Source organism: Quercus lobata, chromosome 4 (genome assembly GCF_001633185.2).
Source record: "Quercus lobata isolate SW786 chromosome 4, ValleyOak3.0 Primary Assembly, whole genome shotgun sequence".
Classification (NCBI taxonomy): Eukaryota; Viridiplantae; Streptophyta; class Magnoliopsida; order Fagales; family Fagaceae; genus Quercus; species Quercus lobata.
The window spans coordinates 83272587-83344675 of record NC_044907.1 but is presented as its reverse complement, the minus strand read 5'-3'; the positions used below and the strand labels follow the sequence as shown (position 1 = coordinate 83344675).

General features: G+C 38.3%; 3 protein-coding genes across 18 annotated transcripts; 2 read left to right on the top strand and 1 right to left on the bottom strand.

The window, feature by feature from the left end:
• Positions 1-16324: 16324 nt before the first annotated feature.
• On the top strand, positions 16325-17615 carry LOC115985960. The gene is made up of 3 exons (XM_031108843.1): positions 16325-16520; positions 16616-17004; positions 17109-17615. The coding sequence occupies exons 1-3, from the start codon at positions 16325-16327 to the stop codon at positions 17613-17615; spliced, it is 1092 nt and encodes a 363-aa protein (XP_030964703.1).
• Positions 17616-22142: 4527 nt separating this feature from the next.
• Positions 22143-23597, bottom strand: LOC115985959. Its single transcript, XM_031108842.1, has one exon. The coding sequence runs from the start codon at positions 23595-23597 to the stop codon at positions 22143-22145; it is 1455 nt and encodes a 484-aa protein (XP_030964702.1).
• A 3470-nt stretch (positions 23598-27067) lies between these two features.
• LOC115984109 (CRC domain-containing protein TSO1-like) lies at positions 27068-39311 on the top strand. 16 transcript variants are annotated; one of them, XR_004090377.1, is made up of 7 exons: positions 27068-27218; positions 28331-28468; positions 28694-28817; positions 28940-28993; positions 29102-29178; positions 30209-30584; positions 30758-30969. XR_004090377.1 is itself a non-coding variant. In XM_031107018.1 (4 exons), exons 1-3 carry the CDS (start codon positions 27171-27173, stop codon positions 28785-28787), a joined length of 441 nt encoding a protein of 146 aa, XP_030962878.1. In that variant the 5' UTR covers positions 27068-27170; the 3' UTR covers positions 28788-28817; positions 38872-39311. The 16 variants fall into 16 exon arrangements, 4 of the variants coding, with proteins under 4 accessions (XP_030962878.1, XP_030962877.1, XP_030962875.1 ...); XR_004090369.1 differs by having other exon boundaries at positions 28305-28468; XR_004090370.1 differs by having other exon boundaries at positions 28305-28468; positions 29096-29178.
• The last annotated feature ends 32778 nt before the right edge of the window (positions 39312-72089 follow it).

Here is a 72089-nt window from a genome sequence, read left to right as displayed (position 1 = left end):
TAAGAACATATGTCAATATTTTTATTTAATTGGCTAATCCTTTGATAGAACGCACTTTGCTTAATTGGGTAGATATAGGATGTGTTTAATACTTCAAGAAACAAGGTTTCAAGTTCAAGTGTTAAAGTCATGCAAGTCTGTCCAAGAATCAAGTGAGAAAGTGTTGTTCATCAAAGCTTGACAGCTAGTTTGACAGCTAGCATCTATCGAGGTTTAAAGAGAGCTGTTTTAGCTCGAGGCTCGACAATTGCTCGACAGATAGGGTATCTGTTGAGACTTATGAAGTTCAATTTTTCAAGCTGATTTTCATCCAATCCATGAATGTATGTTTGGGCTTTCTTTTCTCACAACCCTAAACATATGTAAGGATTATTTTAAGGGCAGAAAAAAGTTACACACAATTGCACAAGAGCACAATTCCATAAGTGTGAAGAAGTGTAACCGAAAACCTAGTTTTGCCCTAGTTCTTCATTCTTTTGAAGAAGCTGCTATGTTTGTATACCATAGGGTTTTGTGACAAAGCAACTTCATGATCTTCATCATGTTGAAGAACTTTGCAGCCAACATCTTTCTCAAGTTGGTGATTAAGTCGCGCACTGGAATCCGTGCAATTAGTTAGTCACGTACTAGGAGCTGTGCATTGAAAATGAGAGATTGTCACTATAGAACAGGTCCAATTGGTTATTGGGGTAAGGGTTCAACTATAGATTGGTATAAGGTATTGGGATTCCTTTACTTGTAACTGCTTGTTTTCATAATAGTAGTGAATTCTCGAGGGTGGTGACCTTAAAATCACCAGGTGAGGTTTTTGTCGTGTAGGTTTTCCCCATTCGTAAACAAATCACCGTGTCAATTTCATTTCCGCTGCATACTTAATTTAATTGGTGATTTGTTTGTACTGCCACGTATATTGCATGTTAATTTGATTAATTAATAAACTTAGCTAATTAATCAATTAATTTATCACAAGGGATCAATACGTTTTTGGCCTATCAATTTAAAATCCTACGAAAAGAGTAATAAAATGATTGAGAGTCTAAAATGATGTGAGAGAGAGAGAGAGAGAGAGAGAGAGAGAGAGAGAGAGAGAGAGAGAGAGAGATGTAGAGAACAATGAATGATATTAGTTGCAAGTGTGAGTCAAGCTACTGAGAAAAGTACAACTGAAGACCCTAACTTGAGTATTGCAAGAATTTATGTTTAAAAAAATAATACTAATGCTACATCCACAATATTTTCAGAATAGTTTCACAAGAAATCTTTTGTGGTATGCTATCACTAATTCTAATTTAGATCCAATACTTATATCATGTTTTTACTCACCAATAATAGCTTGCCTTATAAGATAATTCCAACCCCAAAAAAAATCCTTAACGACTTAACCAAAAAAGAAAAAAAAAACCCTTAAATAACAACAATAAAAATAAACACAAATAACCAAAAAAATAGCCGCAAACAAAAACAAGACTAGACCAAACAATAACAAACTAACAAATTATTAACCAAAAAGCCTATTCAAAACAAAAAATTAAAAATCCCTAATAATTCAAATTTGTAACTAGTTCAACGCATCATATAAAAATAATCTCTAATTTCATTTTTCCTTAAAAAATGATATCAAGAAAAATACTATGGCTATGCATTCTTCTTGTTAGTATGGGCAATTATATTCTTTTTGGTTTTGTAGTCAACAATTTTGCATACTCTTCTTACTAATTTGGCTCGCAGTTGTAGCATCTCTCTCTCTCTCTCTCTCTCTCTCTCTCAAATGTAAATTGCACCCTCAAAGTTTCACTGAAAATCATTTTAGTCTTTTGACTTTACTTTCGTTTAATTGAGTTCTCTAAGTTTCAAATTTATTCAATTAAGACCTTTAGTCTAATTTGAATAAAAATTTTCGTTAAGAAAACAATTAACTAATGAAAATGGATTTTTAAAAAAAATAAATCTCACATAAATGCCTAAATTTTTAATGAAATGCCTAAATTGAATAAATTTAAAATTTAAAGGACTTAATTAGAGAGTATAATTTGCATTTTAGTTAGAAAAAAAGGAAAAGAAAAAGAAGAAGTATGTCATACTACGAGAGGTTGTTGCAAAAGAGTCTTCCACATTATTTCCTATATATCAATTGCCTTGCTAGAAAGGTGTGTGGTATTGTGAATGTGGTGTACTTTCCTAAACTGTCAAATATAAGTAGAAAGAAAACAGAACCACTAGGAAGAGAAGGCACCCACACGCATGCCATAGCATTTTTGCACATGGTTGTGAGACATTCTTGTCCCAATCCACGCCATTTTCTAACCTTTAGAGCATTTGCTTAATTTTTATGAGATTGATCAATCTAGCAAAATATCAGGTAAGATTACAAAGAATAAACTGATTTATAAGGTAGTAGTAGGATCATGCACTGGGCAAATAAGGGTTACTACCATCTCCAACAAAATGATGGAAATCAAGTCAAAGGCATGCTGTAATTTTGATACATTTTTCCATTCTTTGTAAATTCTTTTTGACCATGCTAAAGATGATTCGCACGCTAGCCAGTGTGATGCAGGAGCAAAATCAAAATTATTTCAGATTTTATATTTTCAGATTTTTATATTTATCTAATAGGAAATTGAATAATTGTAGACTTTTATTCAGATAGGGATTAGATTTGAGATTAGATAGGGATTAGTATTTGAGTTCAATTAGAATTAGTTTTGGTATGTTGTTATATTTATCTCTCTATTTTCCAGTTCTAGCTCTATAAGCGGTGTTTGTTTATCTATTTATTATTCACATATTGGATTAGATTATGAAAATATTTACACAACACTGCTTATTTTTGTCAAAAAAATTTCTCTACTTTTTACTCTGTTGGAATTGTAGTCTTGGTTTATTGATTTATTTTTACATTTCTATTTTTTTTAATATTATTATCGAAAAAAATTTTAAAATCATTACATATAAAGCTACAACCAGCACTTTTGCGTAGAATCAACCACATTTCTATTGTGTAACTTTAAAACCTTATTAAATGTTTTGATTTTGATTGTGGATTTGATATTGGCTTGATTACATCACATTTGATATGTTTTACATATTGGGAAGAAGTTTGGTTACAATGTGAGTTTTATTTTTCCCTTTATTTATTTTTATTTTAAATTGTAGTTTTGTTGAGTTTTATTAATTTTTTAGATATATTTTTTGGTGTGTAGGGTAGAAGAAATTGGGTTTGATAATTTTTTTAAGAAAACCTAAAAGAATAATTACTAAATTTATATACTTTTTATTGATATACAAAATGTTATAAATAAGTTTTATAAAAAAATTGAATATTTTTGCTCACTTAACTTTTGAATTTTTAGGAAAAATTGTATTGTTTTCACTTTGATACAACAAAAATTATATATTACATTTGTGATTTTTCCTATATCAAATGAAAATATGAATATAAAATACGTTATTCTTAATTAAATTAGTCCAATTTTCAAACAAATAGACTTAATGAGACCACCCTAAATGGATTACCATGCGCAATGCACAGGGCCACGACTAGTTATAGTGATTTTCAAAATCAAAGGACAAGTTCATGAAATATCTGCCGTACGCCAAGACTTAGGAAATCTAATGAAAACTGTTTGAAGACTTGGCAACTCAAATGAAGGGAGATCAAGTACCACCAGAACTTGATGTTGACAATGAAGTGTAAGTGTCAACCACATCCTCAACCTTCAAGCATCTAGAGTCTACTATAGAGTCTAAACAGCAAGAAGCTTCTATACTTGAAGAATCCTCTACCATGAAAGAAGATCCAAAGCTTGATGAAGTCAAAATTGTTGACATGCCAATTCCTCTAATTTATATATTACTAAAAGGTGAAGCGTAGTATTTAATATTGCTACACTCATGTTGAGCCACATCAGCAGCTATGTCATTACCATTTTTTGTCTTAAATATGTCCTACTATTTAAAAATAGTTTTCCTATCTATTATTACTAAAAGCTAAATAACAGCATTTAATGTTCCTATGCTCAAGTTGAGCCATATCAACAGCCATGTCATTACCATTTTTTTTTCTTGAATTTGTCCTACAATTTAAAAATACTTTTCATAAATTTAAAAATACTAGTAAAAATTTATATATTACTAAAAGGTGAAGTATAGTATTTAATATTGCTACACTCAGAGTGAGCCACATCAGCAACTATGTCATTACTATTTTTTTTCTTGGATATGTCCTAATATTTAAAAATAGTTTTCCTATCTATTATTACTAAAAGCTAAATCATAGCATTTAATGTTCCTATGCTCAAGTTGAGCCACATCAACAGCCATGTCATTACCATTTTTTTTTTCTTGAATTTTTCCTACAATTAAAAAATAGTTTTCATAAATTTAAAAATACTAGTAAAAAGAAAATAATTCCCAACCCTATCTATTACATGTTTACAATTTTAAATGGCAACCCTTTGTGCTCCATGGTTACAATCTCAAACTGCAACCTTTTAGCTTCCCAAAGCCATACTTTGGCTTTCTAACTCCATCTCTTTCTCTCTTCACACTATATTAATTCAATTTAAAAATAGTTTTCCTAAATTTAAAAATACTAATAAAAAGAAAATATTTCTCAACCTTATCTCTTACACGGTTACAATTTTAGATGGCAACCCTTTGTGTTTCACGGTTACAATTTTAGATGGCAACCCTTTGTGTTTCACGGTTACAATTTCAAACAGTAACCCTTTAGTTCCTAAAGCCAGACTTTGGCTTTCTAACTTCTTCATCTCTTCCTCTCCTCACATTATATTAATACTAAAAGGTTGGATGATTCAATTCAAGTATCTCTAAATCCCAGTTGCTCTTGAACTCTATTCTTGTGACTGTCCTACATAATAGTCCAATGTAAGGATTAGATTAATAGTATTGCTCTTTTTTATTGTTGTTGTTGTTTTTTTTTTTAATTTTGTTACTACATCTTTTGTGTTGTGGGTCATATATGAGTTTTTATGTATTTAGGTTAAGTATTTGTACTAATACATGATTGTTTGTTTCTATGTTTAAAATTGATTTGTTTTTTTTTTAATTATTATTATTTTTTTAATGTTTGAGACGGTAACATTATTGGTTTATATTGTGCAATCAGTGTAATAGAGTTTTAGTAGTATCCATGTGATAGAGTTTTAGTAGTATCCATGCCTGCAAAAATTCAATTGAATGGTGTAATCCGTGCCTGCGCATTTTCAATTTGCTAAAGTGTTTTAGTAGTTAGCAAATCGAATTATAGAATTTAAAATTCAATACTATACTCAAGACATGATACTTTTTTTTTTCTTAATCTCCTCATTTAAGTGAATCCCTCATTCATCATTGAAATCGATTTAAAATCCCTTCTATTAGCTTTGATTGTACTCTTGGCCATCACATGGATATAAATAAAGCAATTACACGCCTATTGCTTTGGAAGGAGATTCCCTTGTTGGCCGAATAGTTTAGGTAACCAAAAGAATATTAGGCTCCAAAGTGGATGATATATGTAGAGTATCCTTGACATTGGAAAAGAATTGTTTACTGAAGTAGAAACTACAAGTGAGAGAGGCTGAACAGTTTGCGTAGATATTGTCTAATGAGAGAGGTTGACCAATTTATGTAGATACTGTTTAATAAGAGAGGCTAAACAGTTCATGTAGAGTATTGTTGACATTGGAAATTTGTATTGTTGTTGCATTAGTATAACTCAAGTGTGGTGTGAATTACCAAAAATTTGTATTGCAACTCATTGCTATTGGTGACCAAAATTTGTATTGCAACTCATAGCTATTGGTGGCAATTTTTATTGCTCTCTTTATTTGTTTGGGTTGGTTGAAATAATTAAAATTTATTGGTGATATGTTATTAAGTTCTTTAGCATGGTGAATCCCACAAAAGTTGGTAGTTACATATCAGAAGTTCTTAATGTTGGCATTCTTGGGCCTCTATTTAAGGTGGATTTGCTCAATTTTTACAAACTCAATATATGTTCCAACATGAATATATAGTCTGATGGAAATTATTATACTAATTTCTAATAGAGTTTGGATGGGAAGAAATGTTGGTATTCTCAAATACTAATAATAATTGGAGTTGATGATATTCTCATGAACTAGTTGGTATGAATATCCTTTGCTATAAGTGTCTATGTAGAACCGAAACTTATGTCCTTTGTAGCAAAAGAGAAATATCGGGTTTTGTGCAGAACATCAAATATACAACAAAGAAATAGAAAAAAAAAAATTTAGCACTTCATTGTCCTTATTTTATTTTGGTGGTATTGAATTTATTTAATTTGGTTTAGTATGCAATATTACGTATTAATCTAGCTCAAGTGAAAAAAAGTAAATAGGATATTCTTGATGATATAATGTAGAGCATTCGATCAATTATATTTTTGTATTGATCAATTTTAAATTCATCCACATATTTATATCTTAATTAAAAAAATGTATACTAATTTTAAAATTTAAGTACTATTGCAAATTTGCATAAGCATATGTCAGAAGAAGTTCATGGTGTTCCACGTCTATATTAAGGTAAGTTTATCATTTTATCATTAAAAGAATAACAAAAGAAGTCACAAGACACAAATTTTTCTGTTTATTTATGCATTCAATGTTTTTTTTTTTTTTTTAAAAGGAAAAAGACCATGCTTGAAATTTGATTAAAAAGCAAGAAAATCAGCAAAAAGAAAAGCATCAATGGCTGATGGAATAGTCTCCATCCAAACTAGTAAAGTAAAAGAAAGTCTTGTTCTTTAGGCTAAAGCATGTGCAACAGCATTATCTTGCCTTACAGTATGAGAGAAAGAGAAACTCTACAGGAGCTAACATTAAATAAAATATCTCTATAAAGGTATACATATTATTTCTCCTTTATTTTGGAGTAATGTTTGAATTAAATAACAAATTGGGATAGATGGAGTAAATATTATCATTATTACCCAACCTTTGGTGTGAAGTGCCACAATGTCTTTTTTATCTTCATAGTTTTTCTTTTCAGGGCTTGCTGTGACTTGAGCCACATTGTCTAAGGAAATGAAACACTTTAGTGGGTATTCTACTTCTGTTTATGTGTGCTTGAAATTTGCTTAGTTCATAGGTTTATTTATTATTTATTCCCCTTGATGTGCTATATCATAAAATATTTTTTTATATATATATAATTTTTTATGGTAATTATCATCATTTTTGCTATAGTTGAATCAAAATAAGATTATGCTAGATTTGCATAGTTAGCAGTTGTTGCATCTTCATCATTATCACAAGTTTAGGATAGAGATTACACTTAACAATAGCTGTTGTGTCTTCTTCATTGCCAAACTTGATCATCTTGACAAACCTTTTATTTATCTGATTGTATCACATGTATTTATTTACTTTTAAGATGGATTCTATTCGATTGTAAGATTTTTATGTCTTTTGATATAAATGAACTACCTGGTATGTTAGCCAAACCACTTGCTTCTTCAGTTTTTTTAATCTTTTACTTTGCCACCATCAATATCATAATTGGTTGTCTCTTTGATTGATTGTCCCTCTATATATATTGTTTTGTAGGATCCAAGCAAGAAATAATTTAAGATGCTTGCTGTGTTATTCTCTCAAATTTTTTACAGCATGAACAACTTGCAGTATTGGAGGAATTATTGAATATTTTATATCAATAGCTATTTGTTAATAGGTGTTTGACAACTTTAGAATATAGAAATTTTTAGTTTAAATGGGTAACAACATTATTTTTTTTTTTTCTAAATTACTAATAGTGATTTATCATATCAAATTTGTAGTTTATTTGTATATTAATCAACTACAATGTCGTAATGTTATTTTTTTTTCCTAATTTGTGAGGTTTAATTCAACTAATTTTGAATTCGTCCTTTGAAATCAAATTCAATACAAAAGAAATTTTGTTAGGAACTTTGTAAGGCTAAGGGGAGCTTGAAGATAATATAAGTTTTGGCCTAAAGTAATATACTTATATTGCGAGCTTCATTTGCCACAAGTATTATTGTAGTAACTTAGAATCTTAGATACGAAACTCCAGATGTAGCACAAACAGCTAAAAATAACAACATTCACTAATATTTGTCTTTTAATTTAAATGGTATTTTGCAAAATTACTTAGCATTCATTAGATTTCATTTTCAGTAATTTTCCCATGCATCGCATGGGTTAGATTTTATATTTTCAAATTTTTGTATTTATCTTATAATAAATTGGATAATTGTAGACTTTTATTCGGATACGGATTAGATTTGAGATTAGATAGGGATTAGTATTTGAAGGGACTCAATGGTTGATTCCTAAGGGTCCTTAGTTGCTAATTCCTAAGGGTTTAGCTTGGTGCTGATTCCAAGCAACTTAAGTACTGATTCTTAGGTTTATCCTGTAATTTTCTTGGTCTTTTATTTTTGTCCTGCATCATAGAGGTACTTCATTGGCTACCATTTGGTAATTATTTCCATTTCATTGCTACAATTGGGTCAACAATTTTACTAACATTCACAACTAGCGCAATTGAAACTAAAATTGCTAAATTTGACAAACTTTTCATCTTACACATGGATGGTAGATCTAAATTGTTTTTAGGTCACTTTCAAACTATCTAAATAACTTCAATTGCCTTTTGTAAACATGTCAAGTTCATCATTGGGACCAAAACTAAAGTTTATTAACCGGGTGCAAAATGAGGTGTCTACAATTCTGCCCTTTTTTATTCTTACAAGTTTGTTACTTATTTAATGCTTCAAAAACCAAGCCTCTATTGATCTTGACCCATGGATTCTTTTGGCTGCATATCTGCATGATAAGCTGACTAGTTTTGTTAGGTCTCAAATAATATTATCAATAAAACTATCAATTCAAAACAGCAACCACATAGCAATCATACATAAGAACACTAATATTTACTTGAAAAAACCCTTTCTTCTTAAAGGGAAAACCCATGAGACCAACAAAAAAACTTGGTAAAATGTGAAATACTTGGTAAAATGATTGGTAAAATGTGAAATATTTGTGACCAACAAAAAAAAGCTGTCGCAATTATGTGCTATAGCCATCACAAATACTAATATTTTGGAGGGAGATTTTCCCTCCATATTATTTGCGAGGGACAATTAAAAATCTTTCATAAACAATGTATTATTTTTCACTAATACTAAATTATTTGTGAGTGCTAGGATCAGCCTTCACAAATAATCATTAAAATGTCAAAAATTTTGGAGGGAAATGGTCCCACCAAATTATTTCCGAGGGACAATAAAAATCCCTTGCAAAAAGTTTATTTTTTGTTTGAGTTAAAAATATGCCCTTACTAATACTAAATTATTTGCAAGGGCCACAATTGACCTTCACAAAAAATCATTAAAATGTTAATTTTTTTGGAGATAAAAGTTATTCTAAAATTTAAAGAAAAACAAAAAGAAACACATAAACATATAGCACTCTGTATTCTTTTGATGAACCTTTTGTTTACGATATAAAAAAATAAATCTTTTATATACATCCTATATAAGAAAGGTCTGTCCCTATTTTCTAAACAATTGTACCCATAAAAAAAATGATAGCACTTTCAACTTCAAAATGGTAGCCTAAAATTCAAGAATTTCAGCCTTTTGTACCCTCTCTCTCTCTCTCTCTCTCCCAAAAGTGAATAAAAATTTCTTCCCATTAAAATAATACATAAAAGATGAGTTTATAGATCAAATGGTAAATTACATCCAATTGACATGCATGCTAAGACCATATAGAATACATAGTCCAACAGTTGGATTTTCAAAATATGAATTCAGTAATAAGTTATTGGGTGATGTAACATTTTTTAGAGTTACGTCAGGTGTAACTCGAGCCCAACCCTATATTTCTTAATTCGATCTGAATTTTGACAAATCTACCGTTAGATAAATTATCTTCATATATTTTTCAAGCTTACAAAACTTCAAGGTGATCATAGATTAATAACCATGTCATCAATCAATTATCTAAATTCAAGTTTTAGTGGTTTAAAATAATGCATAAAATATGAGTTTATAGATTAAATGGTAAATTACATCAAATTGGCATGAAAATTGGCATGCATGTTAAGAACATATAGAATATGTGATTCAACGGTTGGATTTTCAGATATGAATTCAATAATAAGTTATTGGGTAGTGTAACATTTTTTAGAGTTAATTGGGTGATTTTCAAATTTTTTTATCCTCTTATAAATTAGATTCTCAAAATAAAAATTATATACATAATTAAAAAAAAAGTATTTTTTAATAACTTATGTTGATAATCTTTATGTTGATAAAAATTTTGTGTTACAAGCTCCACTTTTGTCACATAACTTAAACAAACCATTCCTTGTTTATTTATTATTATTTTTTAAATAAAAAAACTATTCCTTTAACTAATTTTTTTTTAAAATTTAATTATATTATGAAATATCATATTTAATTTATATATAATGAAGAGGAAAAATTATGCATGACGGAGCTATCTGGATGGAGGTGGCATGGACAGACGTGGCATGTACAGACCAAACGGCCACATGGCATCCAGCCCATTATTATGTGGTTTCCAAATAACCTTAAATGGAAAATACTTGCGACACACGATTAGCCCTAGTTTGTAGAATCCTAACATGAGTAGAATTCTAGAATATACACACATTAATGAGTATCTTCCCCATAAGGAAAAGACTTGTTCCGTAAGTAAAGGAGTCTAACCCTACGCGACTATAAAATCCCAAAGACCCTCAAGAAAAAGGTACGCACAATTTCTCTAAAGCTCATGCTCTCTAGCATTGTTGAAGCTCTCTTTTGACTTAATCTTCGGAGGGTCTTTGGCCGGTACCACACCGGTACTCTCTGTAAGGTCTTTTTCTATGTTGGGCAGGTTTGGTATCGAGCGTGTTGGAACCGTATGGCTCATTGATGATTTTTTCGGCATCATCAGTTGGTGCCGTCTGTGGGGAATACGAGTAATCAATCATTGCTTTATCCCTTAGACAAAAGGTCGTACGGTCCAAACTCGATCGATGGCATCAGCCAACCAAGAAACTGGAAATCCCCCCACTGTTGTAGAATGCCAACTGCAAACACTCTCGGCTACGATCGAGTGACTTACTCAACAAAATAAAGCTCTTATGCTACAAAACCAAGTGTTGGAAGTGCAAATTAAGCATCCGCAAGAACATCAAGTCTTATCGCATGATCAACGTAGAAGTGGTCATAATCACTATCCACCCCTTCGAAATATTACATAAGGGAACAATAAATAGAAGAGAAGACTGATGATTGCAATACTGTAGGACGACGAACGATTGGCCAAAGAGAAGGCAAGAGGCCTAGACACTATAACAGCCGACCCGTTCGCTCCACCCCACTAAACGCTCCTATCGACCATATACTTACACTTATCAAAGATGACCCCATGTTGGAATGGCCAAGGAGGATGAATGGTGATCCAAGCAAGCGATCAAAGCACCAAATATTGTCATTACCACCATGAACATGGACATGACACAAAGGAGTGTTATGATCTAAAACAACAAATAGAGATCCTTGTAGGCCAAAGGAAGTTGTAGCGAACTGAAGCAACCCAGCAAGACGAAAGACCAATTCCCCACGAAAAAGGCCCTGTTTGGACGACAACCAACCTACAAGAGATACTTGATGGGCAGAAGCTACCTCACCCTTAGAACATTGAATGCCTGAAGAATATTTACTATACTAGTGACTAAAAAACAAAAATACGAACAACCAATACCGCCTACCCTTCTAAAATATCTCCGAGGTAGTACCGATTATCAAAGTCGCCAAGGTGACGGACAATCTGAGAGATGATTAACTCAAGTAGCGAAGGCAAACATGGAAGGGGGGCAATAGACGAGGAATATCTGTACAATGCATTGGGTGGACGATCACTATACTAAGTTACCTACGGGTAAACGCATGGCCATAGTCACCTACGAGTGGACGGCCACTACACTAAGTTACCTACGGGTAGACGCATGGCCAAAGTCGTCTACAGGTGGACGGTCACTATACTAAGTTACCTATGGGTAGACGCATAGCCAAAGTCACCTACGGATGACAGTCACTACACTAAGTCATCTACAGGCAGACGCATGACCAAAGTCGACTATGGGTGGACAATCGCCACACTTAGTCACCTCAATAAGTCCACGACCCCAAGTGGACGACCAAAAGGTGACGAGGTAACACTTAGTCACCTCAACAAGTCCACGACCCAAGGTGGACGTCCAACAAGGTAACGAGGTAACACTTAGTCACCTCAACAAGTCCACAACCCTAAGTGGATGACCAAAAAGGTGACGAAGTAACACAGTCACCACAACAAGTCCACAGCCCAAGGTGGACGTCCAACAAGGTGATGAGGTAACACTTAGTCACCTTAATAAGTCCACGACCCCAAGTGGACGACCAAAAAGGTGACGAGGTAACAGTCACCACAACAAGTCCACAACCCAAGGTGGACGTCCAACAAGGTGACGAGGTAACACTTAGTCACCTCAATAAGTCCATGACCCCAAGTGGACGACCAAAAAGGTGATGAGGTAACACTTAGTCATCTCAACAAGTCCACGACCCAAGGTGGATGTCCAACAAGGTGACGAGGTAACACTTAGTCACCTCAATAAGTCCACGACCCCAAATGGACGACTAAAAAGGTGACGAGGTAACACTTAATCACCTCAACAAATCCACGAACCAAGGTGGACGACTAATAAGGTGACGAGTCAACACTTAGTCGCCGACCCAAAGTGGACGACCAAAAAGGTGACGAGGTAACACTTAGTCACCTCAATAAGTCCACAACCCCAAGTGGACGACCAAAAAGGTGACGAGGTAACATTTAATCACCTCAACAAGTCCACGACCCAAGGTAGACGTCCAACAAGGTGACAAGGTAACACTTAGTCACCTCAATAAGTCCACGATTCCAAGTGGACGACCAAAAAGGTGACGAGGTAACACTTAATCACCTCAACAAATCCACGACTCAAAGTGGACGACTAACAAGGTAACGAGTTAACACTTAGTCACCGACCCAAAGTGGATGACCAAAAAGATGACGGAGTAACACTTAGTCACCTCAACAAGTCCACGACCCCAAGTGGACGACCAAAAAGTTGACGAGGTAACAATCACCTCAACAAATCCATGACCCAAGATGGACATCCAACAAGGTGACAAGGTAACACTTAGTCACCTTAATAAGTCCACGACCCCAAGTGGACGACCAAAAAGGTGATGAGGTAACACTTATTCACCTCAACAAATCCATGACCCAAGGTGGACGACTAACAAGTTGACGAGGTAACACTTTGCCACCTCAACAAGTCCATGACCCAAGGTGGACGACTAACAAGTTGACGAGGTAACACAGCCACCTCAACAAGTCCATGACCCCAAGTGGATGACTAATAAGGTGACGAGGTAATACTTAATCGCTGACCCAAGGTGGACGACTAACAAGTTGACGAGGTAACACTTAGTCACCTCAACAAGTCTATGACCCCAAGTGGATGACTAATAAGGTAATGAGGTAATACTTAATCGCCGACCCGAGGTGGACGACAAACAAGGTGACGAGGTAACACTTAGTCACCTCAACAAGTCCACGACCACAAGCGAACGACCAACAAGGTGACGAGGTAACACTTAGTCACCTCAATAAATCCGCGACCAAAAAATGACAACCCAAAAAGTGGCCGGACACACAAAAAAAAAAAAAAAAAAAAAAAAAAAAAAGGGGGACGGATGCATGTCCATGAAAAAGAAGTGGACGGACATACAAAAAAAAAAGGGACGGATGATGTCCATGAAAAAGAGTGGACGGATGCCAACTCATGTTATAAGTCCACAAGAAGGACGGATATATGTACTAGTACACAAAATGAATACGTGTGTCAAAAAGCATACAAGTTTGTCCACAAGATGGACGAATACATTGACTGAGTCCACGTGGTGGACGGATGAAAAATTTGTAATGAAGTACATATAATTATAAACAAATCCACTAGGTGGATGGATACACCTAAAAAAGGTGTGTGGCATACTTGAATGTATCTTGAATAAAGTACATATAATAAACAATTGGTATACATGCTTTCCAACAATTTTACAAGCTTGTGAAAGCATTATCCAGATGCCTAGGGGACAATATGCCCAGGGGACAATATGCCCATTACGTGGGCTATTATAATGAAGTGGCTTCCTGAAGAAGCAAAGGTAAACTCTTGAACGCGCAAGTTCGACGCCTTCAATAAAGCTTAAGGTGTGACTGTGTGTGTGGACGTTTATCTGGTCTAGCAAGAGTCCGCAAGAAGGATGGGTGAGGGATGAATGTGACTGATAAATACTGGGTCCACGAGGTGGATGGATACTGATGATGAATTGATCGTCAGTTGATTACGATCGTCCAGATGGAAGCCGTTCCTCGCCAAATCAATCCCCTGCAATCCGTGGACGAACGAAAGGAAGTAGTTTGCTGGCGTTGTGCCTGCAAAAAGGTTTCCGATGCCAAAGTCAGAAAGATTGACAAAGGAGAGCAATGAGAGTATTATGCTAGAGTGTTTTCTTACCCCACCCCTTTTGGGGTTCATTCTTTATATATGTGTGCTTGCAAGTCATTCCTTCTAGCCGTTGGTGGAGTCTTGATGGAGGCTTTAATCTAGCCTTGTAACGTCCATGCTGGGTGTTAATGATGAGCTGCCATTCCCAACGGTTTGAAGGTTGATTAATGTCTTCGTAACCTTTCCGCGAGGAGTGGGAACGAGTGGCGGCTGTCTTGCATTGTATGGACAATTTCCATTTTGGTCGGGCGTATTAGCTGCCCCCCCTATTCCATGGTCGTCCATTCCACGATTATAGGAATATGAAAAGATTGTTATTATCATTATTTTTGATTTATTTATTTATTTTTTCAGTAATGGCGCTTGGAGTTCTGCTCCGCATTGATTGCGTAGTGGCGGCTGTGGCTCTTCTCAGTGCCACGTGTTTGATTTCTATTAGTGGGAGTGCCTCGTTTCCGGTGAGTGCCTTTTCAGTTTTCCCGCACTTTCCAAGGCAGAAACCTTTGATTTCTTTTGGCTTTTCCTTTTTCCATTTCTCCATTTTCTGTGCAGTTGATCTCTCCTACGCGTATTTTGCTCCTCACCTCCTCAATTTTCTTCCTAACTTCCAGGTACGCCCACCCCATTTACGCTTTTTCTTTCCTTTTTGGTTTTTCCTTGCATTTGTGTCACTTAAATTCCTTTCTCTTTCTGTACTGGTTTCTCTTCTCACTGAGTGGTGGTGTTAGTTTTTCCTTTTTTCCTTTAATGGTGGACACTTTCGAAGTTAGGCGTAACTTCCCTTCCGTAGCTTTTCTCCTTGCCCGCCTAGGTTCCTTGGTAGAGCTTTCTGGTGACCTATTGGGTGCGCCTTCCCTCGTCGGTTCGTACCCAGTAGTTGAGGAATTTGTTAATAGGGGTTCCGGGTTAGGTTCGGCGTTGGGTGTTTTATACCCTCTTTTGTTGGAGTCTCAAACTTGGTTTCGGTCTATTAGAGGGCACCTAAGAGAGGAAAATATGGGTTTAGAAGAAGGGTTAGGTGATTTAGAAAGGGGTTCGTCCTCAAACGTGGTCGAGGAAGAGGCCGGGATCGGTGCTACGACCACCACTCCTTCCCGTGCTCCCTCGTCCTCCCATTCCCCTGCTCCAGCGACGGCCCGTCGATTTCATGCCCTGAAGGAAAATTGCTCCTTGAAAGTTGAGGTTTTTAGTAAATTTAAGGATAGATTCCAATTTCCAGAGGGAACTAAGGCTCGTCTACCCAGGAAGGGTGAAAAGGCTTGTGCCTTTGCCCACGGAGAAGTTTGCTTTTACGAGGCTGCTTTTTCGTGTGGCCTCTGATTTCCCGTCCATCCGTTCATAATGGAGCTTCTTTACCATTTTAACCTTGCACCGGGGCAACTTAGTTGTATGGTGATCTGGACGACCATTGCTGACGGGGATATGATCTCAGTTAATGAGTTCGTCCACTTGTATCATCTGAAAGAGTCCAGAGAATTTGGGTACTATGAGTTCGTACCCTGGAGTAGGAAGGCTCGTCTGGTAGCTGACCTTCTGTCGTCCTTTCGCTATTGGAAATCAAGATACTTCTTTGTATCTGGGGACGGTTGGGAAACATTGCCTGATGATCTGTGGGGGAACGTACCTAGGTTGCTGCGACGATGGGAGACCCCTTTGATTGGTGCGTGTACCCCAATGTTGTTGGCCCCTTTTTTTTTTTTTTAGCTTCTGTGTTTTGATGTCGTCCTTTGCAGTGAAAGACCGTCCGGAGCTAGAGGCCAAGTTTGCAGAGCGAGTGCAGGCTGCAATCAAGTACGCAAGGACGATAGAAGATTTTGGTGAGCTGATTGATCCACGTACCTTAGCTCGTCACTGTCTGGGACCAGAACCTTCCCTCTACGTACTCAGTACCCTCGACCGTGAAGAGAGAAAACGTAAGTTGCACTTCACGCCTTTTCTTCGTGTTTATCTGCATTCTTTTTATTTGTCCTTACACCTCCTTTATTCGTCCTTGATCTCTTTTGTGTAGAAATGACGTCGAAATTTAATAAGGAGATGTATGACAAAATTAAGGGCAAAAAGAATGAGCCCCTTTCCAGCATAGGCCAGAAGAGGCTGAGAATCACAGATAGGGAGAAGGAGAAAGAGGTGGTGGAGAGAGGGTCGTCCACACCTACCCTTGATCTGAAAGAGGGTCTAGCTGCATCTCCTGGTATTTCAATTGAGGAGGTGGCTCGTCCTTCGAAGAAGCAGAAGGCTGCTAATAAGGGGAAAGGGAAGGTTGGTGCCAGCATTTGGTCAGACGCTGGGACGGCCATGGACCTTGCCACCGAGCTTTTTACCCCTGGTGAGATGAGGGAAGTCACGAGCATTCCTTCACACGAGATGGTGAGCCGCCACGTTCATAAGCTTGTGCAGGTGAATCATCATACATCTTGTCCCCTTCTTCGTTCTTATCTGCTTGACCATTTTTTTTTTTTTTTGATTGAACTAATTTTTATTAACTTTGTACTCATCCATAGGTGTTGGGGGAGACCATGCACATCACTACTCAGTATTTAGCGAATGAAGAGAAGGCCGTCGTGGCCAACTCAAAGGTAGAAGCTTTGGAGGCTGAGGCTTCTGGTTTGCGGAAGGATTTGATCACGACCATGGATTCTCTCAACGTTTCCAAGGAGCAGGTTCGTGTGCTGACGGAGCAGCTGGACGTCGAGAGACAATCTGTGAAGCAGAAGGACGAACTACTAGCGGCGGCTGCTCATAAGATGAAGGTTGCAGTGGCCAAGGCCGTCACTGCTTTCCAAACCACTGAAGAATATAACACCATTCTCTTCCAGTGGTACTTCAAAGGGTTCGAGCTGCTGCGAAGGTATTTGGTCAAGCATGGTCCTGCCGTGAGCCTTGACAACTTAGACTTTGAGGCCGTTGATAAGGAGATTGAGGCGGACGAGGCGGCTCAAGCAGGGGCGTCTACCGATGTTGAACCACCTCAGGCCACCCAGGACGATGATATTGCCCCTCCGGCTTAATTTTGCCTTAAGAATTTTATTTTTATTTTTTTTTTATTTTTTTTTATGCACTAAGTCAAGAACAGCTGTTGTTTGGATGCCCCTCCTGTTTTTGGGGCCCCCCATTTTTGCTTCTAGAACAATTTAACTCTATGTTTGATTTTATAAATGTCTATGTTTGTTTTTGCTCTTCATGATTGCATGAGTTGTGTGAGGACTTTTGTACCTTCCTAGGGGTTTTGGAAATGTTTCCCATAATCTGACTTTTTGGTTGTCCTGTATGGACGAGATTATGTCGATCAACTTGAAGGGTTTGATCCTCTTGCTCTTCTGTACAGACGAGATCATGTTGTGTGATGCATATGGACATCAAGGAGATTTAGCTTTTGAGACGACGTGCATCCCCTTAAGGAGCTTTTGTCGTCGTTATGCTTTTTGTAGAAATGATGTAATTCGTTTAAAGAATTTTGCCGTCATTAATCTTAGAGACGACGTAATTCCGTTAACGATTTTTATCGTCATTAAGCTTTTTAGGGACGATGTACATCCATTTAAGGAATTTTATCGTCATTAAGCTTTTTAGGGACGATGTACATCCATTTAAGGAATTTTATCGTCATTAAACTTTTTAGGGATGATGTACATCCATTTAAGGAATTTTATCGTCATTAAGCTTTTTAGGGACGATGTACATCCATTTAAGGAATTTTATCGTCGTTAAGCCTTTTAGGGGATGATCGTTTGTGCTTATCTTTGAAAACAGTGGCGAATGATTTGCTCAATAACACTTAAGGGATGCTGGATAATACTTATAATTCGAACAATTGCTTACATAAGATAGAAATATCAAATTGGTTTTACAATGAAGTTTACGGTTCCTTTTCGTAATACCTCTTTAGATGTTCGACGTTCCACGGACGAGGTAGTCTTTTTCCTTTTAAATCCTCCAGGTGGTAGCTGCCCTGACGCGAATAATGGACGACTCTGTAGGGTCCTTCCCAGGACGGTCCCAATTTGCCATGTGCTGGGTCCTTTGTCGCAGGGGTGACTTTTCTAAGGACGAGGTCACTAATGTTGAATCTTCTTAGCTTCACTCTTTGATTATAGTATTCTGCTATCTTCTGCTGGTACTTTGCCATTCTTTCAGCTGCCTGATCTCTAATCTCGTCCAGGCTGTCTAAGTTTTCCTTCAATTGGTTCTCATTGGTTTGTTCGTCAAAAAATTCCCTCCTTAAGCTTGTGAGACCAACTTCGACTGGTATAACTGCTTCTGTGCCATATGTCAGACTGAACGGTGTTTCTCCAGTTAGTGTCCGCGCTGTCGTCCTATATGCCCATAAGGCGCTTGGCAGTTCTTCAGGCCACATTCCTTTTGCCCCCACCAACCGGGACTTGATGATCTTCAGCAGGGTCCGGTTGGTTACTTCCGTCTGTCCATTGGCCTGGGGATGACCTGGTGATGAGTACTTATTTTTGATGCCCAAGCTCGAGCAAAATGACCTGAAGCTTTGGCTGTCAAATTGACGACCGTTGTCTGATATGATCGTCCTTGGAATACCGAACCTGCAAACAATATTTTTCCAAACAAATTTTTGTACCTTTGCTTCGGTGATTGTTGCTAGAGCTTCTGCCTCCACCCATTTTGTGAAGTAGTCGATGGCGACGAGCAGAAACTTCACCTGTCTCTTTCCCTGAGGTAAGGGACCCATGATGTCGATCCCCCACTGTGCGAATGGCCAGGGAGATGATATTGTGGTCATTTTCTCCTCGGGGATTCTTTGAACATTCCCATATCTTTGGCAACTGTCACACGTCCTCACGAAATCAGCTGCGTCTCATTGCATTGTTGGCCAAAAGTAGCCAGCTCTCATGATATTTCTGGCGAGGGACTTTGCCCCCGTGTGATCTCCGCAGATTCCACCATGCACTTTTTCAAGGATGTACCTGGCTTCCTCCTTTTCAACACATCTCAAATACGGTTGGGAGTAGCCTCTTTTGTAGAGTTCGTCATTAAGTATCGTAAATCTGGCTGCTCGTCTCCTTACCTTTTTAGCTTCCTCTGGATCGTCCGGTAGTCGTCCTTCTTGAAGGAATGTGACTATCGGGCTCGTCCATCCATGGTCTGTGTGGACGGAGGAAATCTGAAGTTCCAGTATGCTGGGATGGTTTTGTTCTTCCGTCTTCCAATCGGACCTCTTACCTCCGCTGTCCGTTGAGGCACTTCGGGCCACCTCATCAGCTTCTGTGTTCTGATCCCTGGGGATCTGGACGAACTCTGTGTAATTGAAGGAACTGATCAATTGGTTCGTCAGCTTGAGGTATTTCTGCATCCTTGCCTCCTTTGCCTCGTACTCCCCCCTTACTTGTCCAATGACGAGTTGGGAATCGCTCTTGAGTATAACATTCTCAGCTCCTAGTGCTCGAGCTACTCTCAATCCTGCCAATAATGCTTCATATTCTGCTTCATTATTGGTCACAGCGAATTTAAGTTGGACTCCATACTTGATGACATTCTTTTCGAGAGAAGTGAGGACGATGCTAGCTCCGCCTCCGCGTTGAGTGGACGATCCGTCAGTATTAACCGTCCAGATGTTTTCTACGTTTTCAGGGACGGTGAACTTCGCTATAAAATCGGCCAGTGCTTGTGCTTTTATCACCACCCTTGGACGGTATTTTATGTCGAACTGGCTGAGCTCGATTGCCCACTGCACCATTCTTCCTGCTGCTTCGGGCTTGTTCATTGCTTTTTTTATAGGCTGATCCATCATCACGACGATGGGATTGGCTTGAAAATATGGACGAAGTTTCCTCGAAGCCATGATCAGGGCGAAGGTGATCTTCTTTATACGTGGGTACCGTGCCTCGGCACCCTGGAAGGCCTGGCTAACGTAATACACAGGAAGTTGCAAACCACCATCTTCTCTAATCAATGCCGCGCTGACAGCCGTGATTGAGACGGCTAAGTACAGGAATAGATCTTCACTTTCTTTGGACGGGCTCAGGAGGGGCGGGTTGCTAAGATAACTTTTCAGCTCTTGGAACGCCGCTTCGCATTCCTCTGTCCATGAAAACGCCTTTTTCAAAGTCTTGAAGAATGGAAGGCATTTGTCTGTCGCCTTCGAGACGAACCTATTGAGGGCCGCAATTCTCCCTGTTAGGGACTGCACCTCTTTGACCGTCCTGGGTGAAGACATTTCTAGGATGGCCCTGACCTTTTCAGGATTTGCTTCAATCCCTCTCTGCGACACTACAAACCCGAGAAACTTTCTCGAGGAAACCCCAAAGGCACATTTGGACGGGTTTAGTTTCATGCTATACCGTCTGAGAGTATTGAACGTCTCTCTGAGGTCGTCCAGATGGTTTTCTTCTTCCTTGCTCTTGACGAGCATATCGTCAACATAAACCTCCACATTTCTCCCGATTTGCTTCTCGAACATCTGGTTTACTAACCTTTGATAGGTGGCCCCTGCGTTTTTGAGCCCAAAAGGCATGACCCGATAGCAGTAAAGTCCCTGGCTGGTGATAAAAGCGGTCTTTTCCTGGTCTTCTTCAGCCATTTGTATCTGGTTATATCCTGAAAACGTGTTTATAAATGTGAGAAGTTTGTGTCCTGCGGTGGAGTCTACTAGCTAGTCGATTCTGGGCAGCGGGAAGCTATATTTTGGGCATGCTTGGTTCAGGTCCGTGAAGTCGACACACATCCTCCACTTCCCATTTGATTTTTTGACCATGACTACGTTGGCCAACCACTCTGGGTAGTGGACTTCTCGGATAAATTCTACTGCAAGCAACTTATTTACCTCGTCCATCACTGCCTTATTTCGCTCGGGAGCAAAGACTCCTTTTCTGTTGGACAGGTTTCTTTTCCGGATCAACATTCAGATGATGCTGGATGAGGCTTGCTGGGATTCCTGGCATATCCTTGTGGCTCCAGGCGAAAATATCGAGGTTGCTCTTCAGAAAGCTGACGATTTCGCTTTTCGTCTTTTGACTCATGCTCGTCCTTATTTGGGTCGTCCTTGGAGGGTTTCCTTCAGCCAGATCTACTGTTTCAAGTTTCTCCATAATCTCTGGCGTCTTCTTCTTAATTGTCCACGTATGGTTTTCTTTTGAGGCCAGGACAGCATGGTAGCATTCCTTGGCCAGCACTTGATCTCCTTTAATCTCCCCGATTCCATGTTCTGTTGGGAACTTCACCTTTAAGCAGTAGGTGGAGATAGTAGCCTTCCAGCGATTAAGCATTGGTCTGCCAATGATCACATTGTAGGACGAGGGTGAGTCTACTATTAGAAAATTGTGCTGGTTGGTTACCTGAAGGGGGTATGACCCGGCCGTTACTGTTAACGTCGTGATTCCTCTGGGGTACACTTTGTCTCCGCTGAAACTGACGAGGGGAGACTCAAAAGGACGGAGCCTTTTTGGGTTCAGCTTTAGTTGTTGGAAAGCAGGAAGATAGATTATATCTGCTGAACTTCCGCTGTCGACCAGGACTCTTCGCGTGTTGAACCCCTCGATCATGATCATAATAACGAGCGGGTCATCATGGGGCTACTTCACACTTCTGGCATCTTCCTCAGAGAAATGCAAGTCTTCACTGGTGCGTCTTTGCTTTGACGGTGGTACATTGTGGACACTGTTTACCTGTCTTTGGTATGACTTCCTGAGAGACTTGAATGATCCTCCGGCGGTTGGTCCCCCGGCGATGGTCTTTATTTCCCCTAGTGCGCTCTGTGGACGAGGTTGGGGGCGATCTTCGTCTCTTCGTGCATTCACTGGCTGGCTTTTCTGTCCGTACCTGCCGAAATCCCCCCTTTTTACATATTGTTGTAGCTTCCCATTACGGATGAGCTCTTCAATCTGCTCTTTTAGGTCCCTGCAGTCCTCCGTGTAATGCCCATGATCTTTATGGAAACGGCAGTATTTCCTCTTGTCACGCAATCCAGGTGCTGAATGGAGTGGTTTTGGCCACTTTAGGGATGGTTCGTCCATTATTTCTGTTAGAATTTTATCTACTGGCATCACCAGCGGGGTGAACTTTGATGGACGAGGGTTTTTGTCGTCTCTCTTTCGATTTCCATCGTCATTCCGTCTGTCAGCCCGTTCCCGTTTTAGCCCTCTTCGATCGTCCTCCTTTTCTTTCTTCTTTTCCCTACTCTTGTCTGCTCCGTCAATAGCTGCCAGGGCTTCCTCCGCGTTCATGTACTTCTGAGCTTTTAACAGTGCCTCGGCCATCGTCTTAGGGGGGTTCTTTGCCAAGGATGCCACAAAATCCCTGGACTTCAATCCTGCTTTGAAGGTGGTGAGATGTACCTTGTCATCTGTCTCGTCTATTTCCAACATTCCTCGGGTGAAACGTGTCACGTAGGACCTTAGTGGTTCCTTCTCTCCTTGTTTGATGGTAAGCAAGTGGTCGGCAGTTCTCTTTGGTCGCTGTCCCCCTATGAAGTGACGGACAAAGGAGCTGCTCAATTGCTCGAAATTGCCAATGGACAATGTTGGCAACTTGTTGAACCATTCCCTGGCTGCTCCTTTGAGGGTCGTAGGGAATGAACGATAGAAGATCTCGTCAAGCGGCTGTTGGAGGCCTAGGGTCGTCCTGAAGGTATTCAGGTGATCCAAGGGGTCTTTCAGCCCGTTGAAAGGTTCCAGCTGGGGTAGACGAAACTTGGAGGGTACTGGGCACTCCTGGACGGCTATGGTAAAGGGCGAATCCGTCTTCCGAACGATTCTCTCCAAGCTTTGATCCGTCTTTCCTTTTATGGCCTTTCTTAGTTCGTCCATCTCTTTCCTCATTTCTCTCAAAAGATCCGAGCTTGCTTCCTCTGGAGTGCTGGTTCGTCTTCTGTTGCTATCTTCGTCGTCTCCCCTATCTGCACGATTGCTTTCCTGCAGTAGTCGTTGTTTCATCTCTTGGTTCTGTCTTGTGAGTTCTTCCACGGTTGCTGACAGCGACTGGATTTGTAGGGCCAGCGCAGCAGGATCTGGATTTGTACTGGATTCCATTTGGACTGGGGACAGATCACGTTTTGAATCGTCGTTTCCCACAGACGGCGCCAAACTGATGATGAATTGATCGTCAGTTGATTACGATCGTCCAGATGGAAGCCGTTCCTCGCCAAATCAATCCTCTGCAATCCGTGGACGAACGAAAGGAAGTAGTTTGCCGGCGTTGTGCCTGCAAAAAGGTCTCCGATGCCAAAGTCAGAAAGATTGACAAAGGAGAGCAATGAGAGTATTATGCTAGTGTGTTTTCTTACCCCACCCCTTTTGGGGTTCATTCTTTATATATGTGTGCTTGCAAGTCATTCCTTCTAGCCGCTGGTGGAGTCTTGATGGAGGCTTTAATCTAGCCTTGTAACGTCCATGCTGGGTGTTAGTGATGAGCTGCCATTCCCAACGGTCTGAAGGTTGATTAATGTCTTCATAACCGTTCCGCGAGGAGTGGGAACGAGTGTTCAGGTCTTTGGGGGACGACCTTCTCTTTCTGGACGATTTTAGTAAGGTCGTCCCTGTCTTGCATTGTATGGACGATTTCCATTTTGGTCGGGCGTATCAGATACACATGAAAAAGGTATCCACATTAACTACGTCCACAGGGTGGACAGATACATGAAAACTTATCTAAAAGTGAAGGGTTAACGGTCCAAAAAAAAAAAAAAAAAAAAAAGGACGGATGCATGTTCATGAACAAAAGTGGACGGACAAAAAAAAAAAAAAAATTGATGACGCGGTAACACTCAGTCATGTCGGCAAGTCCACAACCCAAAGTAGACGGACAAAATGCCTTAAGAATGGGACGCTAATAAAGGACTACAACGCGTCCCGAAGGTTGAAATTTCGGGCATCATGCATCCTGGGGGCAGTGTATCAATGGCCTACCGTGTAGAAGAATGCCCAATCCTACGTATAAGCATACGACAAATGCCAATGCTGCAGCAAGACCACAAGGCTAAACACTACAAAAGGAAGCTGGCAGACACCTAATCCTCATCCTAATGGGATGGATTGACAACCAAGGGTACTGACGATCAAGGATGCCAACGACACCTGATTCCCATACAAAATTTAAGTCCTTCTACCTATAGGTGGAAGGACGAGCTGAGTCACTTACGGGTGCCTTGGTCGAAATTTAAGTCTTTCTACCTACGGGTGGAAGGACGAACCAAGTCACTCACGAGTGCCTAGGTCAAAATTTAAGTCTTCCTACCTTTGGGTTGAAGGACAAATAACGCCACTAGCAAATGCCTTGGTACAAAATTTAAGTCCTTCTACCTACGGGTGGAAGAACGAACCAAGTCACTCACGAGTGCCTTGGTCAAAATTTAAGTCCTACCTACGGGTGGAAGGACGAACTGAGTCACTTAACGGGTGCCTTGGTCAAAATTTAAGTCTTCCTACCTTCGGGTGGAAGGACGAACCAAGCCATCAGCAAGTGCCTTGGTACAAATTTAAGTCCTTCTACCTACGGGTGGAAGGACGAACCATGTCACTTACGAGTGTCTTGGCTGAAATTTAAGTCCTACCTATGGGTGGAAGGATGAACTAAGTCACTCACGAATGCCTTGGTCAAAATTTAAGTCTTCCTACCTTCGGGTGGAAGGATGAACCAAGCCACAAGTAAGTGCCTTGGTACAAAATTTAAGTCCTTTTACCTACGGGTGGAAGGACGAACCATGTCACTTACGAGTGTCTTGGTTGAAATTTAAGTCCTACCTACGGGTGGAAGGACGAACCAAGTCACTCACGAGTGCCTTGGTCAAAATTTAAGTCTTCCTACCTTTGGGTGGAAGGATGAACCAAGCCACCAACAAGTGCCTTGGTACAAAATTTAAGTCCTTCTACCTACAGGTAGAAGGATGAACTAAGTCACTTACGAGTGCCTTGATACAAAATTTAAGTCCTCCTACCTATGGGTGAAAGGGCGAACTAAGTCACAAGTGTCTTGGTTGAAAGTCCTTCCACCTGTGGTGGAAGGACGACCAAGTCACTCACAAGTGCCTTGGTCAAAATTTAAGTCTTCCTACCTTCGAGTGGAAGGACTAACCAAGCCACCAGCAAGTGCCTTGATACAAAATTTAAGTCCTATAGAAGGATGAACCAAGTCACTCACAAGTGTTTTTGTCAAAATTTAAGTCCTTCTACCTACGGGTGGAAAGACGAACCAAGTCATTCATGGGTGTCTTGGTCAAAATTTAAGTCTTCCTACCTTCGGGTGGAAGGACGAACCAAGCCACAGCAAATGCCTTGGTATAAAATTTAAGTCCTTCTACCTACGGGTGGAAGGACGAACAAAGTCACTCACGAGTGTCTTGGTCAAAATTTAAGTCCTTCTACCTATGGGTGGAAGGACGAACCAAGTCACCTACGGGTGCCTTGGTCGAAATTAAAAGTCCTACTACCTACGGGTGGAAAGACTAATCAAGCCACCAGCTAGTGTCTTGGTACAAAATTTAAGTCCTTCTACCTACGAGTGATAAGACGAACTAAGTCACGAGTGCCTTGGTGAAAATTTGAAGTCTTCCTACCTACGGGAGGACAGACGAGCCATGTTAACCAAAAGGGCCTTGGCCAAGATTTAAGTCCCCTGGGCTATAAATAATTTTAGGCTAGCCTTTCAAAGACTGACAAGTCTCTTAGGATCCAAATTGAACCGTCACCCCACGGGGCCTTCCACTTCAAGATCACGGACCCATAGGGTGAAAGGGACAACTGAAGAGGAAAAATTATGCATGACGGAGCTATCTAGATGGAGGTGGCACGGACAAACGTGACATGTACAGACCGAACGGCCACGTGGCATCCAGCCCATTATTATGTGGTTTCCAAATAACCTTAAATGGAAAATACTTGCGACACACAATTAGCCCTAGTTTGTAGAATCCTAACATGAGTAGAATTCTAGAATATACACGCATTAATGAGTATCTTCCCCATAAGGAAAAGACTTGTTCCGCAAGTAAAGGAGTCTGATCCTACGCAACTATAAAAACCCAAAGACCAAGAAAAAGGTACGCACAATTTCTCTAAAGCTCATGCTCTCTAGCATTGTTGAAGCTCTCTTCTGACTTAATTTTCGGAGGGTCTTTGGCCGGTACCGCACCCGTACTCTCTGTAAGGTCTTTTTCTATGTTGGTCAGGTCTGGTATCAAGCGTGTTGGAACCGTATGGCTCATTGGTGATTTTTTCGGCATCATCATATAATAATCTTTGATTGTTTTGGACATTACAAACTTACACTAACATAAGACAATGCTAATAATTTAAGTTAATTATGCAATTTAACAAAGCTAAATTATAGATAGAGGTATATATTAAAAAGTAATTAAGAATGAAAATAAAACTAAAAGTCAAAGAAAAATGGTCCCCACATTGGAAAAAAACCAAAAAGGCCAAAAAAAAAAAAAAAAAAATCCTCATTTCCCGCCTTCCGCCCCTCTCATTGAATTTCATATTTCGTTCTCTCTCATCCTCTCTCTCTCTCTCTCACTCTCACTTCACACACTCACACCCACCCAGAGAGAGAGAGAGAGAGAGAGAGAGAGAGAATGTGGAGGAGCTCTTGGGGCTCCTCTGAAAATGGACACTCCAGTGAAGAACCAACTTGCCACCACTTCTAAGTTTGAGGTCTTTCCTATAAACCCTACTTTCTCTATCTTGTTTTTGTTTGTCTTAGTCATTATCATTGTGCTTTTTTTTTCTTTTTTTTTTTTTTCTTTTTTTGTAAAATAAAATTATTCTGTTTGGTTACCGAGAAATTGAACTAGAGAAAAACAAAACCCATGTCTTCAATTTCGCTATTTCCTCCATTTTACTCACCAAAATAAGAAAAACCCAACTCCCGTTACTTAAAAGTAGTTTGTGTTCAAGGGTCAAAATTCAATTTGGGGGTTTTAGTTCTCTTTGGTTGCTGATGCTGTAAAGCCTAAGGTTTTACCATAAATTCAATATCCCTATTTTCTGAGGGGGACAAAGGGTGTTTTGTAATGTTGTATTAAGATGTTGAGTAGTGGGGCTAAATTTGTTGTTTTGGATTCTTTAGGCATTGGATTTTTAGAACCTGGGGTTGCTATGATATTGTATTTCGAGGGATTTTGTTGTGTTTATATGTTGAAGTTTTGTGAATTGCCTTTTGTTTTTAAGTGTGAATGGGGTTTCACTATTGTTTAACAAGTGCATATTTCCATGTGGATGTTTTATAAGGTGTTTTTATAAATTTGGAGAGTAAAGGTGTATTTTGGTCAAAATGAGGTCCACCATCCACACACATGGGGGAAGGGACTAGGAGATTTAGCCAGATGCTTCTATGGACTTTATAGTTGCAATTTTTTTTCCTCCCAAGGAAATTCTTAAATAGGAGTTGGAACTTTTGGAGCCATTGTCTAGTGCAAGGGTTATGTCTCGGACTGTCAAGTGCAAGTGCACGGGTAGCAGTCACTTCATGCAAAAAAAAAAAAAAAAAAAAAAAAAAAAAAAAGAAGTTAAAAGCCAGATCTGTATCCAAGCCAACCCTCTCTGAATCCTAGCTAAGTGAGAGAAGCATTAGGTAGTGACCATTTTATATATTTGTAAGCAGTTACTTATTTTGGCAAGATGTTATTGTTTTTTGCTTGGTGACAATCTAATTTGTTTGCTATTGTTTTGGATTAGTTAATACTTGTCTTTATTTTTGAGGCTATGTGCTGGGAAATAATCCATGTTTATACTATGCAGGATTCTCCTGTATTTAATTACATCAGCAATCTTTCTCCTATCGAGCCAGTGAAGTCCATGCCCACTGATCATGCCTTTACTTCACTAACTTTTGCAACCCCTTCATTAGTTTTTCCTTCACCACAAATTGGTATCCACAAAGAATCTAGATTTTCAATTAGAAGGTAAATTTAATTTACTTTTTCTTGTGTCATTCAATCATATAACAAAAATTGTGCAGTTGTTATTCACAATTCAAGTTATACTGTTATCAGGCATCAGTTCTTAGACACTTCAAAAAATGAGTCCTCTCAGATTGGAAACAAAAACAATACAAGTGAAGGGGTTTTAGTTGCTATTCAACCATTTGATTCATGTACTGAAAATTTTGAATGTTGTACTTCTGCCAGTTTAGCAAGAGCGATTACTACTGAGCCAACTGATGAGCCCTCGGAACTAGTTATCTTCTACATGTTTAGCTTACCACTCTCTGCTAAATCCTAAAATTTCTCACACTTACCATCAGTTTATGAGGTATTTTGCTTTCTCTCATTATCATATTCTGCATTTTCATTTAATATTCTTATGTGAGGTTTTGGATCATTTTGGCTAGCTAGAGTGAGTATGTATATATATATATATATTTTTTTTTTCAGTTATCATTCTTTGTTCAACCCTAAAATCTCTTACACTTACTGCTTGTTGATGAGGTATCTCTCTCACACATGCATATTCTACTTTTGTGGTTCACTTTTTACAATTTTTTAAGAAAAGAAAAATATTCTTTCCCTTACTTTGTGTTGCCGCATAAGGATTAGGTGCAAATGGTAGGATGGTTAAGGAATTGAAGAAGTTACTTCTTTATCTCAGGTCCCACCTCAGTACACACTACAATGTGAGTTCCAGTCATTTTCTCTTCTATGACATTCTTGATTTTTGTAAATGTACACCACGTGTATTTGTTCTTTTTTGTTGTCTTCATCAACTATCATTTCCAATTCCACCAATTTGGATTTTGGAGGCTATGAATAATTTTTCCATTGTATAAATTTAATATTGAACCAAATGACAAATGGGTACTTTTTATTTTTTATTTTTTTGTATTTTAGAATAAACCCATAAAACAATTAGTCATATATATCTATACTGATATTGATTGAAGCTATTTATTTATATATGTTTTTATAATTATTTTTTTATTCTTTATTTATCTCGTATACAGGCAAATACAAACTTTTGTATCTTATTGAATATAAATATATATATATATATATTGTGGTAATTTTTTAGAATGCTATAAGGAATGTTAAATGCAGAAATTTTGTAGAGTTCTTTGATGTGAGTTTTAAATGTGTAAGGCTTGTAGTGAGCTGAAAATCTATAGATTACTTGAAAAGGTTAATTAGGATGACGATGTTGACAACATATTTGTCCAATCTCAATTGTTTGGATTGAGATTTGCTTTAGGTTGTGTTGATATTTCTATTTTGTGGCCAGGTATGCGAATCCTTGATATTTCTATTTTACATGACCCAATGTTTATTGTGCTAGTTATTTTTAAGAGTGCATAATTATACATGTGTTAGCAACAATTATTGTTGTTAGTTATATAATATGATGCTTTATAGGGAGTAGATAAAATGTCAGTTGATAAATTTTGGATGCATCATTCTACTAGATATATTAATGAGGTTTAAAATTTTCTTGAGTATGCATTTAAGCATTTAATAAATAAAGATATGAAAATCAATTATTTGTGCGTTGATTGTAGCAATAAGTATTGTTGGATTGAGGAGAAGGTCTAGTATCATCTTCTTATACAAGAGTGTCATCTTTTACTAGTGGGTCGTGTGTTTAACACAATCATATAAGAAATACATATTTATATTATATACTTTCATCATATTAATATTAACTAATAGTAGGTATATGTGGCAAGGGCTTATAAAAAAAAAAAGGCAGACATGGCAAGGGAAGGTAAAAGTAAAGGCAAAATCATCACACCAAAAGCTACTCAAGAGATTACTATTCTTTTTTACCAAAAACTGAATGGAGCTTGGACGACTTTTAGTGAATACCCAAGATCTGAGCTCGAAACTCTATAAGCAACCAAATGAGGAAGTGAAGAAAGAATTTGTAGAATTGGTGAAACGCTGTTATTCTGATTGGATGTTTCACATTAAAAATCCTATTTTTAAGAAGTACACAGAGAAAGAAGATCATTATAAGAATGGTCTTTCCTTCATTTCTACACTCTTTTGGAAAAAGATGGTGGATAAATGGATGGATGGAGATTAGGGGGTGAGTATAAATGAAATACTTGTCATTAATTCTCTCTATATCTCTTGCACTCTCTTTAACCATTATTTGTTATCATTTTTATAAAAGCTAATATTCTAGTGTATGAATAATGTTTAATGTTTTGATTTTTTGTTTGTTTGTTTGTTTGTTTTTTTTTTTTTTTTTTTTAAAAGGATGGTACTAGTAGATATGAAGAGGACAACTCAATTAATAACACGAGGGAGCTTGAAAACAGCTTGGAGGGTAACTCAGAGGAACACTAGTATAGATCTTGTCATAATTCTAGTTGTTTAAGTTTAAAACAAGGTTTAATTTCAAGATTTCTTTGTATATTCTATATTTTAAAGTTTGAAATTATATGAATTTTTATCTTTCAATTGATCAATTTTTAGTAATTATTGTACTATTGTAACATGATAATTAAAAAAAATTATATAAAATAATTAAAAATAAATAAATAATAAAATGTTTCAAAAATTATATAAAATATTATCATTGATGACATAAAAATTTGGTCATAAATAATTTTACAGTGACGACAAAGTCCCTCGTAATTTATAGAATAGCGATGCCACTTAAGCCCTTGCAAAAACATTTTAAGCGACAGCTTAATGTCGTCACTATTATTCCTAACTAATTGTGAGGGATTAAAAGCCCTCACAAATAAATTTTAGCGACAACATTATTTGTCTCTAAAAAGTATGTCGTTAATTTGAAATTTGCAAATAACTAATTGTAAGGGTATAAAGGTCCTCACAAATAGTTGTTAACGATGATTACTCTTTCTCGCTAAAAATAAGTGGTCGACTTTTCTCGTCGTTTGGTAATATATTTGCAAAGTTGGATTTGTTCAGTAACAAAAGTAAGTTGCTCTTATAAATTATCTATTTGCGAAGGCATGGTCGCAAAATCTCTTTTAGCAACAAGAGCAAATACGACGGCCTTCGAGGGCCACATGCCCTTGCTAATAGCCTCTTGTGACGATATTTGAATTTTTGTGAGTGCATTTTACCCTCGCTAGTAGACTCTTTTCTTTTAGTGGAGCTTAATTCCAGCAAAATTTCGAGACTTCTAAATGTGTGTGAAATCCCCCTATAAGACTGAGAAGGGCTCTATTTGTAGGAGTCTTGGGGAGGTGTAACGACATGTGATTGGCTATCATGAATGACATGTGTCATAATTTAAATGGAGGGACTTTATGTCTTGTCCTCCAAGGGACACATGACATTATTTGATTAGCCATTGTGCTATAATTTAAAATAACACATGACATTATTTGATTAGCCATGATGCTTTTATTTAAAATAACTCATGGCATCTTTTAATTAGACTGCTTATATCATTTAAATTAACACGTGCTAACCTTTGATTGGTTCTCAAGTATTCTTAGAAATTTTTATTCTTTGACATTGGGAATATTGTCATTGGCCTCTGAATAATGATAGTGACACTCACTAAGTAATATGTGGCTTCTTGTAATTATCTGCTTTAAATGTACTACATGAATTTAGTGGTCTGATGTGGCAATTTGTGTTTGGTAGAAAATTTCACTCTCTATAGCATGTTAGAAAGTGGAACACAAATTCTCTGTGGCAATTTTTGTGTTCCACTAATCATAACATGCCATGTGGTTGATTATTTAATTTTTTTTTTCCATTTTTAACTTTGGTTATTTTAGAAGGATAGTTAAATGAATACATAACAAATAGTGATTAATGGAGTATAAAATGAAACAATAAAAATGGGATAGGAAATTTGAATTGCCCATATTGTTCAAAAATAGTTGATGTTGAATAAAAAAAAAAAAATTTGATCTTCTATGGTAAAATCTTAAAAAGGCTAAGGACAGGAAACGTTTTCTCTTTAGGCTCCTACGGAACTTTAGAGGTGAAAAATAGTTTTGCCTGAAAAATAGTTTTGCCTTCAGGCAAATATTTCTCTTCGTCTCGGCGGTGGAAAAAGTCTTAGGCATCTCACCCATCATGGCCAACATGGATGAGATCGCAACTAAGTGCTCAAGTCTACGGTTGACGGAAAAAGAAGAGAGCGAGGTGGACCAGATACCACCAATGACGGAAACGGAACGTGTCCTGGTTGGAAAATTCTGTACAAAGTGACGTGTGAGCCTCAAATCGGTGGCGTGAGTGCTGAAATCAGTGGCGGACTGAGAAGAACTTTGAGGTATGCGATATGGGCGATAATAAGGTTCTTTTCCAATTTGAAGACGAGAAAGACCTTGATAGAGTTCTTTTACTCAGTCCCTAGATGTTCGACAAATATTTGGTGCTTCACCATAAACTTGGTGCAAGAGAGGCAGTCAACAAGGTGCAGTTCCACAAAGCGCCATTTTGGGTTCAGATTCATGGCCTCCCTACCATGAGCCAAACCAAGGAAGCGGGTGTACGTGTAGGGAGCATTCTAGGCAAGGTTGAGAAGGCGGACGTGGAGCATAAAGGTTTTTTCCTGGGAGGTTACTTATGCATCCGAGTGACGATGGACATAACTCAACCATTGTGTCGAGGTAGGATGGTCCGCATAGGTGGAGCTTTACTGAGGTGGTGGACTTTAAATACAAACGGTTACCCATCTTCTGCTATTGGTGCGGTAAGGTTGATCATGACGAACGTGACTGCATCCAATGGATTCAGAGTAAAGAAACTCTCAAGGTGGAGGATAAATAGTTCCGTGCTTGGCTGCGCGTATCACCGGATCGCCTTCAGAGACCATAGCTAGTCATTGCGTCAAAGCAGAGTAGTGTGGGACGTGAAGTCCCAACCGGTGAAGTCGTCGTCGGCGAGGGAGAAGCACAGACCGGACATGGGACAGAACTGGCAGTGGCCGACAAAGGCCAGACGCACGTGAGGGACGCCGTGGACCCCACTAGGCCTAAAACAGCAAGTACAACTACTCTATTTCCATGTGGGAAAGAGCAAACCCCAAGCAATCCGGTACGTACAAATTTTGAAGATCAATTGAGAGAGATTGACGCTGCCATTTTCGATACTGCTACAAATCTGCAAGATTTACAATTTCTAGATCCTACACCGAATTGTAAGGAAAACAAGGAGAAAATTTCGGATGTTTCAAAATTAAATGAAAGGGATAATGAGTAGGAGAGGTCAATGGACTTTCAGGTTGGGCCCACATCTGCAATGGACAAGATAAATATGGATGTGGATAGAGCCCTACCCACTCAAAATAATATCTTTATGGGCCAAAGCTTAAGTCAAGCCCAAGCCTTATTCTCTATTGGAATCCATAACCCAAGTCCATCATGTGAGACAAAAATGAGAAGATTAAGGAGCCCAGTTCAGAGAAAGAATAAAAAAGGTAGTAATGTGACAGGAAAGGAGAATGCATGGACAGAGGATCGGGTTATAAATAAAAGGAATGATGAGTCCACTTAGAAGGTGATGAACCCTGAAGATATTGAAGGGGGACTGAAGTGAAAGATACGTCTTCCTCTTGAGGAGATATCGATGGGGGAGGAGGTAGGGAAAAAACAAAAAATAGAAAGGGAGGTTCAGATGCTTAGCAAAATAATGGCAACACAACTAGGATCGGCAGCGGCTGCAGGACAGCCCCGCCAGGAGCAATGAGTGCCATTTACTGGAACTGTCGGGGGCTTGGGAACCCCTGTATAATTAAAGCTCTCCAAAAGGTGGTTTTGGAGGAAGATCCCACTCTGGTCTTCATCATTGAGACCAAGCTTGTAGTGTTAGAGATGGAAGACATTAAGAGCAAACTGGATCGGCAATAGGGTCTGGTAGTTCCTAGTATAAGGCGGGGTGGTGGTTTGGCGCTCTTATGGAGATGGTCCACGAAAGTGGACGTTCAAACTTTCTCTCCTCGTCATATCGATGCTATAGTTACTGATGAACATAATAACAGGACTTGGAGATTCACCGATTTCTATGGCCATCCAGAAACTAGTAAAAGGGAGGATTCATGGAGACTGTTGGAAGAGTTGAGCACGAGAAGTGAACTCCCGTGGCTTTGCATGGGGGACTTTAATGAAATATTACACTTAGGAGAGAAGGTGGGAGGTACCTTACGGCCTGAAGGGCAGATGAGGAGTTTTAGGGAGGCGGTAAATTTCTGCAACCTTCGAGACATGGGTTATGTTGGATCAGACTTTACATGGAGTAGGAGACTAGGTGATCGAGGCTGGGTTAGAGAATGTCTAGACAAGGCCTTGGTATCTTCTTCCTGGGTGACAATGTTCCCGGAAGTGAGACTACACCATGTGGCGGCATCGACGTCTGACCATTGCATGCTCGTCTTGAAAGCTCCACGGGCAAGGCGAAGGAAGCATAGGAGATCTAAAATGTTCAAGTTTGAATCCATGTGGCTTAAGGATGAACAATGTGAGGAAGTGGTGTTTGAAGCTTGGGAGAGAGGAAAAATATGGGTACACAAAATCTGTTTACGTAATGCATGGATGAATGTAGGAGATCACTTTCCTCTTGGAATAAAAATACGTTTGGACATGTGGGTCAGAAGATTTCAACATTCCAGAAAAAGCTTCAATGGTTGGAAGGGAGACGGGGTTGTTTAGTGGATATGGAGGAAGTTGAAGAAACAAGGGTGGAGCTGAATAGGATACTAGTGGTAGAAGAAGACATGTGGAATCAACGATCAAGGAATTGTTGGCTGAAGTCGGGTGATCATAATACTTCCTTCTTTCATGCAAAAGCCTCCAATAGACACCAGCGAAACACTATTCTCAGAATCAGGGATCCATGAGATAATTGGCAGGAGGATGAAGAGGAGATTGGCAGAATTTTTGTGGAATATTTTGAGAACTTGTTCACATCTTCTCAACCTGTTGTGAGTGCAGAACTACTTGATGCCCTCCAAACCAAAGTGACTGATAGAATGAATGCCAGACTTTTACAGGAGTTTCAAGCCTCTGAGGTAGAGAAAGCTTTGAAACAGATGCATCCTATGAAAGCGCCTGGACCCGACGACATGCCTCCTTTATTCTATCAGTACTTTTGGCCTACTGTAAACTCTTTTGTTATACAGACTGTGTTGGATTTTCTTAACCTTGGTGTAGCTCCCCCTAAATTTCATGAAACACATATTGTCCTTATACCAAAACCCAAGAACCTAGAAAGAGTGACAGATTATAGACCAATCAGTCTATGCAATGTGGCCTACATGTTAGCTTCCAAAGTTGTGGCAAATAGGTTGAAGTTGGTGTTGCAGGATATAATATGTTAAAATCAGAGTGCTTTTGTTTCAGAAAGGCTCATCATTGATAATATGCTTGTGGCTCATGAGATAATGAATCACATCAATAGGAAAAAGAAGGGAAAGTGCGGGGAGATGGCATTGAAGTTGGATATGAGCAAAGCCTACGATCATGTAGAATGGGGTTGCTTGAAACAAATCATGGCCAAACTGGGATTTCATGAGGATTGGATCCGCTTGATCATGAGATGTGTCTCATCAGTCACTTATGCAGTACGTGTCAATGGACATGCATGTGGTCAAATTGTTCCTACACGAGGGTTGCGCCAAGGGGACCCATTGTCACCGTACTTATTCCTGATATGTGCGGAAGGTTGATCAGTGTTGCTACACAAGGCGGTCCAAAATAAGGATTTAAGGGGAGTAGCGGCATTTGCTAGGGGGCCTAGAATCTCACATCTAATTTTCGCCGATGACAGTTTGATTTTTGGGAGGGCAACAGTGAAGGAGTGCACTGAAATCCAGCAGGTCATATAGGTTTATGAAGAGTCATCTGGCCAGCAATTGAATAGGAACAAGACCTCACTATTCTTTCGCCACAATAGCCAACGGTGTAAAGGAAACAATAAAAGCTATGTTTGGAGCACAGGTCATAAAGCCACATGAGTCTTATCTTGGGCTTCCATCCTTGGTGGGCAGTTCAAAAAGAAACACTTTCGCTCAGCTGAAACTTCGGGTGTCAAACAAGCTAGCAGGTTGGAAGGAAAAATTGCTTTCAAGTACAGGGAAGGAAGTATTGATAAAGGCAGTCACTCAAGCAGTCCCTTCTTATACGATGAGCTACTTCAAGCTACCCAACACTTTATGTGATAAGCTGACAGGGATGGTTAGGCAATTTTGGTGGGGGCAAGTGAAGGATGAGAAGAAGCTAGCATGGATGAGTTGGAAGAAGATGTGTTTGCCAAAAGAAAAAGGAGGAATGGGTTTTAGGGACCTGAAGCTGTTCAACCTTGCCCTATTGGTGAAGCAGGGATGGCGACTACAAACGAACACATCCTCACTCTTCTACCGTGTATATAAGGCCAAATATTTCCCTAGATGTGATTTTCTAGAGGCCAGTCTGGGGAGGCAACCATCCTTTGCTTGGAGAAGTATATGGGTAGCCCAAGACATTGTTAAAAAGGGAATAAGATGGCAGGTGGGTAATGGAGAAAATATTCAGGTATGGAAGGACAAATGGCTTCAACAGCCAAGCACTTCTAAGGTTGTAACACCTGAAAGCACAAGTCTGCAAGTGGTGAGGGTCTGTGATTTGATTGATGGGACCAGAAAAGAATGGAAGGGAGACCTGATTCGCCAATGTTTTCTCCCTCAGGATGTTGAAGCCATCCTCAATATCCCTTTAAGTGCTTACGGTGGGAGGGATCGCATGATATGGGCTACAACTAAAAATGGGAAGTTTACAGTACGGAGCGCTTACAAGTTGGCCCAAGCCATACAATCTGATGGTAATACACCTGAAAGCTCTGACCCTTCTGCCTTGAAACAAACATGGAGGCGCCTCTGGGATTTGAATGTGCCAAACAAGTTCAAACATTTCACCTGGAAAGCTTGCAAGAACATTCTAGCCACAAAAGAGAACCTAAAGAAAAGAAAGATCACTACAGACTACATCTGTGACTCATGTGGAAAGGAATCTGAATCCACTTGCCACCTTTTTTGGCTCTGTGATAAAGCCAGAGAGATATGGTCCACAAGTACATTGGTCTTTCCATTTGAAATTAGTTCAAAGTGGAAGTTTATGGATGTGATGTGGCAATTACAAAGGTGGACAGAATCATACCCGGTTTTGGTGGAACGGGCCATTGCAATTTGTTGGGGAATATGGAAGGATAGAAATAATGCCAGACATGGTGGAAAGCGCAGAGAAGGAAAAGCCATTGTTAGGAGCTCTTTAAGGGTGTTGGATGAATTTCTGGAAGTGAACAAGCGACCCTTGGCTCCTACAAGATAGTCTCCAAATGAGATAAAATGGAGTCCTCTACTACCGGGTCACTACAAAGTAAATGTTGATGGAGCAGTATTTTCCAAAAGGAAGCAAGTGGGTATTGGAGTGATAATCCGTGACTCGGCGCGTATGGTGATTGCCGCACTCAGCCAGAAGCTTGCTCTTCCTTTAGGGGCACTGGAGATAGAGGCTAAGGCAATGGAGTTTGGGGTTCAGTTCGCTTTGGATGTCGGGGTAAGGGATGTAACAGTGGAGGGAGACTCTAAGTGCATCTGCAACGCGCTTCAAGGACAAGGTGAGACGGCATCTTCGGTGCAAAACATTGTTGCTGGAACTATCCACCTTGCACGAGCTTTTAGAAACATTTGTTTTTTCTCATACAAAAAGACAGGCAAATGTGCGGGCCCACTTGTTGGCCCAATATGCAGCTAATATAGATAATTACGTTGCGTGGCTAGAGGAGTGTCCTAGTCACGTAGGACTTGCATGTAATCATGATGCTTCACCCTTTTCAAATGATGAATAAAAGTCAAGTCTTCCTATCAAAAAAAAAAAAAATCTTAAAAAGGCCCATCAAATTCCTTAACCCCTCATATTTTAAAGTCCATTAAAGATAGCTAACTTTTGTTGATAACCACGTTAATGTTGAGTAATTTACTTCAACCAAAATATGTCCAACTTGTCACTTCAATTTGTTCCTTAAAAGAGCAAAACACACCAAAATATTTTGCTCTAATTAAGGTAAACCTTACAAATCACCCTTCTCTTCACTGTAAAAAATGTGGACAGCATTTCTCTTCTATAAATAGCCTTTTGAAAATAGTATAAATCACTTCTCAACCATTTCATAAGTCATCTTTCACTGAACCCCAACAACAGAGAAAGCCTTGTAGTTATTAAATCTAACAAAAACCATGGTTTTCAAGGACTACACCTTTTTCTCATATGTCTTTTCAGCTATAGCTGTCATCCTCCTCACTAGCCACGCTCATGGCGTTGGCCTCTGTGACAATTCTCCTAATAAGCAAGTCTGTGATTCAATTGTCTATAATCGGACTAACCCTCATGATGCTGTGGTTGCAGCCTGTCACAAATTGGTTTACGAGACCAAAGTAGCAAAGAAGGCGGCTCAAGAGCAACCCAAGTCCACAGAAATTGATAATTGCATAAGGGATTTTGACGGTGCCATAACCATCACCAAACGCGCCTTGGAAAGCCTCAATAAGACTGACTACACTGGCCTGACGAACTACATGAGTGCCACCCAGGTCAACTACCAGGCATGCGATGGAGGGTTCCAGGGTTCTGGCAAAACCAATCCCATTGCCAAATCTACTAAGCACTTAGAGGACCTGTCTAGCGTAGGTGTGTATCTAGCGAGTTTAGTTAAATGAAAACGAGCTTGTGAGTTGTATGTGAGTGAATAGAAGTGGTATGAAGAAATTGTTATAAAAAATATTTTTTTAAAAAAATTGGATCTTTTTATCTTTTTACTAAAAATTTATTGGGGAGGCCATGTTTGTTGTATTTGTCTTGTAGAGCACTTTCTTGTGCCATTGTGATTTGAGAAAATTACTTTTTTTTTTTTTAAATAAACATCTCGACATTTATCTGTATAAAATAATATAGTACAAAGACGCCTTGAATTCCCTCGATGCCGATCAGCCCCTTTCCTCGAGGACCTACCTCATTGCCGCCCAGGCCAACTATAAGTTATGCGATGAAGGGTTCTAGAATTATTGGAAAACCAATCCCATTGCCAAATCTACTAAGCACTTACAGGACATGGCTAGCGTCGGTGCGTATCTAGCAACTTTAATTAAATGAAAAAGAGCAGGAGAGTGAGAGATTGGTGTCAAGATCTATGATGAGCAAAATATTTGTAACTATGTGCTGGTGCGAAGAATCAAAATATTTGTAACCTTGAATTCCCTCAATTGAACTGTGCAAGTAAGCCCTAGAAGTATTAGGGTAAAAACTAGATTTTTTTTTTTTTTTTTTAACCCAAATTTTTTTATAACCCAAAAAAGAAAAAAAAAAACTAGAATTTTTTTCCCTTTATTATTTGGTGAGACATTTGTTAAAATAACTATTGTTGATCTTAAGATGCTGAAAAAATGTCTAATTTTTTATTTTTTATTCTTATCCATACTACTATTTAAGGGACCTCTACTGCTTGGATTCATCATTTTTTTAGTTCAAAAATGCCCCTACATCCTTATATTTAAGTACAGATAAAACTATAGGACAATCTAGTAAAAATGCAAATCTAACTCCCACTAAAACATTGCCTAAAATATAGGACCATTCTCCTGTTAATTTTCAAATTACTTTATTCACTTATAAATTAAATTCTCAAAATAAAAATTATATATATATTTATATATATATATATGTAAAATAAAAACACAGTTTTATTGTAGTCTCTCTCTCCCTTTTATGGAGCTCTCCCTCTTGTGTTGGCACAAGCGTTCCCTCCCTTGGATGTGTGTGAAGGGTAATTTTTCAGTTTTCTTTAGCCAAAATGGAGGATCATGTGCCAGATAGTTTGGAGAAGATGAAGTTAACAATTGAAGAGGAAGAAACTATTGCCACTTTAGATGATGGAAGGTTGTAAGCTATTGAGAGTTGTAATCTGAGTTTGATTGGGAAATTCCTTACACGTAAGTCTTTTAACAAAATGGCGGCGAAGAATACAATAAGGTGAGCATGGCGATTGAATGAGTTAATGCAGATTTTAGAAGTGGGGTTGAATCTCTTTCAATTCAAATTTCAATCAGGATTTGATATGGATTGGATTTTGAGAGGAGGTCCCTAGTCCTTTGACAATCAACTGTTATTATTGCAACGGTGGAAGAAAGGCACGACTGTGGAAAATTTCCAAATGGAATCTGCCTCCCTTTGGGTCCAAATATGGGATGCACTATTTGATATGATTTCCCTTCAAGTAGAGAAGGAAGTTGGGAGTAGGCTGGGTGAGGTTGAGGAGGTGGAATGGAAGAAAAGGAAGGACGATTAATATGTTTATGGTAGTGCGAGTGGCTTTACCAATCTCAAAACCTTCTGAGGATGAGGGTTTATTGCTAGATCGGATGGTGAAAGGTCGTGGTTGTCTTTCAAATATGAGAGGTTGCCCATGTTTTATCATTTTTATGGAATTTTAGGTCATAATTTGAAGCATTGTGCAACCTATTATTAAATGGAGAAAAAAGGAGGACGAGTTGAATATCAGTATGGTGATTTTCTTAGGGCAGCGGGGGGTCGTCCAAGGGCTTCAGCAAGTAAAGATACAAGTCCTATGTCCAACATAGAGGAGTGTACTGGAAGTGAGGCAAAGTAGATTTTAGGCCAGGCAGAGTAAGGTGTGTTGATGGAGATGACAGCGCCAAGGAAGCCCAGTTTAGGAAACCCTAGTAGCATTGCTAAGGGTGATTCTGTGATTCAAGGAATGGATGTGTTAAGGACAAATTTTGTGTAATTGGCTAATCCTTTGACAAAATGCACTTTACTTGTAATTGGGTAGATCTAGGATGTGTTTAATACTTCAAGAAACATGTTGTTCAAGTCTAGTATTAAAGCCATGAAGATTGGACCAGGAAACCAGTGAAGAAAAGTTGTTCATTAAAGTTGGACAGACAGCTCGACAGTTGTGGATAGATAGCTCGACAGCTTCTCAACAGATAGTTATCTATCGAGGTTTAATGAGGCTCGACAGATACTATCTATCGAGGTATCTATTAAGAATTACGAAATCAGGATTTTCAGATCTGATTTTCGGCCCATGCTGACATGTATGTGTAGGGTTTCTTTTCTCACAACCCTAGACATATATGAGGCTTATTTTAAAGACCATCACATAAGAGAATACAAGGAGAACACATGAAAAATGTGATCAATGCCTTATTCTCTCTGAAAGAAGCTACTGCGTCTTTGTGTCTTAGGGTTTTGTAACCACGTGCTTCTTGATCTTCATTGTTAATGAAGTGAAGAACTTTGCAGCCAACAATCCTCTTCAAGTTGGTGTGTTTGTCACATACTGGGAGCTGTGCATCATTGGTTAGTCATGTACTAGGATCTGTGCAAAATGGGTGGTATTCATATATTGAAGAGTTCAACGGTTCTAAAGCAGTAGAAGGTTTCTGCTGTAAGTTCATCTACAGGGATTGTAGAGTCTAGGGACAAAAGTTTTGTACTAGATCTGAAACTTCTCTTTACTATAGTGAATTGCTTTTTGGGAAGGTTTCCCCCCAGGATTTTTTACTATGAAACTAGTTTGTTTCATTGGTTTTCCTGGTTATCATTTCTTGTCTTATTTATTTTTCCACTGCATGATTTTGACATGATATTGATGTTTATTTGTTTTAACAAGTTTTATTCATAATAAATCTAATTAACAGCTTGGGTTTAAAACTTGTTAATTCTATCAACCGAGGTCTAAATTTCCCAACAGTATGCTAAAAACATGCACGATAATAGCATGGGTCATGATTGCCATGCTAACGTGAACAAGACAAACACTGATAGAGGGGGATTCGGTCTGGAAATTCAGCACACTGGACAGCTTAACATGGGATTGAATGTAGATATTGATAAAGGATTATCTTTTTAAAATGGATGAGGGTCAAACAGATACTACTTCCTTTGAACTCTAAAGTCACGTACACTTTACCACTACTACACAACCAAACATGTATGGGCCAAGCACTTCTAAGCCCAAAGGAACTTGGACTCGCATCAATAGAATGGACTTTGGTTTGAGTGGTTTAGCTAGGGCTATCACATTACTTGGCTTGGGAGCTATCACATTACCTAGCTTGGGCAAGAGAGATCTGCTAGAATTACAGGAATGGCATAATAAAGAACAAGCCATCAAAAGAGGAAAAATGAGCAATGATGAGGGAAACAATGACCATGTATCGGCGGGGGTGGAGAGCCACCCTTGTCAGGAGCAATAAGGCTGTTAAGCTGGAATTGTCAAGGATTTGGGAACCCTTGGACAGGTCGAAGCCTTCACAAAATTGTGAGGGAGCAAGTTCCACGGTTTGTTTTCTTATGAAGACAAGACTGGATAAGGAAGGCTTTGAAAAGTTGTATGGTAATTTACCGTTTTAGAATAAGATTATTGTAAAACAACCTGATTCTAGTGGAGGGTTAGCACTTTTGTGGAAAAATAATATTTTCTTGGAGGTTATTAATTTCACTATCAACCATGTTTTGGCTAAAGTCATAGAGGAAGATGGTTTTGTTTGGTACTTGACTGGTTTCTATGGTTGGCTGAAAGCACAGCAGAAGGAAAAATCGTGGAGATTATTGAAATATTTACAGACCTTTGTAGTGCGACCGTGGGCGATAATGGGGAATTTTAATGTGTATCTACATGCATCGGAGAAGAAGAGTAAAACACAGCCACAAAATTTAGAGATTGAAGCTTTTAAGGAGCCTTTGGACTCTTGTCACCTTCAAGACCTTGGGTTTAAGAGATATCCTTACACTTGGGGCAATAAGAGACCCGGGGAAGCAAACACCAAGATTCGACTTTGGGGTGTGTAAAAAACTGACGAACCGAAAAAACTGGCCGAACCGACCGAACTGTTGCCAAAATTTTAGTTTGGTTTCGGTTTGATTCAGTTTCGGTTTCATTTTTTAATTTTTAAAAAACTGAAAATTTCGGTTCAGTTTCGGTTTCAGGATTGAATACATCGAACCGAACATATTATTATATACTTTACATAAAATTTTTAATATAAAGTCTACCTCCGTTAGTTATTATTATTATTATTATTATTTTTATATAAAAAAAGTGGGCCTCTAGTTTGTACATTAGTTGGGGCTCCAGCCCTTTCATAAATTAGGTCCATTTGGGCATTTATATATATATATATATATATATATATTGTGATCAGATCAAATCAAATCCCTCTTCATTCTATGATTCTTTCTATTTAAACATTGTTATTTAAAAATTAAAACCCATTAGATTAACTAATTACGATTAAACTAAATAAATTTCTATTAAACTAATTAAACTATAAAAGTAAAAGTTAGAAAACCCTACCCAGCCATACCTTTCACTCTCACTCTCACTCTCTCTGTTCTCTGTAGAGGTTCCTCTATTTTCTCATAACAATAGCTTCCTCTACTTTGGTGACTCTCATGCTTCTCACCTTCCTAGCCACCTCGACTCTCGATCAGGCTTCAAGATCCGCACCAGCCTTATCACCAACCAAGTCTCCATCTTCAACTTTTTCTCCACCATCTCATGCTCCCGCTCCCACCTTAAAGCCACCGACTCCTTCTTTGGCTCTAACTCCATCCGCCACTCTTCCGTCGCCTTCCTTTGCTCCGTCAACCTCGCCTCCAGCTCCTCCCCCACCGATCGCCCCAACCCCCTCTAATGCGCTGACTTGTAATCCCTCTCACAGATGACAACACACTCCACTCTCCAGTCCCTCTCTCTCATGATCTCTACCTTTGCCGCCGCCTCCCCACATCGGCCTCCCCACAGTCCTTCTTGTTTGCATCATTAGAAAATTTATCCAAAGAAACACATATAGACTATCATGCTACTTGAGTGCTTCTTCTTCGTTCTCTTTTTTTTTTGCTACTTGCTTGGTGCTTGGTGCTTGGTGTTTGGGTGGTGAGAAAACGTGGGAAGCATAGGAAATATATATATACATTTTCTTATTTTGGTATGTTTTCTGATTATATAAACGATTTTGATTCTTTTTTTTTTTTTTTGTTTACTTGGTGTTTGGGTGCTAAGAAAATGTGGAAAAGTAAAGAGAAATAGGCCTTTTTATTTATTTATTTATTTTTTGGTCTCTGATTTGTTTGGTTCTAAGAAATTGGAAGCAACCAAAAACCTACCAAACCGAACTGATTGAAATCCAGTCAGTTCGATGTCAGTGTTCCTCCCTTTCAGTTTGGTGTCGGTGCCAAATTTGGTAAAACCGAAATTTCGGTTCGGTGGAAAAATCACATTTCAAACCGACCAAACCGAACTGATTACACCCTTAATTCGATTGGACAGAGGAGTGGCTAATAAAGAATGGACAGAAAAGTTTCAGATGAGTAAAATTGTACACCTGTCAACACATGAGCCAGACCACCTACCCATTATGCTACATGTTCAGTCTTATTCCCATCCAAGGTAGTGATGTGAGAGGAGCTTCAAGTTTGAGGAGTCCTGGCTACTTAGGAGTGACTGTGAAACCATTGTACAGGAGGCTTGGGAGAAGGCAGGAGATGATAGGGACGAGTTGGCATTAATAAAGGAAAAAATAAAGATGTGTGGAGCAGAGCTTATGGGTTGGGGTTCACCAACAACTAATCTAAATACTATTGCAATCAAAGAACATCAAAAGAAGCTGGATGTATTGAATGAAGTCGAACCTACAGAAGCTACCAAAGCCTAGTTCTTGGAATTGAGTAAAAGGATGGATGAGCTTTTTCAAAAGCAAAAAATTTTTTGGGCTCAACAGTCTTGAATAAATTGGTTAAAACATAGGGATATAAGAATACAAAGTTTTTTCATGCCAAAGCAACACAAAGGAGAAGGAAAAATCATATAAGGGGTATCCAAAATGCACAAGGGCAGTGGGTGGAGAATTTGGAGGAGGTGGTTGAAGTAGCCTCAACCTACTTTGATAATCTTTTTCATGCAAGAGTGGGGGGTCAGATGGAGGAGTGTCTGAATGTGCAGAGCAAGGTGACTGATGACATGCGGGAGGTTCTGTCCAGTGTGTTTACTGCTAATGAAGTGAAGGTGGCTCTATTTCAAATGGGACCAACAAAGGCTCTAGGACCTAATGGTATGAATGCCCTTTTCTATCAAAAATTTTGGCATGTAGTGGGTGGCAATGTAGTCTTAGCTATCTTGGATTTTTTAAACAATGGTAATATGTTACCTGAAATAAATCATACAAACATTGTGCTTATCCCTAAAGTAAAAAAGCCTGGAGAAAATGTTTGATTTTAGACCAATAAGTTTGTGTAATGATATTTACAAAATTATTTCCAAGGTGTTGGCAAACAAATTGAAACAGGTACTCCTTCAAATTATTTCACCCACTTATAGTGCTTTTGTACCAGGGCGGTTGATCATAGATAATGTATTGGTGGCCTATAAGACAATTTATAGCATGCATTCTAGAAAAAAGGGCAAGAAGGGGTCCTTGGCATTGAAGTTAGACATTAGCAAAGCTTATGACCGGGTTGAGTGGTAGTTTCTTTAGAGTATTATGGAAAAGATGGGTTTCCCAGTTGTTAGGATAGAAAGGGTGATAAGTTGTGTCACAACACCATCCTTTTCTATTTTGGTGAATGGTAAATCTTATGGCATGATCCATCCATCTAGAGGAGTTCGCCAAGGAGATCCTTTGTCACCGTACTTATTCCTCTTGTGTGCAAAAGGCTTCATTGCATTGTTGGCAAAAGCACAATTAGAAGGGAGGATTAAGGTAGTATCCATTTGTGGAGGAGCACCAAAAGTCACTAACCTTGTGTTTGCAGATGATTCATTGTTGTTTTGTCAGGCAACTCAGGCTGAAGGAGAGACCATAGCAAAGATCCTCCAAACCTAAGCAAGAGATTCCGGGCAAAGTATTAATTTGGAAAAGTCTTTAGCTTATTTCAGTAGTAATACTTTAGATAGCCAGAAACAACAGATCTTGGAGATTTTGGGAGTCAAGGAGGTGGATAGATTTGAAACTTATCTTGGCTTACCAACTTTGATTGGGAGGGCTAAGTATCACACTTTCTCATACTTGAAGGACAGAATATGGAAGAAGCTCCAAGGATGGAAGGGCTTGTTGTTGTCAAGAGCTGGCAAAGAAATTATTATCAATGCTATGGCATAGTCCATACCCTACATACACTAGGAGTGTATTTCAACTCCCTTTGAAATTTTGTGATGAACTAGATGCATTGTGTGCAAAATTTTAGTGGGGCCGGGTTGGCAATGAACGAAAAATTCATTGTAAGAGTTGGGATAAGTTGACAGCTTCAAAAAAAGAGGGAGGAATGGGATTCCAAGACTTAAGAGCTTTTAATCTAGCTATGTTGGCCAAGCAAGGTTGGAGAATGGTTCAATGCAAGGACTCTCTGCTCTATCAATGCTTCAAAGCAAGGTATTTTCCACGGTCATCGTTCCTTGATGCGAAAGAATCACCAAATTGTTCATATGCGTGGAGAAGCTTGATCGTAGCATAACCCATTCTCAAATCCGGTCATTGTTGGAAGGTTGGAAATGGTAATTCAATCAATGCTTTAAAGGATAGGTGAATTCCCAACTACCCAGTAAACAAAATTCAACATTCGGTTCATGAGAATTTGGATGAAATGCTGGTGTCAAATTTGATCAATCCGGGGCTGCATATATGGAGGTATGAGGAAATCATGGCTACATTTCACAAGGAGGAAGCCAAAGCTATATGCCAAATTCCACTAAGTTGAAGAAATGTTAATGATGCTATAATTTGGCTGCATAATTCAAAAGGTATCTTTGCAGTCAAATCTGCTTATCATGTTGCTAGAAGACTTCAGATTGATGGCAATCGGGCAGGAACATCAAGGGGCTATGCTAGAAAAAATATATGGGCTGCAATATGGAAGCTTCAACTCCCAAAAAAAATCAAAGTATTCAGATGGAAGGCCCGTCATAACGTATTACCAACTTCACAGAATTTGACCAGAAGGAGAGTAATTCATGAAAATAAATGTTCCATATGCATTCGAGAATCAGAATCAACAATTCATATGTTGTGGGATTGTGCCGCGGCTTAGGAAATTTGGGTAGGAAGTATTCGAAAATTGCAGAAAAGTCAGCTTGGGCAGTTAAATATGATGCAACTGATGGAGGATTTGTTGGAGCGCCTAACTTTGGTTGAGATGGACTTGTTCTAGACCTAAGCATGGCTAATATGGAATCAACAAAACAGTGTGGTGCATGAAGGTAAATTGAAGGATCCGAATGGTTTAAATAAAAGAGCAAAGGAGTATGTTGAAGAGTTCAAATGTGCCCAAACTCACTTGACACTTCAGATGAGGCAGCAACTCAGTGGGGATGTTTGGCAACCACCACCATAATCGAAATATAAGCTTAACTTTGATGTAGCATTATTCTTGGGTTTAGACAGATCAGGATATAGAGCAATAATTCAAAATGACAAGGGAGAGGTCATGGATGCTATGACTGCTAGTGGACCGAAGGTGAGTACAAGTGATGAAGCTGAAATGCTTGCATGCAGAAGAACTATTGAATTTGTTGTGGATGCTGGTTTCTCAATGCTGATCGTTGAGGGTGATAATATCAATGTTATCCAAGCCATTTCTTCTTCATTGGAAAATCATTCACTAGTTGGTAATGTTGTTGATGATATTTGTCATTTGATTTGGGGGTTAAAATGGACAAGTGTTTGCTGCATTAGGAGAGGTGGAAATAAGGTGGCATATGCATTGGCTTAATATGCTAGGAATACATTAGATAAGGATTTGTATTGGATGGAGGATTCTCCCTAGCTAATTCATTTTTAACATCATTGTTCTTAGTTTCAATATTATCAACAGGAGGAACAAAAATATTAATACTGGCAGAAGCATTACTAGGAGAAAAGAAATCATACACTAAACTGGTTTGATCGGATGCAAATTTCTAAAGACTGAGCATCTTATCGAGCTTTGCACTTGAAGTCCTTTCCAACTGGGCTCAAACTTGGAACAGTTTTGCCTCAAGCTTCTTGGTCTTCTTAGCCAACAAATTATTCTCAAATCTTAGTGCTCTAATGGGCTGATTTACTTCATTAAACTTAGTGGAAATTTCTTTTCGTTCAAGTTCCACTTCACTAAGCTTCTTGGTGGCCAACCTATACAACTTCTCATGGTTTTCCAAGACCTTGTATAACTTTGCATAGGCTATGTGAATGTCATCTTGCTCATCCATCTTTTCAAACATAGACTCCACCAATTCTTTTTCTTCATCCACATCTTCAACAATCCCTTCAGTAGGATTTACGGTGGCTGTGAAGGCATTTAGGAATCCATCATCCTTATTATTAGAATCATCCTCAGGCTCAGTGTCACTCAACGTAGTAGCAAGTGCCTTGCTCTTCCTAATAGTTTTGAGATACGTAGGGCGCTCTTGTTTCACGTGACTGAAACCCTAACACCTAAAGCATTTTGGTCCTGAGGGAACAGTATACTGACAGCCATCCCTAGCATCCTTCTTCCTTCTGTCTTGACTCTTGAACTGCGAAGAATTGGATTGCTTTCGGTCCTTGTCAAATCCTTTTGCGTTGGCATTCTTCATGAACTTCTTGAACTGCCTCATGATATAGGATTTCATCTTATAATCTTCATCATCTGAAGACTAATCAATGTCACTACTCTTGGCCTTCAATGCCATGCTTTTGCTTTTGCTTATTTTTCCGATCCTTGTCAACCCCAACTCATAGGTGTGTGGATTGCCAACCAACTTTGTCAAAGGAATTTTTTCAATATCCTTTGATTCCTCAATCGTGGTGATCTTGGCATGAAATCTCTTGGGTAGAGATCTGAGCACCTTTCTCACAATCTTGGGTTCGGAAATGGTTTCCCTAAGATTAAAGGTTAAGTTCACTATGTCTTTGAGCTTGGCATAGAACTCATCGAATGACTCATCCTCCTCCATCTTAATCTCTTCAAAGCTCGTAGTAAGCCTATAAAGTTTTGAATCCTTGACAGCCTTGGTTCCTTCATAGGTTGTCTAGAGAATGGTCTATGCTTCCTTAGCAGTTTCAGTAGAGGATATCTTCTTGAATTCCTCATTCATGACTACACTGAATAGAGCATTCAATGCTTTGCTATTCAAGTTTGCCACCTTAATCTTGGCATCATCCCAGTCGCCTGGCACTTCTGTTGTCTTGGTCCAACCTATCTCCATAGCTTGCCACACTTTTTCATCTAATAATTGCAAGAAAACTCTCATGCGTACTTTCCAGTATGCATAGTTAGTGGCATCAAATAAATGAGGTATAATATAAGACTGTCCTCTATCCACGACAAACAGGGGTCAATGGATCACATAGCAAAGATTAACACCTAATTAGAATGTACTTGCTCTGATACCACTTGATAGGCCAAGAATGTATTGACCCCTTGTGATAAAATAACCAATTGATATAGACAAATTAATTAATTAATTCAATTAACATGCAAAATGCGTGGTAGCACAAACAAATCCCCAATTAACAAAAGTGCAGCAGAAATTAAATTGACATGGTGATTTGTTTACGAATGGGGAAAACCTACATGGCAAAAACCCCACTAGGTGATTTTAAGGTTACCACTCTCGAGAATCCACTATTATCAAAACAAGCGGTTATAAGTAAAGGAACCCCAATACCTTATACCAACCTAAAGTTGAACCCTTACCCCAATACCCAATTGGACTTGTTCTGTAGTGACAATGTCCTTTTTAATGCACGGCTCCCAGTATGTGACTAACCAATAGATGTGCGGATTCTAGTATGCGACTTGATCACTAACTTGAGAAAGATGTTGGCTGCAAAGTTCTTTAGTTCATCATATGATGAAGATCACGAAACTCCTTGGTCACAAAACCTTAAGGTGTACAAACACAGCAGCTTCTTCAAGAGAAAGATGAACTACGGCAAATTCTATCTATGGTCACAATATGAATGAACACAACTTTGCTTCACACTTACGCAACCTTTGACGACCCTTAAAATAATCCTTATATATGTTTAGGATTGTGAGAAAAGAAAGTCTAAACACATACTCACGGATTGGAGTGAAATCAGCTCTGAAAAGCTGAATTTCATAAACCACGACAGATAGGGTATCTATCGAGCTAGCTATCGAGATTCGGGCTTTAGCAGTTTTTTAAACCTTGATAGATGCTAGCTGTCGAGTTTTAAAATCTAGCACTTTCTCACTTGTTTCTTGGATAGGCTTGCATGATTTAACACTTGAACTTGAAATCTTGTTCTTTGAAGTATTAAACACATCCTAGATCTACCCAATTACAAGTAAAGTGCGTTTTGTCAAAGGATTAATCAATTCTAAATTGATATATGTTCCTAACATCAAATCTCATATGTCCTAACACCACTAATTGAGTTTGTAATTCTAGAAACGTTTCATGAGGTGGAATACAATGTTTCTCTATTTTCAATGCTCCCTAGGTTGATTCCTTAATTATAGCAAGTGTTATATGCTAGATTTTTCATCATTCAACACCTTAAAACTCGAGGTTGGGTTTTCTCCAGCCAAGGGGGGCAGGAACAAAACAAAAATTATTTTAAATTTTAAATTTCCAAATTTTTGTATATATCTTATAATAAATTGGATAATTGTAGACTTTTATTCAGATGGGGATTAGATTTGAGTTCAATTGGGATTAGTTTTGGTATGTAGTTATCTTTATCTCTTTATTTTCCAATTCTAGCTCTATATAAGAGAGTCATTTATTTGTATTTAGGAAGAGAGGTGATTAATGAAATTCATATTGGATATTTTTTCCAGTTGTTAGGTGCTGACTCCTAACGCCTTAGGTGTTGATTCCTAAGGGTCCTCAGGTGTTGATTCTTAAGTTTATCTTGTAATTTTCTTGTTCTTTTATTTTTGTCTTGCATCATAGAGGTACTTCATTGGCTACCATTTGGTAATTATTTCAATTTCATTGCTACAATTGGGTCAACAATTTTACTACCATTCAGAGTCAGCATTATTAAAACCAAAATTGTTGAATTTGACAAACTTTTCGTCTGACATATGGAAGGTAGATGTAAATTCTTTTCGGGTCACTTCCAAACTATCAAAATAACTTCAATTACCTTTTGTAGACAAGTCAAGCTTGTCATTGGGACCGAGACTAAAGTTTATTAACTGGGTACAAAATGAGGTGTCTACTTCAAAAACCAAGCCTTTATTGATCTTGACCCTTGGATTCTTTTGATTGCATATTTGCATGATAAGCTAACTAGTTTTTGTTGGGTCTCAAATAATATTATCAATAAAACTATCAATTCAAAACATCAATCACACACAAGAACACAAATATTTACATGGAAAACCCTTTCTTCTTAAAGGGAAAACCCACAGGACTAATCCGAATCAATACACTATTAGCAAATCAATTACAATAATTCTTGTGTATGTCTCACGGCTAAAGAAAAATCTCTCTTATTTTTCTTTGCTCTCACACACACTAATTATCTCTATCAAAGGCGGCAACACTTTGATCTCTCCTTTATATTTTTCTTCACCATGCATAGCTCTCTCTTAATTGTCTTCTTTATCACTAAGCAGCTTCCTCTAGCTAGGCTACTCTCTCTTTTTTCTTGTGTGGCTTCTATTGCACTATTTTCTTCATTATGTGGCACTCCCTTATTGCTGCTCTCACCAATTCTTATGCAGCACACATGAATCCTAGGAACACATGGATTCCTAACACTAGCTTAACTTGAATTCTTGTCATGCACGTGGCTACATGGATTCCTAACACTAGTTTAACTAGAATTCTATCATTATATATTACACGCATAGCCACCATCAACTTCTAATCCGTATTGAACAAGGATTCTCACAAATATTCATTATTAAACACAACTCCTACAAACACAAGAATTGGAACTCACATGTAGTCTCCTATTTGTAATAGGAATAGTGAACATCACCTAGCAAACTTGCCACCAATAATACTATTGTGGGCTGAAACTTGTTGCCATGCACCCAACAGTTTTGATATCCTACAAGAGAAAAATACACGTAACGAGGTTATTTCAAAGAATTATTTGAAACTCACATATTTACGTGTAATTAAATATAAAATTGATAAGCTATTACCTATCAAAACTAAGATAATAGTGAAAACTTAAGCAATTATCATAAGCTTTTTGATAAGAGAAGGAAAGCAGCTTGTGCGGGGACTGGGAGTTTATGCTTCCTCTAAGTGGTTTAAACTCCTAAACCAAGAAGAAGCAGATGTTACACTTTAATATTTTTGTAGAGTCCTATATATTTTCAATCTATCACTTTTGTCATTTTCTTTGTGTAATCTAGCTGGGTGCATGTGTAAACACAAAATCTCAAGTTTGAAAATCAAACAATTGACAATGTTCCACAAGTGTAAATTTATATTGATGTATGAGAAATTCAATTCTCTAAAATTGAATCTTGTTACAAAAGAATACTTCTCTGATTCAATCTCTTTGAAAAAATCTTTGATTCAAGTATAAACTTGATTCGAACATTAGAGCTTCTCAATTTGACTGATAAAAGGATTAAAAAGATCTTTGAAGTAGAATTGTGATGAATCCCTAACTATGTGTTTGTAAGGAATCCTTCGTTCTTCGCGTTCTTCGTGTGTTCTTTGAATGTTCTTCGTGTACTTCGTCATCGAAGATTGTAGTGGAAGTTCTTCGAGACTTTGGAAGCTTGAATCCATTGATCTTCACTAACTTGCAATCTTTTGAAGTTTTTTAACACTTTTGGACTAAATTCCAATGCACTTTGAGATCTAGGAAAATGAATTGAATGATTTCTCTTTGAATGTTGTTAAGATTTGGAGGTTGAAGTACTTGAAGTTTTTGGAGGCTTTGGAGCTTTATTTTGGTAGAACTTTGAGACTTCTGAATGTGTGTGAAATCCCCTTATAAGACTAAGAAGGGTCTCTATTTACGGTGAAAGTTCACTTAGTGTGTAAGACACTAATGACTGTTTAGACCTCCAAATTCAATTTAACTAACACAAGCTTATACTTAAACAATAGATGTGTAGAAGGATAAGTATAAGCAATGCCCAAATAAATAAACAACTCTAAACCATAATTAATCACAACACATCAACAATTAAAAGGTAAGAGTAAGGGTTAGAGAGATGCAAACACAAAGATAACACCAGCATGAGCTATTGAAGAAGAAACCCAAGAACTCGGCGAAAAACCTCTCCACCGCCATCCAAGTGGTGAAATGATCCACTAAAAAATAAAACTGGGATACACAAATAGCAATAGACCCTCTAAACCTAATCTCCCCAATGCACCTAAGCCCTCCAAGCTTTTTACTCTAACAAGGTTAAGCCTAGCCATGTCTGTAAAGTTATGATTTACAACTATGTTTTATGTTGGCTTTATTCCATGAAAAAAAGTGTTGTAATTGCTTTAATTTTGTTCCTTGTATTTTGTGGGATTTATTGTATTAGGATTAGTACTAAGTTAGTGAATAATCAAGCATGAATTGAAGAACAATTGGATTTCGCGAGAAGCTAACTCGCGAAAGAGCCACGTGACAAGCACATGCTGGAAGCTGAAGAGTCATGCTAGCCTGGAGGATTTCGCGAGTGTTTCATGGGTAAGGCCTTCTCGTGAGATACCTGTGAAACTCTTTGCCTAGAGGTTTTTAAGTGTGACTTTCTTACCCTTCACTCATAATATATATACCCTCATTACCCACAAATGTATGAAAGGCCATTCAGAGAGAAAAACCCTAGATAGGTTTTTTACAACACACACACCCATCTTTTAGAGAGAGAGCTACTCATCCTTAGAGAGAAATCATTATAGTTTCTTCTCCTACCCTCTCCTGTTATCATACCTTGAGAGGAGATTTGTACCCAAACACAACTCACACATTTTCAGAGTGTAGGGAGTATTTTGGAGCTTAGGAAGCTTTGGGGATTTAACAAAAGATGCCGGTGAGGCTTGGTGGATGCAATCGAGTGTATTGTGAGATTCGGAAAGCTAGAGAAGACATGACTTCGAGAGGTTCATTGGTAACAAGAGCTTGGAGGGCTCAAGTACATTGGGTAGGCTAGGCTTGGAGGGCCTTTTGTAATTCGTGTACTCCAACTTCATTCTCTAATGGACCGATTACCACTTGGAGGGCAGTGAAATGGTTTTTCGCCGAGTTCTTTGGTTTCTTCTTCGATAACACGTCTTGGTATTATCTTGTGGTTGCATTTCTCTTTCCTTACTCTTGTGCTTTACTTTTATTGTTTGTTATTCATGTTTGTGCACTAGAGTAGTTATCGGTTTATTGCACTTCATTTACTCTTGTTCCATACTTAGATAAGTTAGAGTAAAAGCAATCTAGTCGTATTTTTTAATTGGGGGTCTAAACAAGCTCTTGTGTTTTCACACAAATTCAAGCTTTTAGTCTCTTCTTTAGCTTTCCGGATCCTGCAACAAGCCTATTGCATCAACCAAGTGAATTGGTCATCTCCGAACTACTTCTCAAGCACCAAAATACCATATCACTGAATTGAATATGGTGGGATAAGGATTTGGCAAATGAACCTCTCAAGGATATGTCAATGGAGAGGGTGAGAGTAGTGGAATTTGGAGAATCAAATGTCTAAGATTGTGGATGAGTCAATCTTGGTTTTCTCTCTCAAAATTCTCTCTAGAAGCTCTCTACATTTCGTGGGTATAAGATAGTAGGGTACATGAGGAATGTGAAAAGTAATTTTTTCTGTAAAACAGAGCATTCTGGCAACTCACTCACAACTGGGATGAGTCGTGAGTTAACCGTCATGCCAAACTGTCCATTTTTGTCTTGTAGTGCTCCAACTATTGTGACCCTTCAGCTTCCTACATACTTCACATGTGTGGTATTTTAGCAAGTCGCCAGTCGCATCCTACATACTTCACACGTGTGGCATTTTGGTGAGTCACTAGTCGTGACTCACTTGAATTGGTCATCTCCGAACTACTTCCCAAGCACCAAAATACCTCTTCATTGATTTGAGTATGGTGAGATAAGGATTTGGCTAATGAACCTCTCAAGGATATGTTAATGGAGAGGGTGAGAGTAGAGGAATTTGGAGAATCAAATGTCTAAGATTGTGGATGAGTCAATCTTGGTTTTCTCTCTCAAAATTCTCTCTTGAAGCTCTCTACATTTCGTGGGTATAAAGGTATTTATAGTAGGGTACATGAGAAATGTGAAAAGTCATTTTTTCTGTAAAACAGGGCATTTTGGTGACTCACTCGCGACTGGGATGAGTCGGTAGTTAACTGCCAGGCTAGGCTATCCATTTTTTTTTTGTAGTGCTCCAGCTATCATGACCCTTCAGCTTCCTACATTTTTCACACATGTGGCATTTTGGCGAGTCACCAGTCGCGAGAATCACTCTAAATGCTTACACACTTCAAATTTTCACACTTTTTCACACACAGTCCTTACATAATTCCCACCTAAATACAAGATATCTAATTGCTGAAATACAAGCAAATTTGCACGGAATAAAGCCAACACGTGGTTGAATAAATTCAACCTTAAAATCTCCCCCTTTGGCTATTTCGTGACAAAACCCTAAAATAGACTCTAGACTTAAAATGTGAGTTGGGAACAGTTTCCAAAACTCACTCACACCTAACTCTAGATTTTGTGAAGCTCTTAAACTATATGGACAAGTTTTCCTGAAAACAATAACACAAGAAGACTATTGTAAGTAGAAATGTTGAAATGCATATGGAACAAGCACAATGCAATCAAGTAATAATGAATATAACAATAAAGCATGGCTTGATCAAACAAGAACAATCACTATAAATAGTGACCGCAATGATCAGCCTGTCAGAGTGCTCAATTTGGACTTCGCTTAAGCCATCAATCCTCTCAAGAATGATTTGAAAAGCATTTGGAGGCATTACTGAAGACAATGAGGCTCTACTCCTTCCTCTACCACCACCTCTTCGTGAAGAAGATAATTGTCCTTCTGCTTCAGTCTCGATGTCCATAGGTTGTTCTTGTTCAAGATCAACCTCCTCCTCATCACTCAGAAGATGAACTTTGCTCCTTGTAATTAATAGAGCATTGATAGCTAGAGGTACAGGCATGAGGCTTATGTCTTAGGGAGTCTCCACACCATTTTCATGAAGAATCCTCATGATTAGACTAGGGAGAATAAGCTTTGGCCTTGAGGTTGACCTTGTTGCATCGACAATGATGGAGAATGCATAAGCACCAATGTCAATGTAGATATTCTCCTAAAGCTCCATGAGGAAGATGGCTCTAGCATTGTCGATGGTGGTCATCTTCCATACCGGGTAGAGGTTGAACATCATGATGTATGTAAGGCATCACAAATCCGGTGGAAAGGCATTTGTGTTGAGACATCTTCCTTCTCTAACACCACCAATATGGGATTAAACCGTCTCTATGGAGAGCATTCTGTCCTTGAAAGGAGTGAAGTCATGATCTATGTCTTCATGTCCAAGAACATCATTAATGTCCCCTACTTCAAGATTGAATTCATGGCCTCTAACCTAACAGTGAAGATAATCCTCTTCTAGGATGGCATTGGCGTAGAATTCCCAAATCAGTGGTTCATAAACCCCGGGGAGATCACTAAAAAGCTTTTCCCAACCTCTTCCTTCAAAATAGCTTGGGATGAAGTACTTTAAATCAACAAGATTCATAAACCGCTCTTGAATGATTGGAGCTTTCTCAAAGTTCTGGTTGTATCGCTCAAAATGTTGGGTAAAGCGAAAACCAAGTCTCATCCATGCGTTTCCTCTTGTCACCACGCTGTGTAGTGGTTTTACTTGGAGTAATCTATAAAACAAATCAGCGAATACCACAAAATAGAGCACAAAATTTCGATAACAAACTTGATTAGTAACCAGTTAGTACCAACACAATGGACATTGAATTAAAACCCTAAAAACTGAAATCTAAAGAGTAATTCAAAAGAAATTGACATGTGAAGACATAAAAACATCAAAACATGATAGAATCATGACATTAAGCACTTAACATGTGTGTGTGTGTGCATCAAATGCAAAAGTGTCCAACCTAGGGTAAAGTGTAAAAACACATAATCATATGATGTTTCAAAATCAAAGAAACATGATTATCCCTACAATATTTGTATTCAATGGAATCCAACACAAAAAAAATCTAAGAGACATTTTATCATGAATATGGTATGCACGACACAACACAAAACAAAGTACAATGCACAAAAATGAAGAACAAACATGTAAAACATATAGAATAAGTATTATATTAACAAAACCAACAAAACCCATATATCAAACTCATCAAAACATTAACAAAACCATATTCAACACCCATATTCCCATATCTCAACATATACGCAAAATCCAAGAAAACTAGGGCTAGAAACTTGAAATACATTGAAAATAATAGAAAACCCAAACCTTTTCTTGAAGATTGATGAAGGATTGATGAAGAAAATGGAGATTTTGTGAGTGAAAATGGAGGTTTTGGGAGAGGGAGAGGCAGACAAGACAATGTGGGTGCACTTGATGCAAGGGAAAACTGATAAGTTTTTGAAAACTATTTGAGATTTAACCCTTTTAGTGCAAAACATGTGATTTTCATGACTCAATTGACTCGTGAGCAAGTCGCCAAAATGAGTCACCAAAATCCCTTGAACAAAATTTTGAAAATTTTGTTTAAGTGTTTTTCGCGACTGGAAGGTCCACTCGCGAGTCAGTTGCAAGGTGAGTCACGAACCCTTCTGTGTAAGCTCGCGATTGGAGCTTCCACTAGTGACCAAGTCTCCAAAATGAGTCTTGAAAATGCTAGAAACCCAGAGATTTTGAAAAATTTTCTAAGTATTTTTCGCGTCTGGGGGACTCACTTGTTAGAGAGTCATGAGAGTTTCTAAGTAAGCTCGCGACTGGGGTCTTGCAATTGGCTTAACCCGCGAGTGAGTCGCCAAAACAGAGTTGCAAAAATTTTTGGTTTTTATAAATTTTTCAAAAAAAAAAAAAAACACTTTCCAAAAACAACTAAAAATACTCACAAATCTTTTTGTGCTTGATCAACATATGATCAAGTATGTACAACACATTTAATCAAGTACAATCACATAAATGAATAAGACATTCATTGAACATAGACATGTGTGATGTGTGTGGTTATCAAATGTGAGATAGTCTTTAGTCTAATGTGAAATTTCAATGATCAATTCAACCAAGACATACACAATTAGCACTAGGAAGAGTGACCAATCTCAATTATAGAAATATGCATATATGACCTCCAACAAAACTTGATTACATAACTTTGAAACTTTTCATTTGGCTTCATACATTTAATAACATTTGATCATTTTAGATCAATACATCTCATTCTGAGATTGATGCCTAAAATTTTTAATATTTCAATTTGATGATTAAGCCTTTGGCTTTTGGGCACCATACATTTTCATTATAAGTCGCTTTCCCTTTTTCCTAGTCAAATACTAGTATGTGCAACGGCTTTTGCAGCTTATTTTCTCTTTTCGATATTTGACATTTGTTGAGCTATAAGCAAAAATATAAAAGAGTGGGACGATATATAGGCACAAGTGTATGCATGTCTCAAGATCAAAAGGACTATTGGCTAATCATTCATAACAAGTTTAAAGATCTATTTACAACAATCACATAGATGTGAAGATTTTTCCCACAATGATATGAGTGCGTAAAGAATAAGCCAAGCTCGTAAATGCACAAAGCCATTTGTATTAAGGTCCATGGAAAAACATGTGTGTAACAAAACACAATAATGCCGATCAAACTTGAATGTTCAAATAGTGTGTAAAACACCCTGAAGGTTTAGATCCCCAAATTACAAATTACCAATTCAAGCTTATTATCAAACAATGTATGTGCGGAATATGAACATAAGCTTAAAACATAATTGATAAACAATCTAAACCAAAAAAAAAGACACAATCACAACAGAAATTAAATGGCAAAGATTAAGGGAAGAGAGGTGTAAACACAAAGACAACACAGCGATGTGTTATCGAAGAGGAAATCGAAGTTCTCGGCGTAAAACCTCTCTGCCGCCCTCCAAGCGGTTAATAATGCACTAGAGAATAAAGTTGGGATACATGAATAGTAGAAGATGCTCCAAACCTAATCTACCTAGTGTACCTAGGCCTTCCAAGCTTCTTGCTCTAACAAGATTACGCCAAAATTTTGTCTTCTCTAGCTTACTGGATCCCGCTATAGCCCATAGCATCAACCAATATCAATTGGTCTCTTCCTAACTACTTCCCAAGCACTAAACAACCTCCTCACAGGTATAGGTATGGTGAGAAAATGTTTTGGCTAGTGTACCTCTTAAGGATGTAATAATGAAGAGGGTGAGAGTAGCGAAATTTGGAGAATCAAAAGATTAAGATTGTAGATGAGTCAATCTTGTTTTTCTCTAGGGTTTTTCTCTTAAAATTCTCTCTCGAAGCTCTCTACATTTCATGGGTATAAGGGTCTATATATAGTAGGGTTTGTATGGAATGCGAAGAGTTAGTTTTGTAACAAACAGGGTGTTCTGGCAACTTGGCCTCGGGACTTGATTGAGTCGCGAGCTAACTGTCTGGTTAGACTAGAAGATTGTCCTATAGTGCAACAGCTGGCATGACTCTTCAACTCCCCTGTATGCTTTACATGTGTGCCTGCTTTGGCAACTTGCCAGCCATGAGCTAGTCGCGAGATCTAATCGCGAGGCCCGCTTGAGTGCACACTCTTGAACTTTTCTTCACACACTACCCTTACATGATTCCCATGTAAATATAGAGTTTGTAAATGCTGAATTACAAGTAAATTAGCACGGAATAAAGCCAACAAAATAGTTGATTAAATTCAACCTTACAATCTTCATCAACAAGTTTAGTAGACAAAACAAGTTTAGCATCCAAGTCCATATTCAAACATTCAAACTCTTTCAACTTTTCAAGAGAATTTTCAGCAAGTTTCTTATATTTCTCAACCAATTTGTTGGATTCATTGAGCTTAGCAATCAAATCATCCTTTTCACAAAATAACTTGCTCAAATCTTTATGAAACTTCTTAGCCTTTTTCTTGAAGAGTTTGATGTTAGGAATATCAATAACACCCAAAGATTCATATAACATAGCATCACAATCATAAGGATCATCACTCATAGAGATATTTTCACAAATGTTAGGACATATGTGTTTCACTTGTTAAGACCATATGTCATGATTTTATGTAATTGGCTTATCCTTTGACAAAACGCACTTTATTTGTATTTGGGTAGATTTAGGATGTTTTAAATACTTCAAGAAACCTTATTTCAAGATCAAGTATTGAAACTTTCAATTCTGTTCAAGAAAACAAGTTTAGAGTGCAAAATCATTAAAGCTCGACAGCTGGCTCAACAGCTGCATCTATTGAGCTTAAGGAAGTCGGTGTGCTCGACACCTTCTCAACAGCTGCTCGACACCTGCTATCTGGCGAGGTTTAAGATTTTTAGAATTCCAATCTAATTTTCTTGGGATCCGTGAATGTGCTTTTGGGCCTTCTTTTCTCCTAAACCTAGACATATAAAAGGATCAATTTAAGGGCCGTCAAAGTATTCACAAGTTGCACAAACTTTGAGCAAACTCTGTTCAAGCAAATTGTGACCATAGACAAAGTTCTTGCCCTAGTTCATCTCTTTCTCTTGAAGAAGTTGTTGTGTATGTGCACCGTAGGGTTTTGTGACCAAGCATCTTTTTGATCTTCATCGTGTGGATGAACTGAAGAACTGTGCAGCCAACAACTGTCTTAGTTGGTGATTGAAGTCGCGTATTGGGATCCGCACAATTGGTTAGTCACGTATTGGGAGTCGTGCATCTGAAAGGGGAACTATCACTACAGAATAAGTCCAATTGGGTATTGGGGTAAGGGTTCAACTGTAAGTTGGTAAGGTACTTGGATTCCTTTACTTGTAACCGCTTGTTGTGATAATAGTGGAGTTTCGGGAGTGGTGACTTAAAAATCACCCGGTGGGGTTTTTTTGCTGCTAGGTTTTCCCCATTCGTAAACAACTCGCTGTATTATTTATTTTTCACTGCATTATTAGTTTATTGGTGATTTGTTTGTGCTACCACGCGTTTGCATGTTAAATTGATTAATTAATAACTTGGCTAATTTATTAATTAATTTCTATCAGAAGGGGTCATTCAGTTTGTGGCCTATCAAGTGATATCAGAGCGGGCACACTCTGATTAGGGTTTAATCTTTACTGTGTTGATCCATTGACCCCTATTTGTCATGGATAGAGGACAGTCATTAATTATACCTCCTTTATTTGATGGCACTAACTATGCATACTGGAAAGTACGCATGAGAGCTTTCTTGCAGTCTTTAGATGAGAAAGTGTGGCAAGCTATGAAGATAGGCTGGACTAAGCCTACAGAAGCGCCAGCCGACTGGGATGATACCAAGATTAAGGCGGCAAACTTCAACAGCAGAGCTTTGAATGCATTGTTCAGTGCTGTCACCAATGAGGAGTTCAAAAAGATATCCTCCACTGAAACTGCCAAGGAGGCTTGGACCATTCTCCAGACAACCTATGAGGGTACTAAGGCTGTCAAGGACTTAAAGTTTCAGAGGCTCACTACAAGCTTTAAAGAGATAAAGATGGAGGAGGATGAGTCTTTCGATAAGTTCTATGCCAAGCTAAAGGACATAGTGAACTCAGCTTTCAATCTTGGGGAAACCATTCCTGAACCCAAGATTGTGAGGAAAGTGCTCAGATCTCTGCCTGAGAGATTTCATGCCAAGATTACGGCAATAGAGGAATTAAAGGATATTGACAAGATTCCTCTGACTGAGATGGTTGGAAACTTGCAGACCTACAAGCTAGGGTTGACAAGAATAGGTAAGTCAGGTAAAAGCAAGAGTATGACATTAAATGCCAAGAGCAGTGAAACAGATGAATCTTTTGATGATGAAGATTCCAAGATGAAGTCCTACATCACCAGGTAGTTCAAGAAGTTTATGAAAAACACCAATGGAAAGGGTTTTGACAAGGACCGCAGGCAATCCAGTATTTCTCAGTTTAAAGGCCAAGACAAAGGGAAGAAGGATGCTAAGGAAGGTGGTCAGTACACTGTTTCCTCAGGACCTAAGTGCTTTGGGTGTCAAGGCTTCGGTCACATGAAGCATGAGTGTCCTACATACTTCAAGAGCATTGGGAAGAGCAAGGCACTTGCTGTTACCTTGAGCAGCACTGAGCCTGAAGATGATTCCGACAATGAGGATGACAGAATCTTCAATGCCTTCACGGCCATGGTCAATCCTACTGATGGGATTGTTGAAGATGTGGTTGATGAAGAGGAACTGGTGGAATCTAAGTTTGAGAAGATGGATGATCAAGATGACATCCATACTACCTATGAGAAGCTGTATAAGCTTTCTGAAAAGCATGAGAAATTATATAGGCTAACCACCGAGAAGCTCAGTGATGTGGAACTTGACCGTGAGGAGCTTTCCACAAAGTTTGATGAGGCCAATCAGACTATTGGGGCATTGAGACTCAAGAACAATTTCTTGGCTGAGAAGACCAAGAAGCTTGAAACGGAACTGTTTTTAGTTAGAGCTCAATTGGAGAGGACTTCAAGCGCAAAGCTGGATGAGATGCTAAGCATTTAGAAATCTACTTCAGATCAAACAGGTTTAGGGTATGGTTTTTCTTCCTCTAATACTGCTTCTTCTAGTACTACTGTTTTTGTTCCTCCTGCTAATAATGTTAAAACTGAGAACAATGAGATTAAAACTGAATTAGCTAGTGAAAACTTAGACAAGGGTAAATCTATCTTAGGAGCACCCTTTAAGCTTGAGAAGAAAGATGTTAAAAACCCTAGGGCTAAGAAGGCTAACTCTCAAAAGCCTAAACAAAAGAAACAACATCTCTGTCATCATTGTGGAGCTGTCGGTCATACTTGACCAAATTGCTACAAGTGGCTTGCCACTCAATAGAGCAACGGAATGATAGCATCTGGGAGCCAGAATCAGCTTCAATCCTCTCTCGCTTCCTTTGGTGATCTTCTCAAAGTCCTCATGTTCCTTTCGAACTTCAACGGTTTTAATTCTTCCCCTTCATCGCCGGTTCAAGGGTTTCCTAGATGGAAAGGTTCTTCCAAGGTGTGGAAGGAAAATGGCTCCAAGTGATTCTGTCACTTTTCTCTCTCTCTTCTTATTTTTGTGTGTGCATTACTTATGTGTTTTGCTTTCACGTTTTGAGTCAGTCTAGTGTTTATGCTTTGTTTGTTTAACATGTTTTTGTTTAGTTATTTTTCAGTTTTGCTTTGTTTTGTTTTTCATATAAAAATAAAAATAAAAAATTGAAAAATCAGAAAAAATACAAAAACAATGTGTGTTTTGTATACTTTGGTACTTGTGTACCTTGGATGGCCATTGAAACAAAATCTTCTAAATTTTGTATCATTTGTAGCTTAGATGAGTATCTCTATGCACAACTAAGCAAGTGAGCTTTATGGCTCGTGTTTGTGATGAGTACGATAAAGTTGTCTCTTAAACTTAACACACATATCACTCTTTTTGATGGGAAGGACTAAAAAATCCTGAGAGAAAGACATAAATAACCATCTCACCATTGTTACCCACCAATCATAATAAGACATCTGTATGCTTCAGCATGGTAAAAGTGCAATGTCAATGACATTTGTGTGCTTAGGCGTAGCAAAATTGGAATGTCAAATATCATTGGGTGTTTCTTTTCTTTCTTTTATAAGCCCATGCATGATATGCTTAAAAGAAAAATATGCAAAAAAAAATCAAAAGCAAAAAGATAAAAACTGCTTTAAATATGATTGCAAGCGTGTATTCTAGGAGATGTGGGAGTTATAGGATGTATCTCAAAGGTGATAGTCCCCATCAAGCAGTTATGATTGTGTGTGAGTTAAAATGATTTTCTCATATCTCAAATCGTCATAACATGCATACACTTATGCAATCATGCGATGTTTTTCACACACAACACGCAATATTCTTTGCTATTCTCGATACATGTGCAGGTATAATGTGATTTGGCTATCACAAGGTTTTACATGTATTAATGTATGCTCACTAAACTGTCTAAAACTTGTTTTTGAAATATAAAATTGGTTAGACGTTTTTAGTGTGTGTGTGTTTTTGAAGATCTATGTGTTTAATTTTTTCCTTTGAGAGATGTTTTTTCGAGCTTAATATGTTGATTGGATCGTTGGTTGAGTTGCATGTTGGATTGCATTCATGATTGTGTTTTTCACATCTCAAAAAACTGTTCTTAAAAGCTAGCTCGACACCTCATCGATAGCTGGCTATCTGTCGAGCTTCCTTAAGCTTTTTCTTATCACAACCTTGCCTACACCTCGATACCTGGTGGATCTATCGAGATTGGGTCTGTATGCTCGATAACTTCTTGATACCTGATGGATCGATCGAGCTTCTGTTCTTAATTCTGGTGTGTTGATCCTCGATACCTCCTCGACACCTCCTCAACAGATAGCTCGATACCTCTCGATACCTGCATCTATCGAGATTTACTAGCTTTCCTATCTCTCGATACTTCTCTGTTTCTCTCCCAAAAACACTCCAATCTCACTCCTATCTTGGTTCTCAAGGATTTTACAAGGTTTTTCAATTTTTTTCTTCACTTGGTAAGCTTCTAATCCCTTCTCATTCATGCATTTCATGTTTTGAAACCTAGGATTTGGGCTTTTTTGAAAATTTTGGTGTTTTTCAAAATTGATGAGATTTCATTGAAATTTTGGGTTGGGTTTTCACTTAAATGTGTTTAAAATCTCATACATTGCATCACATTAGCAATATAATGGTATTACCATGCATTTAGATGTGTGCTATATGTTTGTGTGCTGATAGGCTTGGATTGGGTTAAGCCCATGATGCAATTTCCTTTGCATGTCACATGTTCATGCATTTCCCATGCATACGTACTTTTTTTTAATATATTTGATATATTTGAAAATGTTTGGGACTTTTTTGATTGTCATTCTTTCTCTAACTCTCTGTTAGTTTACGTTAGTCGTGTTTATGGCACCTAAGCATAAATCCACTCCAGCCCGGAACCCTCTTCGTTTTGGTGCTTCCTCTTCGTCTGATCCTACCCTATCTCATATCCGGTTCCATGATGATGATGCCTTTAAGGCATTTTCGGAGAACATTTCTAGACGAGGCATTCATTCAGTATGCCAAGTCATCTTGACGGATTTTGCCAACACCAACCTTTCCTCTGTCATTCACAATAGAGGATGGGAGTCACTGTGTGACATCCCGGTCACCTGTCTTCTCGTGCTTATCCAGGAGTTCTACTCCAACATGCACGGGATTGATCGGTCAGTACCTCTTTTCTTCACTCACGTTCGGGGTACGCGCATTCCTATCACACCGCAGTTGGTTGCGGATGTGCTTCAGGTCCCTAGGATAGAGTTTCCTGACTATCCTGGTTGTGAGCGTCTGAGGACCGTGTCCAGGGATGAGCTCATGTCTGCTTTTTGTAAGCACCCTATTGCTTGGGGTGAGCGTCTTTTTACACCATGTCGACCTTTTGCTAAAGGTCCTAGATTCATGAACATGGTGATGACTTTTGTTTTGCATCCCTTCTTTCACTATAACTCCATCACAGAGCCTTGTGCTCAGTTTTTGTTGTCTCTTCTTGAGCATCTTACCATAGACTTCCCTTCTCATTTCATTCTGTCTATTATAGATGTTCATCTAGATTCGGCATCCCGTGATAAGCTCATCTTTCCTTTCGCTATCACGAGGATTCTACGTCATTTTTCTGTTTCTTTTCCCTTTTCCGACCACTTTACCGTCATGTGTGTCATAGATTACGCTACCGTTAAATGTAGCGAGGCCCAGTTTCAGTCGCGGCAGTCGAATTCAGCAGCTCCATCCTCCCGTTCCGCTCCATTCTCCCGTTCCACTCCATCCACATCGGCTCCACATCCACATCTGTTTCACACAAAGATGCCTTAATGAATTTTCTTTAAAGTATTTCAGAAGTACAGGTTGTCAAAGTCTACTTGCCATAAACTCTCTTCTTGTAAAGTTTTTCAAGAGTTTGTGTTAGGATAGATTTTATTGTATTCAACAAGTGAATATGAGTTGTGTGATTTATGAATTTTCTCATATGTTCATTTGTTTGTTGTGGTTTTTTCACGGATTGCCAAAGGGGGAGATTGTTAAGACATATGTGTTTCACTTGTTAAGACCATATGTCATGATTTTATGTAATTGGCTTCTCCTTTGACAAAACGCACTTTATTTGTATTTGAGTAGATTTAGGATGTTTTAAATACTTCAAGAAACCTTGTTTCAAGATCAAGTATTGAAGCTTTCAAGTCTGTTCAAGAAAACAAGTTCAGAGTGCAAAATCATTAAAGCTTGACAACTGGCTCGATAGCTGCATCTATCAAGCTTAAGGAAGCTGTTCTTCATTCGGTGTGCTTGACCCCAACTCGATAGTTGCTCGACACCTGCTATCTGTTGAGGTTTAAGATTTTCAGAATTCTAATATGATTTTCTTGGGATCCGTGAATGTTTCTTTGGGCCTTCTTTTCTCCTAAACCTAGACATATAAAAGGATCAGTTTAAGGGCCGTCAAGGTGTTCACAAGTTGCACAAGCTTTGAGTAAACTCTGTTCAAGCAAATTGTGATCGGAGACGAAGTTCTTGCCCTAGTTCATCTTCGGTTTTCAAACTCTGTTCAAGCAAACACTACGGTTTTCTCAAGAAGAGAATTATAGGATTCTTGCAATCCCTTTTCTCCTTCATCTTCATCATCGAATTCCTCCCCAATCCCTATAGACTCCATTTCGGTGTGCTTACTGAGCTCTTCCACTAGAGTGTTCAAATCTTCCGAAGAGTCCAGGGTGCAATAGCTATAAATGCGGAGTATTTTCCTTCTCTGTCATAGCTTTCTTCGAATCTAAATTGGAGCTATCCGAGTCACTAAGGGTGGTGGCAAAGATTTTACCCTTTGCCTTCAAATATGTGGGGCATTCTTTCTTCACATGCCCATGCCCTTTGCACTCATAGCACGTGACAGCTTGAGGTGGAGAAGAATCTTTGGAATCCTTCTTCTTGAAGTCTTTCTTATTCTTCTTGAAATTTGAGAATTTTCCCTTCTCAAAAGACTTCCCATCCTTCTTGAATTATAAGAACTTACGAAAGTTCTTAGCAAGGTACGCCACTTCCTTTTCAACCTCATCCTCATCCAAGGAGTTTTGAGCTTCCGCTCTCTCATTGATTGTCTTGAGAGAAAGAGATTTACTTTTCCTTTGTGAAGGTAGAGATAGCTCATAAGTTTGAAGAGAACCAACGAGTTCTTGAATTTTAATCTCATCAAGGTCTTTGCTCTCTTCAATGGCAGTAACCTTAGCACGGAAGCTCTCCTACAATGATCGTAAGATCTAGCTCACAACCTTGAAGTCCTCCATCTTTTCACCCAAGTTGAATTTTCCTATCACCACTTCATTTAGCTTCCCATAGAAGGAGTCGAACTACTCATCTTCACTCATCTTTAGTTCCTTGAAGCGAGTGGTGAGCATTTGTAATTTGGTCTCCTTCACCTTTTTGGTGCCTTCATATGTGCTCTCCAAAGTTTCCCACGCCTCCTTGGTGATTGTAACATGTGAAATCCTATGAAATTCATCGGGTGAGACACCACAAAAAATAGCATTTAAAACTTCACTATTAGCATTGGCCATTGCAAGGGCTGCCTTATCCCATTCGAATTTGGCTACCTCTGGCATAGTCCATCTATTCTCAACTGCATCATATACGCTCTCATCAATGGAGCACAAGAATGCACGCATACACACTTTCCAAAAGGCGTAATTGCTCCCATCAAAGAAGGGAGGTGTATTTAGGGATTGAGACCTTTCCATTGTAGAGTCAAGGATCACACTTAGGATGTAGAAATCCGACAAAGTGCACCCGCTCTGATACTAGTTGAAAGTTCACTTAGTGTGTAAAAAACTAATGAACGTTTAGACCCCCAAATTCAATTTAACCAACACAAGCTTATACTCAAACAATTGATGTGTGAAATGATAAGTATAAGCAATACCCAAATAAATAAATAACTCTAAACCATAATTAATCATAACACAACAGTAATTAAAATGTAAGGATAAGGGTTAAAGAGATGCAAACACAAAGATAACACTGGCACATGTTATCAAAGAGGAAACCTAAGAACTAGGCGAAAAACCTCTCCACTGCCCTCCAAGCGGTAAAATGATCCACTAAAGAATAAAGTTGGGATACACGAATAGCAATAGACCCTCCAAGACTTATCTACCCAATGCACCTAAGCCCTCCAAGCTTCTTGCTCCAACAAGGTTAAGCCTAACTGTGTATTCTGTAGCTTTCAAGATCCTGCAATAAGCCCGTTGCATCAACCAAGTGAATTGGCCATCTCCAAACTGCTTCCCACACACCAAAATACCTCCTCACTAATTTAGTTATGGTGAGATAAGGATTTGGCTAATGAACCTCTCAAGGATATGTCAATGGAGAGGGTAAGACTGGAGGAATTTGGAGAATCAAATGTCTAAGATTGTGGATGAGTCAATCTTAGTTTTCTTTAGGGTTTCTATCTCAGAATTCTCTTTGAAATCTCTTTACATTTCGTGGGTATAAGGGTATTTATAGTAGAGTACATGAGGAATGTGAAAAATCATTTTATTTTTTGCAAAAAAAGGCATTCTGGCAACTCACTTATGACTGAGATAAGTCGTGAGTTTGAGTCGTGAGTTAACTGCCAGGCCAAACTGTCCATTTTTGTCCTATAGTGCTCTAGCTGTAGTAACCCTTCAGTTTCCTGCATGCTTTACACGTGTGGCATTTTGGTGAGTCGCCAATCGCGAGTAACTCGCAAGATCCAGTTGTGAGAATCAATCTGAATGCTTACACACTTGAAATCTTCACACTTTCTCATGCACAACCCTTACATAATTCTCACCTAAATACAGTGTATTTAATTGCTAAAATACAAATTTAGCACGGAATAAAGCCAACACATGGTTGAATAAATTGAACCTTACATATAGGAGTTTTGGGGAGGTGTGATGACACGTGATTGACTATCATTAATGACATGTGTCATACTTTAAATGGAGGGACTTTGTGTCTTGTCCTCCAAGGGACACATTGCACTATTTGAGTAGCCATAGTGCTATAGTTTAAAATAACACATGGCATTATTTGATTAGTCATAATGCTTTAATTTAAAATAACACATGGTAGCTTTTAATTAGACTGCTTATGTCATTTAAATTAACATGTGCTAACCTTTGATTGGTTCTCAAGTATTCTTTGTAATTTTTATTCTTGGACACTTGGAATATTGTCATTGGTTTCTGAATAATGTTAGTGACACCCACTAAATAATATATGGCTTCTTGTAATTAGCTGCTTTAAATGTACTACATGAATTTAGTGGTCTAACGTGGCAATTTGTGATTGGTAGAAAATTTCACTCTCTATAGCATGTAAGAAAGTGGAACACAAATTCTTTGTGGCAATTTTTGTGTTCCATTAATCATAACTTGCCATGTGGTTGATTATTCATTTGTTTTTTCATTTTTAACTTTGGTTATTTTATAAGGAAAGTCAAATCAACACATAATAAATAGTGATTAATGGAGTATAAAATGAAGCAATAAAAGTGGGATAGAAAATTTGGATTGCCCATATTGTTAAAAAATAGTTGATGTTGAATAAAAAAATTTGATCTTCGATGGTAAAAACTTAAAAAGACTCATCAAAGGTAGCTAACTTTAAATTCCATTAAAGATAGCTAACTTTTGTTGATAAATACGTTGATATTGAGTAACTATTTGAACCAAAATATGTCCAACTTGTTACTTCAATTTGTTCCTTAAAAGATCAAAACACACACCAAAATATTTTGCTCTAATTAAGGAAAACCTCACAAACCAGCCCTCTTATCCTCTCAATTCGTAAAAAATAAAAAATTTAAGGTAGTTTCTAGTCAAACACTTCGCTGTAGAAAATGTGGACAGCATTTCTCTTCTATAAATAGCCTTCTGAAAATGTTAAAAATCATTTCTCAACCATTTCATAAGCCATCTTTCATTGAACCCCAACAACAGAGAAAGCCTTGTAGTTTTTAAGTCAAACAAAAACCATGGTTTTCAAGGACTACACCTTTATCTCATTTATCTTTTTAGCAACAGCTATCATCCTCCTCACTGGCCACACTCATGGCGCTGGCCTCTGTGACAGTTCTCCTTATAAGAAAGTCTGTGATTCAATTGTCTACAATCGGACTGACCCTCGTGATGCCGTGGTTGCAGCCTGTCACAAATTGGTTTTCGAGACCAAAGCTGCGAAGGGGATGGCTCAAAAGCAACCCAATTCCACCGAAATTTATGATTGCATAACGAGTTTTAACGTTTCCATTTTCAGCACCAATGACGCCTTGAAATCCCTCGGAAACAATGAGCCCGTTTTCTTGTCTAGGAACTACCTCCTTGGCGCCCGGGCCAACTACAAGTTTTGCGATGATGGGTTCCAGAATTCTAGCAAAGCCAATCCAATTGCCAAATTTACTAAGAACTTACAGGACATGGCTTACGTCGGTGCATATTTAACAACTTTAATTAAATGAAAAAGAGCAGTTGTGAGAGAGAGAGAGAGAGAGAGAGAGAGAGTGGTGTCCGGATCTGTGATGAGCAAAATATTTGTAACTATGTGCTGGTAAGCCCTAGAAGTATTAGGGTGAAAATTATAATTTTTTTCCCTTTATTATTTAGTGAGATATTTGTTAAAATAACTATTGTTGAATTTTTTTTTTCTTTTTCTGAGAGAGTTTCAACTTATAGCGTCCACTCTTGATGATACTTTTTATCATTAGACCATGACACCAATCGGTTTTTGGTGTAAGCGGAGATTGAATCTCAAGTCTCTTATTCAACCATTAGAAACTTTACCAATTGAGCTAACTGAAACCCATAACTATTGTTGATCTTAAGATGCTGAAAAAATGTCTAATAATTTTTTTTCTTATTAATAATTAGCATTTATAAAAAATTGTTGTTAAAAAGTTTGTAACTTTAGCATTTTTCAAACATTTTTCCTAAATTGTCTAATATAAGCAGAAAGAGAACAGAACCATTAGGAAGAGAAGAGACCCACACGCATGACGTAGCATTTCTCCACGTGGTTGTGAGACATTCTTGACCAAATCCACGACATTTTATCACCTACTAATTCTCAGTCATAGTCAAGCTTCAGAGCATTTCCAAAATATCAGGTAAGATTATGAAGAATAAATTGATTTATAAGGTAGTAGTAGAAGGACCGTGCATGTGGCCAAGGGCGGAGCCAGAGGGGGCAAGGGGGCACCTGCCCCTCTGACTCTTAAAATTTTCTAGCATATGTAGTCTAAAGTAATTACTTACTAAAAAAAGAAAAAAAGGAATTCTACTTGATTGAAAGTGACTCTGACACTAGAAAAAGAAAGGAAAAAAAGTCCTCAAATATCAAACCATATAAG

Bases quoted from the DNA above. Each gene is read 5' to 3' on its own strand.
- LOC115985960 (XM_031108843.1), top strand. From the start codon at position 16,325: ATGTCGTCCTTTGCAGTGAAAGACCGTCCGGAGCTAGAGGCCAAGTTT. The intron at 16,521-16,615 runs GTAAGTTGCACT...TCTTTTGTGTAG, and splicing joins CGACCGTGAAGAGAGAAAAC to AAATGACGTCGAAATTTAAT. The intron at 17,005-17,108 runs GTGAATCATCAT...ACTCATCCATAG, and splicing joins ACGTTCATAAGCTTGTGCAG to GTGTTGGGGGAGACCATGCA.
- LOC115985959 (XM_031108842.1), bottom strand. From the start codon at position 23,597: ATGGAATCCAGTACAAATCCAGATCCTGCTGCGCTGGCCCTACAAATC.
- LOC115984109 (XM_031107018.1), top strand. From the start codon at position 27,171: ATGGACACTCCAGTGAAGAACCAACTTGCCACCACTTCTAAGTTTGAG. The intron at 27,219-28,304 runs GTCTTTCCTATA...TATACTATGCAG, and splicing joins CCACCACTTCTAAGTTTGAG to GATTCTCCTGTATTTAATTA. The intron at 28,469-28,558 runs GTAAATTTAATT...TACTGTTATCAG, and splicing joins TCTAGATTTTCAATTAGAAG to GCATCAGTTCTTAGACACTT.